Here is a 72089-nt window from a genome sequence, read left to right on the forward strand (position 1 = left end):
CATCCATTCTTCTTAATGAAGCTTGTCAAGCGTAATTTACCTTATAATAATTGGAAGGCATTTGAAATTGGGGGTCATTTGGCTAAAGTTGTGTGGGGTAGGGCTGGTTCAAGTAATTAGTGGGCCCAGGAAATCTGGACCATGTCACGGCAGTGGAGCAGGGAGAGGTAAGTATTTCAACTTTGCAAGTGCTGTGATCCTGAGCAAGCAGGGGGGGCCCACTTGTTGGCATTGGCACTGGCACAGGGCCCCTCAAAGTACAGCGGTGTGTTTGCACGGCGGGGGCGCCTCCCACCGGCAGCAACACTTTTGCGTACTATGAGAGGCCCTGTGCCAGTGACGTCGCCAACTAGTATTCCTCCCCCCACCTGATGAAGGAACCTGCACTTTCATCTGCACCTTCCTCTTTGTCCCCGTGTAAGGTGGTATGGTATGCGGGAAGAGCAACCTGACTTTCAGCAGGGTCACAATGTTGTTGTGTAGCATGCACGGGGAATGTTGCGTTATGGGTCAATGTACCAGCAGACTCATCTATCACTGGCTGGGCAATGGGCACGATGAAGTGGAAACACAGATATAGGCCCAAAGAATAAAGTGGGCTAAATGCAGTTCAAAATTGGTAACACAGGAATAACCAGGGGGCATTGCAGTGGAGGACAACTGGAATGAGAGGCTGACACAGAGAGTAGGGCCAAATCAGTAAGTAGTCGAAATGCAGTTCAAAATTGGCAACCGTAGTAAACAGGCGGCACAGCTTTGTTCAGTGGAGGAGAACAGCAAGGAGTGGCAGACACCGATAGTAGGCCCCAACCCAACTAGTAGGCCAAATGCAGTCTAACATTAACAACTACTTATCGAGAGCCTGAAAATGGAATTTCAGGACAGGAAACCAGGAGAACAGCAAGGAGTGGCAGACACCGATAGTAGGCCCCAAACCAACTAGTACGCCAAATGCAGTTGTTCCATTTAACCACAATTTAATGAGAGCCTGAAGATAGAAGCTCAGGAAAGGCAACCTGGGGAACACCTTGGAGTGTAACACACCATCTCTCTCCACCCCATACCCATTTTGTAGGCCTAATGCAGTGTACTTTTCTACAACTACTAAACGAGAGTCGGAAGACCGAACAATGGCAAGGAAACCTGGGGAACACCTTGGAGTGTAACACACCATCTCTCTCCACCCCATACCCAATTTGTAGGCCTAATGCAGTGTAGTTTCCAAGAACTACTAAACGAGAGCCGGAAGATCGAAGCTCAGGAAAGGCAACCTGGGGAACACCTTGGAGTGTAACACACCCTCTCTCTACACCCCATACCCAATTTGAAGGCCTAATGCAGTGTAGTTTCCAAGAACTACTAAACGAGAGCCGGAAGATCGAAGCTCAGGAAAGGCAACCTGGGGAACACCTTGGAGTGTAACACACCCTCTCTCTACACCCCATACCCAATTTGAAGGCCTAATGCAGTGTAGTTTCCAAGAACTACTAAACGAGAGCCGGAAGATCGAAGCTCAGGAAAGACAACCTGGGGAACACCTTGAAGTGTAACACAACGTCTCTCTACACCACGGAAGGGCTGATTCTTAGGAAGGAAGGCTGTTGGAAATAAGCATTGCGCGTCCGAGGGTGATTATATTCTTATTAGGTATATACTCACCCTCGGACGCGCCCTGCTTCTTTATTTGGAATGAATGTTTATTTGCAATGTGGTGTTGACTTTCTCTATTATTTTGGTAATTAATGATTTTATTATTTTCATTGTTTTGCATCTTCTCGGCAATAATATAAAGAAGACGCGACAGGACAACACTCGGTGGATGCCATATCTGTGTTTTCAATTTAAAAAACCTTTCAGTTAAATACTTGCAGGATAAAGTAATTGTAGCTGGTGGCCATTTTTAGTACTGTACCAGATTTTAGTTGTGTGTTTGTTTTTAATGTTAAAATGTCTGCATTTGATATCTCACCAGTATTTTCTTTTTTATAAGCAAAATACTTTTTTTTTTATTTTATGATGTTGGTTCAAGGGGTACACGGGCAGCAGTAGACAGGTCAGTGGAGGCCTAGTGGAAGGAGGGACCGCAGACAGGCTTCGAAGCCCTAACATAATAAATTGGGCTGCCTGTAGGCAGTTTAAAATTGGTTCCAGGGGAACACGGGCAGCAGTAGACAGGTAAGTGGAGGCCTAGTGGAAGGAGGGACCGCAGACAGGCTTCGAAGGCCTAACATAATAAATTGGGCTGCCTGTAGGCAATTTAAAATTGGTTCCAGGGGAACACGGGCAGCAGTAGACAGGTAAGTGGAGGCCTAGTGGAAGGAGGGACCGCAGACAGGCTTCGAAGGCCTAACGTAATAAAATGGGCTGGCTGTAGGCAATTTACAATTGGTTCCATGGGAACACGGGCAGCAGTAGACAGGTCAGTGGAGGCCTAGTGGAAGGAGTGACGGCAGACAGGCATCAAAGGCCTAACATCATAACATTGGGCTGTTGGCAATTTAAAATTGGTTCCAGGGGTACACGGGCAACAGTGGTCTGGTCAGTGGAAGTCTAGTGGAAGGAGTGACGGCAGACAGGCATCAAAGGCCTAACATAATAACATTTGGCTGTTGGCAATTTAAAATTGGTTCCAGGGGTACACGGGCAACAGTGGTCTGGTCAGTGGAAGTCTAGTGGAAGGAGTGACGGCAGACAGGCTAAGAAGGCCTAACATAACAAAATTGGGCTGGCTGTAGGCAAGTTTAAATTGGTTCCAGGGGAACACGGCCAGCAGTGGCCTGGTCAGTGTAGTAGTTGTAGAAAGAACGGACCGCAGACAGGCTTCGAAGGCCTAACATAACAAAAATGTCAAAACAATGGTATTGTCAGTGCCAGGCATTGAAAGATGTCAGCGCATAGACTAAACATTGGTGAAGCTGTGAGAGATAATTTTGCTAGTGGTAGAGCACTGTTTGAGCTGGGGGGGGAACTGTCTTGTGGCCGGCGGTACAGGCCCAGGGCCCCTCATATTACAATGGTGTGTCTGACGTTGGGTGCGCACCACCACCGCCAGAGACACTTTATTGTACTATGAGGGACCCAGTGGCAGTGCCGTCGACCAAAAGCGGGCACACCCACCTCTTCAGACAAACAGCACTCTCACGGGTGCTGGCGCAAAGTGGCGATACCACGGCCCCGTGTGGGGAGTTTGGCCATTTTGTTAGGAGTAAACATGTCGTATGCTGGACAATCAGGTGCAGAAAATTACGAGATTGGAAAAGTCATTCAGAAGAGTCCACAGGCAAGACCTTTTCATAGGAAAGTTAGGTGTCAGCCGGGCAAGGTGGGGCAAAAGATTTCGAAATCCAGTTGTGGTTCATTTTAATGAAGGTTAGATCATCTACATTTTGGGTAGCCAGACGAGTCCTTTTTTCAGTTAGTATTGAACCTGCAGCACTGAATACTCATTCTGATAGGACACTAGCTGCCGGGCAAGCAAGCTCCTGCAATGCATATTCTGCCAATTCTGGCCAGGTGTCTAATTTGGATGCCCAGTAATCAAATGGGAATGACGGTTGAGGGAGAACGTCGATAAGGGATGAAAAATAGTTTGTAACCATACTGGACAAATGTTGTCTCCTGTCACTTTGAATTGATGCTGCAGTACCTGTCCTGTCTGCGGTCATAGCAACATCACTCCACAACCTGGTCAGAAAACCCCTCTGGCCAACGCCACTTCTGATTTCTGCCCCTCTAACACCTCTGGTCTGCTGGTCCCTGGAGCTCGTGTGAGAACGATCACGGGCGCTGTGTGCAGGGAATGCCAGAAGCAAACGGTCAACAAGAGTTGATTGTTTTGTTGCTAATATTAGTTCCAAGTTCTCATGTGGCATAATATTTTGCAATTTGCCTTTATAGCGAGGATCAAGGAGGCAGGCCAACCAGTAATCGTCATCGTTCATCATTTTTGTAATGCGTGTGTCCCTTTTGAGGATACGCAAGGCATAATCCGCCATGTGGGCCAAAGTTCCAGTTGTCAAATCTGCGGTTGTGCTTGGTTGAGGGGCAGTTGCAGGCAAATCTACGTCACTTGTGTCCCTCAAAAAACCAGAACCCGCCCTTGCCACGCCACCAATTTCCAATAACCCCGGGAAAGCTTCCTCATTAAAAATATACTCATCCCCATCATCCTCCTCATCCTCCACCTCCTCTTCGCCCGCTACCTCGTCCTGTACACTGCCCTGACCAGACAATGGCTGACTGTCATCAAGGCTTTCCTCTTCCTCTGGTTCAGACGCCTGATCCTTTATGTGCGTCAAACTTTGCATCAGCAGACACATTAGGGGGATGCTCATGCTTATTATGGCGTTGTCTGCACTAACCAGCCGTGTGCATTCCTCAAAACACTGAAGGACTTGACACATGTCTTGAATCTTCGACCACTGCACACCTGACAACTCCATGTCTGCCATCCTACTGCCTGCCCGTGTATGTGTATCCTCCCACAAAAACATAACAGCCCGCCTCTGTTCGCACAGTCTCTGAAGCATGTGCAGTGTTGAGTTCCACCTTGTAACAACGTCTATGATTAGGCGATGCTGGGGAAGGTTCAAAGAACGCTGATAGGTCTGCATACGGCTGGAGTGTACAGGCGAACGGCGGATATGTGCGCAAAGTCCACGCACTTTGAGGAGCAGGTCGGATAACCCCGGATAACTTTTCAGGAAGCACTGCACCACCAGGTTTAAGGTGTGAGCCAGGCAAGGAATGTGTTTCAGTTGGGAAAGGGAGATGGCAGCCATGAAATTCCTTCCGTTATCACTCACTACCTTGCCTGCCTCAAGATCTACAGTGCCCAGCCACGACTGCGTTTCTTGCTGCAAGAACTCGGACAGAACTTCCGCAGTGTGTCTGTTGTCGCCCAAACACTTCATAGCCAATACAGCCTGCTGACGTTTGCCAGTAGCTGCCCCATAATGGGAGACCTGGTGTGCAACAGTGGCAGCTGCGGATGGAGTGGTTGTGCGACTGCGGTCTGTGGACGAGCTCTCGCTTCTGCAGGAGGACGAAGAGGAGGAGGAGGGGGTGCGAACGGCTACAGCCAACGGTTTCCTAGACCGTGGGCTAGGCAGAACTGTCCCAAACTTGCTGTCCCTTGTGGACCCTGAATCCACCACATTTACCCAGTGTGCCGTGATGGACACGTAACGTCCCTGGCCATGCCTACTGGTCCATGCATCTGTTGTCAGGTGCACCTTTGTGCTCACAGATTGCCTGAGTGCATGGACGATGCGCTCTTTAACATGCTGGTGGAGGGCTGGGATGGCTTTTCTGGAAAAAAAGTGTCGACTGGGTAGCTCGTAGCGTGGTACAGCGTAGTCCATCAGGTCTTTGAAAGCTTCGCTTTCAACTAACCGGTAGGGCATCATCTCTAACGAGATTAGTCTAGCTATGTGGGCGTTCAAACCCTGTGTACGCGGATGCGAGGCTAAGTACTTCCTTTTTCTAACCATAGTCTCATGTAGGGTGAGCTGGACTGGAGAGCTGGAGATCGTGGAACTAGCGGGGGTGCCGGTGGACATGGCAGACTGAGAGACGGTGGGAGATGGTATTGTTGCCGCCGGTGCCCTAGATGCAGTGTTTCCTACTACGAAACTGGAGATTCCCTGACCCTGACTGCTTTGGCCTGGCAAAGAAACCTGCACAGATACTGCAGGTGGTGCAGAAAATGGTGGCCCTACACTGCCGGAAGGGATGTTGCGTTGATGAGTAGCTTCATTGGCCGAGGGTGCTACAACCTTAAGGGACGTTTGGTAGTTAGTCCAAGCTTGCAAATGCATGGTGGTTAAATGTCTATGCATGCAACTTGTATTGAGACTTTTCAGATTCTGCCCTCTGCTTAAGGTAGTTGAACATTTTTGACAGATTACTTTGTGCTGATCAATTGGATGTTGTTTAAAAAAATGCCAGACTGCACTCTTTCTAGCATCGGATACCTTTTCAGGCATTGCAGACTGAGCTTTAACCGGATGGCCACGCTGTCCTCCAACAGGTTTTGACTTTGCCACGCGTTTTGGCCAAGATACGGGCCCGGCAGATGGAACCTGTTGCGATGTTGATGCCTGCTGCGGCCCCTCCTCCTCCGCTTCAGAACTGCTGCCGCCTGCACCCTGTTCCCCCAATGGCTGCCAATCGGGGTCAAGAACTGGGTCATCTATTACCTCTTCTTGTAGCTCGTGTGCAACTTCGTCTGTGTCACCGTGTCGGTCGGTGGTATAGCGTTCGTGATGGGGCAACATAGTCTCATCAGGGTCTGATTCTTGATCAGCACCCTGCGAGGGCAATGTTGTGGTCTGAGTCAAAGGACCAGCATAGTAGTCTGGCTGTGGCTGTGCATCAGTGCACTCCATGTCAGATTCAACTTGTAATGGGCATGGACTGTTAACTGCTTCACTTTCTAAGCCAGGGACGGTATGTGTAAAGAGCTCCATGGAGTAACCCGTTGTGTCGCCTGCTGCATTCTTCTCTGTTGTTGTTTTTGCTGAAGAGGACAAGGAAGCGACTTGTCCCTGACCGTGAACATCCACTAACGACGCGCTGCTTTTACTTTTACCAGTTTCACGAGAGGAGGCAAAAGAGCTAGAGGCTGAGTCAGCAAGATAAGCCAAAACTTGCTCTTGATGCTCCGGCTTTAAAAGCGGTTTTCCTACTCCCAGAAAAGGGAGGGTTCGAGGTCTTGTGTAGCCAGACGACGAACCTGGCTCCACAGCTCCAGACTTAGGTGCAATATTTTTTTTCCCACGACCACCTGATGCTCCACCACTACCACTACCCTCATTACCAGCTGACAATGAACGCCCCCGGCCACGACCTCTTCCACCAGACTTCCTCATTGTTTTAAAAACGTTACCAAACGAACGGTATTTGTTGCTGTCACACAATTTACACGGTGAGCTATAACTTCAGTATGATTTAGCTACCCCTTTACAGGTGGGTGAGACCACAACGAAAATCAGCCACAATGTTACACACTCTGTTGTTGTTGGCAACAAATGAGATGGCACACACGCAGGACTGTCACTGAAGCGCAAATGTAAATATTTATCTCCCACTGATTTGTGTTTGTTTTTTTTAAAAGGGAGACTTCAGAAAAAAAAAAATAAAAAAAAAATTATTTTTTACAGAAGAATTTATAAAACAAATAAAATGAAATGATTGTTTCAGGGAGAATTTAGGAAAAAAAAAAAAAAAAGGCTTTGTAGGGCCCACTGAGTGAGAGAGGATGCACACAGGAGTCAGGAGTGGCACACAAGCCCAGAGGCCAATATTAATCTCCCACCGATTGATTTAGTTATTTTTTTGGTAGATTTTGGAACCCAAATCAAGCAAAAAAATTAATAGGCTTTCTATGGCCCACAATTGGGGAGAGAGAGAGAGATGGCACACCCAGGAGTCAAGACTGGCACACAAGCAGAAGGGGCAATATGAATCTCCCACAGATTTTTTTTTTTTTTTTCAGGGAGACTTGAGAGAAAAAAAAATACAAAAAAAATGATTTTTTTCAGGAATAATTTAGAAACCAAAGAAAATAAAATGATTTTTTCAGGGAGAATTTAGAAAACAAATAAAACAAAAAATAGGCTTTCTAGGGCCCACTGAGTGACAGATGACGCACACAGGAGTCAGGAGTGGCAGACAAGCCCAGAGGCCAATATTAATCTCCCACTGATTGATTTAGTGATTATTTTTGGTAGATTTTGGAACCCAAATCAAGCAAAAAAATTAATAGGCTTTCTATGGCCCACAATTGGGGAGAGAGAGAGAGATGGCACACCCAGGAGTCAAGACTGGCACACAAGCAGAAGGGGCAATATGAATCTCCCACAGATTTTTTTTTTTTTTTTTCAGGGAGAGAGACTTTAGAAAAAAAAAAATACAAAAAAAATTATTTTTTTCAGGAATAATTTAGAAACCAAAGAAAATAAAATGATTTTTTCAGGGAGAATTTAGAAAACAAATAAAACAAAAAATAGGCTTTCTAGGGCCCACTGAGTGACAGATGACGCTCACAGGAGTCAGGAGTGGCACACAAGCCCAGAGGCCAAGATTAATCTCCCACTGATTGATTTAGCGATTTTTTTTGGTAGATTTTGGAACCCAAATCAAGCAAAAAAATTAATAGGCTTTCTATGGCCCACAATTGGGGGGAGAGAGAGAGATGGCACACCCAGGAGTCAAGACTGGCACACAAGCAGAAGGGGCAATATGAATCTCCCACAGATTTTTTTTTTTTTTTCAGGGAGACTTTAGAGAAAAAAAAATACAAAAAAAATGATTTTTTTCAGGAATAATTTAGAAACCAAAGAAAATAAAATGATTTTTTCAGGGAGAATTTAGAAAACAAATAAAACAAAAAATAGGCTTTCTAGGGCCCACTGAGTGACAGATGACGCTCACAGGAGTCAGGAGTGGCACACAAGCCCAGAGGCCAATATTAATCTCCCACTGATTGATTTAGTGATTTTTTTTGGTAGATTTTGGAACCCAAATCAAGCAAAAAAATTAATAGGCTTTCTATGGCCCACTATTTGTGAGAGAGATGGCACGCTCAGGACTGGCACACAAGCCCAGAGGCCAATATTAATCTCCCACTTTTTTTTTTTTCCAGGGAAAATTTATAAACCAATAAAATAATAAAAAAATAGGCTTTCTATGGCCCACTATCTGAGAGAGAGTGAGATGGCACGCTTAGGACTGGCACACAAGCCCAAAGGCCAATATTAATCTCCCACTGATTGATTTATTGATTTTTTCAGGTAGAATTTAGAACCCAAATCAAGCAAAAAAATTAATAGGCTTTCTATGGCCCACTGAGTGAGAGATGGCACACACAGGAGTAAGGAGTGGCACACAAGCCCTGAGGCCAATATTTTTCTCCCACTGATTGATGTTGTGATTTTTTCTGGTAGATTTTGGAACCCAAATCAAGCAAAAAAATAAATAGGCTTTCTATGGCCCACTGAGTGAGAGATGACACAGACAGAGATGGCACTCTAGCAGAAATGTCAATCTTAATCTCCCACAAAAAAAAAAAAAAAAAAAAAAAAAGGAACTGTCCTTCAATTACTATCTCCCTGCAGTAATCTCAGCCAGGTATGGCAGGCAGCAATAAGGAGTGGACTGATGCACAAATTAAATAAAAAGTGTGGACAAACAAACAAGATAGCTGTGCAGAAAGGAAGGAACAAGAGGATTTGTGCTTTGAAAAAAGCAGTTGGTTTGCACAGCGGCGTACACACAGCAATGCAGCTATCAGGGAGCCTTCTAGGGCAGCCCAATGAGCTACAGCGCTGAGGAAAAAAAAAAAAAAGGAGCTTCCACTGTCCCTGCACACCGAAGGTGGTGTTGGGCAGTGGAAATCGCTACAGCACAAGCGGTTTTGTGGTTAATGGACCCTGCCTAACGCTATCCCTGCTTCTGACGAAGCGGCAGCAACCTCTCCCTAAGCTCAGATCAGCAGCAGTAACATGGCGGTCGGCGGGAACTCCCCTTTATAGCCCCTGTGACGCCGCAGACAGCAAGCCAATCACTGCAATGCCCTTCTCTAAGATGGTGGGGACCAGGACCTATGTCATCACGCTGCCCACACTCTGCGTTTACCTTCATTGGCTGAGAAATGGCGCTTTTCGCGTCATTGAAACGCGACTTTGGCGCGAAAGTCGCGTACCGCATGGCCGACCACGCACAGGGGTCGGATCGGGTTTCATGAAACTCGACTTCGCCAAAAGTCGGCGACTTTTGAAAATGTTCGACCCGTTTCGCTCAACCCTAATTAAGGGCGAACTCAGCCAAAGGCAAAAAGGACACCCAGTCATCCTGATCAGCAGAAACAAAGCATCTCAGATATGTTTCCAAGGTCTGATTGGTTCGTTCGGTCTGGCCATTAGTCTGAGGATGGAAAGCCGAGGAAAAAGACAAGTCAATGCCCATCCTAGCACAAAAGGCTCGCCAAAACCTCGAAACAAACTGGCAACCTCTGTCAGAAACGATATTCTCTGGAATGCCATGTAAATGAACCACATGCTGGAAGAACAATGGCACCAAATCAGAGGAGGAAGGTAATTTAGACAAGGGTACCAAATGGACCATCTTAGAGAAGCGATCACAGACCACCCAAATGACTGACATCTTTTGAGAGACGGGAAGATCTGAAATAAAATCCATAGAGATATGTGTCCAAGGCCTCTTCGGGACCGGCAAGGGCAAAAGCAACCCACTGGCACGAGAACAGCAGGGCTTAGCCCGAGCACAAATCCCACAGGACTGCACAAAAGAACGCACATCCCGCGACAGAGATGGCCACCAAAAGGATCTAGCCACTAACTCTTTGGTACCAAAGATTCCAGGATGACCAGCCAACACCGAACAATGAACCTCAGAGATAACTTTATTCGTCCACCTATCAGGGACAAACAGTTTCTCCGCTGGGCAACAATCAGGTTTATTAGCCTGAAATTTTTGCAGCTCCCGCCGCAAATCAGGGGAGATGGCAGACACAATTACTCCCTCTTTAAGAATACCCGCCGGCTCAGATAAACCCGGAGAGTCGGGCACAAAACTCCTAGACAGAGCATCCGCCTTCACATGTTTAGAGCCCGGAAGGTACGAAATCACAAAGTCAAAACGGGCAAAAAACAGCGACCAACGAGCCTGTCTAGGATTCAACCGCTTGGCAGACTCGAGATAAGTCAAGTTCTTATGATCAGTCAAGACCACCACGCAATGCTTAGCTCCTTCAAGCCAATGACACCACTCCTCGAATGCCCACTTCATGGCTAGCAACTCTCGATTGCCCACATCATAATTTCGCTCAGCAGGCGAAAACTTCCTGGAAAAGAAGGCGCATGGTTTCATCACCGAGCAATCAGAACTTCTCTGCGACAAAACAGCCCCTGCTCCAATCTCAGAAGCATCAACCTCGACCTGGAATGGAAGCGAAACATCTGGTTGACACAACACAGGGGCAGAAGAAAAACAACGCTTCAACTCTTGAAAAGCTTCCACAGCAGCAGAAGACCAATTGACCACATCAGCAACCTTCTTGGTCAAATCGGTCAATGGTTTAGCAATACTAGAAAAATTGCAGATGAAGCGACGATAAAAATTAGCAAAGCCCAGGAACTTTTGCAGACTTTTCAGAGATGTCGGCTGAGTCCAATCATGGATTGCTTGGACCTTAACAGGGTCCATCTCGATAGTAGAAGGGGAAAAGATGAACCCCAAAAATGAAACCTTCTGAACACCAAAGAGACACTTTGATCCCTTCACAAACAAAGAATTAGCACGCAGGACCTGAAACACCGTTCTGACCTGCTTCACATGAGACTCCCAATCATCCGAGAAGATCAAAATGTCATCCAAGTACACAATCAGGAATTTATCCAGGTACTCTCGGAAGATGTCATGCATAAAGGACTGAAACACTGATGGAGCATTGGCAAGTCCGAATGGCATTACTAGATACTCAAAATGGCCCTCGGGCATATTAAATGCAGTTTTCCATTCATCGCCTCGCTTAATACGCACAAGATTATACGCACCACGAAGATCTATCTTAGTGAACCAACTAGCCCCCTTAATCCGAGCAAACAAATCAGATAACAACGGCAAGGGGTACTGAAATTTAACAGTGATCTTATTTAGAAGGCAGTAATCTATACAAGGTCTCAGCAAACCATCCTTCTTGGCCTCAAAAAAGAACCCTGCTCCTAATGGCGACGATGACGGGCGAATATGCCCCTTCTCCAAGGACTCCTTCACATAACTCCGCATAGCGGCGTGCTGAGGCACAGATAAATTAAACAGTCGACCTTTTGGGAATTTACTACCAGGAATCAAATCGATAGCACAATCACAATCCCTATGCGGAGGTAGGGTATCGGACTTGGGCTCATCAAATACATCCCGGTAATCAGACAAGAACTCTGGAACCTCAGAAGGGGTGGATGACGAATTTGACAGAAATGGGACATCACCATGTACCCCCTGACAACCCCAGCTGGACACAGACATGGATTTCCAATCTAATACTGGATTATGGACTTGTAGCCATGGCAACCCCAACACGACCACATCATGCAGATTATGCAACACCAGAAAGCGAATAACCTCCTGATGTGCAGGAGCCATGCACATGGTCAGCTGGGTCCAGTACTGAGGCTTATTCTTGGCCAAAGGCGTAGCATCAATTCCTCTCAATGGAATAGGACACTGCAAGGGCTCCAAGAAAAACCCACAACGCCTAGCATACCCCAAGTCCATCAAATTCAGGGCAGCGCCTGAATCCACAAATGCCATGACAGAATAAGATGACAAAGAGCAGATCAAGGTAACGGACAAAAGAAATTTTGACTGTATCGTACCAATGGTGGCAGACCTAGCGAACCGCTTAGTGCGTTTAGGACAATCAGAGATAGCATGAGTGGAATCACCACAGTAGAAACACAGCCCATTCAGACGTCTGTGTTCTTGCCGTTCAACTCTGGTCAAAGTCCTATCGCACTGCATAGGCTCAGGTTTATGCTCAAATAATACCGCCAAATGGTGCACAGAATTACGCTCACGCAAGCGTCGACCGATCTGAATTGCCAAAGACATAGACTCATTCAGACCAGCAGGCATAGGAAATCCCACCATGACATCTTTAAGGGCTTCAGAGAGACCCTTTCTGAAAATAGCTGCGAGCGCACCTTCATTCCATTGAGTGAGTACGGACCACTTTCTAAATTTCTGACAATATACCTCTATCTCATCCTGACCCTGACACAGAGCCAGTAAATTTTTCTCTGCCTGATCCACTGAATTAGGCTCATCGTACAGCAATCCGAGCGCCAGGAAAAACGCATCGATATTACTTAATGCAGGATCTCCTGACGCAAGAGAAAATGCCCAGTCCTGAGGGTCGCCACGTAAAAAAGAAATAATGATCCTAACTTGTTGAACTGGGTCACCAGAGGAGCGAGGTTTCAAAGCCAGAAATAGTTTACAATTATTTTTGAAACTCAGAAATTTAGTTCTATCTCCAAAAAACAAATCAGGAATAGGAATTCTTAGTTCTAACATAGAATTCTGAACCACAAAGTCTTGAATATTTTGTACTCTTGCAGTGAGCTGATCCACACATGAAGACAGACCTTTAATGTCCATCGCTACACCTGTGTCCTGAACCACCCAAATGTCTAGGGGAAAAAAAAGGCAAAACACAGTGCAGAGAAAAAAAAATGGTCTCAGAACTTCTTTTTTCCCTCTATTGAGAATCATTAGTACTTTGGGCCTCCAGTACTGTTATGATAAGGTAATTCAGTACCACAATGGACATAGAAGTCAGAGCACATACAGTGACCTGACAATAACCCCAAAACATAGAACGAGCTCTGAGACGTGGGAACTCTGCTGACCGCAATCCCTAATCCTCTCCAACCACACTAGAGGTAGCCGTGGATTGCGCCTAACGCTCCCTATGCAACTCGGCATAGCCTGAGAAACTAGCTAGCCTGAAGATAGAAAATAAGCCTACCTTGCCTCAGAGAAATACCCCAAAGGAAAAGGCAGCCCCCACATATAATGACTGTGAGTTAAGATGAAAAGACAAACGTAGAGATGAAATAGATTTAGCAAAGTGAGGCCCGACTTTCTGAACAGAGCGAGGATAGGAAAGGTAACTTTGCGGTCAACACAAAACCCTACAAAAAAAAACCACGCAAAAGGGGCAAAAAGACCCTCCGTACCAAACTAACGGCATGGAGGTACACCCTCTGCGTCCCAGAGCTTCCAGGAAGCAAGAAAAAACAAATAGCAAGCTAGACAGAAAAAACCAGCAATCAAAATAGCAAAAGCGGAACTTAGCTATGCAGAGCAGCAGGCCACAGGAACGATCCAGGAGGAAACAGGACCAATACTAGAACATTGACTGGAGGCCAGGATCAGAGCACTAGGTGGAGTTAAATAGAGCAGCACCTAATGACATCACCACATCACCTGAGGAAGGAAACTCAGAAGCCGCAGTACCACTCTCCTCCACCAACGGAAGCTCACAGAGAGAATCAGCCGAAGTACCACTTGTGACCACAGGAGGGAGCTCTGCCACAGAATTCACAACAGTCTACTGTGCGCAGTGTCATCAAGAAGCTTACAGCCCATGTCACTGTGGCTAACCTCCCTAGATGTGGATGGAAAAGAAAAATTGACAAGAGATTTTAACGCAAGATTGTGTGGATATTGGATAAAGAACCTCGACTAACATCCAAACAAGTTCAGGCTGCCCTGCAGTCCGAGGGTACAACAGTGTCAACCCGTACTCTCCGTCGGCGTCTGAATGAAAAGGGAGTGTATGACACGAGACCCAGAAAGACTCCACTTCTTACCCCAAGACATAAAAAAGCCAGGCTGGAGTTTGACAAAACTTACCTGAAAAAGCCTAAAACATTTTGGAAGAATGTTCTCTGGTCAGATGAGACAAAAGTAGAGCTTTTTGGGCAAAGGCATCAACATAGAGTTTACAGGAGAAAAAAAGAGGCATTCAAAGAAAAGAGCACGGTCCCTACAGTCAAACATGGCAGAGGTTCCCTGATGTTTTGGGGTTGCTTTGCTGCCTCTGGCACTGGACTGCTTGACCGTGTGCATGGCATTATGAAGTCTGAAGACTACCAACAAATTTTGCAGCATAATGTAGGGCCCAGTGTGAGAAAGCTGGGTCTCCCTCAGAGGTCATGGGTCTTCTAGCAGGACAATGACCCAAAACACACTTCAAAAAGCACTAGAAAATGGTTTGAGAGAAAGCACTGTAGACTTCTAAGGTGGCCAGCAATGAGTCCAGACCTGAATCCCATCGAACACCTTTGGAGAGATCTAAAATTGGTTGTTTGGAGAAGGCACCCTTCAAATATCAGGGACCTGGAGCAGCTTGCCAAAAAAGAATGGTCTAAAATTCCAGCAGAGCATTGTAAGAAACTCATTGATGGTTACCGGAAGCAGTTGGTCGCAGTTATTTTGGCTAAAGGTTGTGCAACCAAGTATTAGGCTGAGGGTGCCAATACTTTTGTCTGGCCCATTTTTGGAGTTTTGTGTGAAATGATCAATGTTTTGCTTTTTGCTTCATTCTCTTTTGTGTTTTTTCATTTAAGACAAGTTAAATGAAGATAATAATACCAAATAATTTGTGTTTACAATCATTTTCAGGAAGAAAATGAGTATTATTTGACTGAATTGCAGGGGTGTCAATACTTTTGGCCATGACTGTATTATTTGACCTAGTCTGCAGTTTCTACAACCAATACATCTGAGATTAAGGTGGGTTCACAAATAATTTTTTTTGCTGTTTTTGGATTCATAGACATAAGAAGAATCAACAAGAATAGTAAATATAAAGGAAGGACTGATATTTATCCTTTGTGCTAAATCCACTTTTGCTCAATAGGCTGCACCAAAAAATTTGTGTTTGTGTGGAAATCACCTTTTTAGAGCAATGTGAAGAGCTATCCTACGAGACTCTAGTCACAGATATGCTTCCCCAATATCCAACAATTTCACACACTGGAGCATTTCCCAGTCTTGTGATATTAGAGATATCTAGACATGAGCCAATCTCAAATTCGGCACAAACGTAGCATATTTGGATTTGTGTTCGGTTTCCCAAGCATTTTTTCTCAAAGTTGGCAAAATTCTGTCATAGATCGGTAAATGATCGTGTTTCCACTAATGTTTTTTTTTTTTTACTTTATCTAGGTTAGTGGTGCTGTGTGATGAGCGGGTGGATGTGTATTATGAGGAGAGGTGGAGATTACTTATTTTTTCTGTAATAACTTAATATGTGTACATTCCGGCAGCCAATCAGGGATGAGAAACCATCCACGGCATCATGACACAAGGTCTTCTGTGATTGGCTGCCGAAGTCACATGTCCATGTCTTGCTGGCTCCTTTTTCTCAGTATTGAAGTACAGAGAAGTCGCTATTGCTGCTGCTGCAAGTGAATTTATATAGGATCCTGTCCTGTGTGAAATTTATCTTTCAGCATCGAACTATATTGTTCTAATACTGTGTGTCAGGAGGCCCTATTTGCTAATCCAAATAGTTTCTTGTGTTGCAGTGAGGAATCAGGAGGCCCCATTTACTATTAAAAATCATTAGGTCTTATATAAGGTTTCAGCCAGGAGGCCCTATTTTCTAAACCAAATAGTTTGGAATAAAACTGTGTTGTAGTGAGGAATCAGGAGGCCCCATTTACTGTTAAAAATCATTAGGCCTAATATACTGTAGAAGTTCATCCAAAAGGCCCTGTTTGCTAACCCTAATCATTTGAGCATAACTGTGTAGCACTGAGAAACCAGGAGGTCCTATTTGCTCTTAAAAACTGTTAGGCATAATATAGGGGTACAGCCAGGAGGTCATATTTGCTAATCCAAACCGTTTGGGATAAAACTGTGTTGCAGCGAGAAATCAGGAGACCCCGTTTGGTCTTAAAAATCATTAGTCATAATATAGGTGTTCATCCAGGAGGCTCTATCTGCTAATCCAAATTGTTTGTGCTAAACTATGTTGCAGTGAGAAATCAGGAGGCGCCATTTGGTCTTAAAAATCATTAGTCATAATATAGGTGTTCATCCAGGAGGCTCTATCTGCTAATCCAAATTGTTTGTGCTAAAACTATGTTGCAGTGAGGACTCAGGAGACCCCGTTTGCTCTTAAAAGTTGTTAGTCCTAATGTAGGGGTTCAGCCAGGAGGCCCTATTTCCTAATCCAAATCTTTTAGGATCAAATTGTGTTGCAGTGAGGAATAAGGAGGCCCTATTTGCTTTTCAAAATCATCAGACCTGAAATTGGAGTTAATCCAGGAGACCCTATTTTCTAATCCAAATTGTTTGTTCTAAAACTGTGTTGGAGTCAGTAATCAGGAGGTCCCATTTGCTAATCAAAATCGTTAAATCTAAGAATGTTGTTCAGGCACACTAGCTAAGAAAATAAATAGTGATTGTTCATTGACAGGTGATTGACAGTTGTGGGCCTAATGTTGTGAAACAGCAGGTTAAAAGAGGGGAAGGGTACAACATGAGTGGGAAAAAGCAAGTCATGGTGGAAGGGGAAGAATGACCACATCTCCTTCGTCGGTTTTTGGCCAATCTATTAACCTGTATCTCTGCATTTGTGACATCACCTTTTTGGCATGCCTTTCCGCTTGCCTTGCAGGAGCATGTCTCATATTAGTACATCGGTGAGCCGTGAGTAAGCTCATGAACAGAAGAACGCTCCCACACCATATCACTCACTGTAGCAGAACTTTACCAGCAAGCACAGCGAAGTTGGAGGCTGCAACTAGTCCAAAATGGTAAGTGACTTAAGCACCATTTACTCACGTCAAACACTTACACCTGCTTATACCAATTTGAAGGTACTAAACTGTTATGATCTGGTGGTTTAGGAGCAACATGGGACGAGCTCTGAAGGAGGTGGTACCTGTACTGACCACAGTTCCTAAGCTCAACACAACACTAGAATTAGCCGTTGGATGTTCTTCTCACTCCCTAGACACCTTGTCACAGCCTGAGAACTAACTACCCCTAAAGATAGAAACAGGAAAGCTATCTAGCCTCAGAGAAAATCCCCAAAGAATAGATAGCCCCCCACAAATAATGACTGTGAGTGGAGAGGGAAATGACATACGTAGAATGAAACCAGGATGTAGCATAGGAGGCCAGTCTAGCTAGATAGATAGAACAGGACAGAATACTATGCGGTCAGTATTAAAAACTAGAAAAATCCACACAGAGTTTACAAAAATCTCCACACCTGACTAAAGGTGTGGAGGGTAAATCTGCTTCCCAGAGCTTCAAGCTTAACTGAATAAATCCATACTGACAAGCTGGACAAAAGCATAGAATGTACAGAACAATTAAGTCCACAAAATGTGGACAGAAAAGAGCAACTGGTCAGGATTTCAGGGAAATCCAAGCAGAGATGTGAATCCAACCAGGAACCATTGACAAGTGGCACTGGCTAAAGGGAAGAGCCAGGCATAAAAGCCGAGCAGAAAGACAATTAGTGGAAGCAGCTGCAGACTGCTAAATCCAAGGAGCAGCCATTCCACTTAAAAACACCGGAGGAAGCCCAAGAGCAGAACTCACACAAGTGCCACTTGCAACCACCGGAGGGAGCCCAAGAGCGGAATTCACAACAGTACCCCCCCTTGAGGAGGGGTCACCGAACCCTCACCAGAGCCCCCAGGCCGATCAGGACGAGCCAAGTGAAAAGCACGAACCAAATCGGCGGCATGGACATCGGAGGCAACAACCCAAGAATTATCCTCCTGGCCATAACCCACTTGACAAGATACTGAAGCTTCCGCCTCGAAAAACGAGAATCCAAAATTTTCTCAACCTCATATTCCAACTCTTCTTCAACCAACACCGGGGCAGGAGGATCAACCGAGGGAACAACGGGCAACACATATCTCCGTAACAAAGATCTATGGAAAACATTATGAATGGCAAAAGAGGCTGGAAGAGCCAAACGAAAAGAAACCGGATTGATAATTTCAGAAATCTTATAAGGACCAATAAACCGAAGCTTAAACTTAGGGGAAGAAACGTTCATAGGAACATGACGAGAAGACAACCAAACCAAATCCCCCACACGAAGCCGGCGACCAACACACTGATGGCGGTTAGCAAAACGTTGAGCCTTTTCCTGAGACAACATCAAATTGTCTACCACATGAGTCCAAATCTGCTGCAACCTGTCGACCACAGAATCCACACCAGGACAATCAGAAGGCTCAACCTGCCCCGAAGAAAAACGAGGATGAAAACCAAAATTACAAAAGAAAGGTGAAACCAAAGTAGCCGAACTAGCCCTATTATTAAGGGCAAACTCGGCCAACGGCAAGAAAGCCACCCAATCATCCTGATCAGCAGACACAAAGCATCTCAAATAGGTTTCCAAGGTCTGATTAGTTCGCTCAGTTTGGCCATTTGTCTGAGGATGAAACGCCAAAGAAAAAGACAAATTAATGCCCATCCTAGCACAAAAAGCCCGCCAAAACCTAGAAACAAACTGAGAACCTCTGTCAGACACAATATTCTCCGGAATGCCATGCAATTGAACCACATGCTGAAAAAACAATGGAACCAAATCTGAGGAGGAAGGCAACTTAGGCAAAGGTACCAGATGGACCATTTTAGAGAACCGGTCACAAACCACCCAGATAACAGACATCTTCTGGGAAACAGGAAGATCCGAAATAAAATCCTTGGAAATATGCGTCCAGGGCCTCTCAGGGACCGGCAAAGGCAAAAGCAACCCACTAGTGCAGGAACAGCAAGGCTTGGCCCAGGCGCAAGTCCCACAGGACTGCACAAAAGCACGCACATCCCGCGACAAGGAAGGCCACCAAAAGGACCTAGCAACCAAATCTCTGGTACCAAAAATCCCAGGATGACCAGCCAACACTGAACAATGAACCTCAGAAATTACCTTACTTGTCCATCTATCAGGAACAAACAGCTTCCCCACAGGACTGCGGTCAGGTTTATCAGCCTGAAATTCCTGAAGCACCCGCCGCAAATCAGGGGAGATGGCAGAAAGAATCACCCCTTCCTTAAGAAAGCCAACCGGCTCAAGGACTCCAGGAGAATCAGGCAAAAAACTTCTAGAGAGGGCATCAGCCTTAACATTCTTAGATCCCAGCAGATACAAGACCGCAAAATCAAAATGGGAGAAAAACAGGGACCATCGAGCCTGTCTAGGGTTTAGCCGCTTGGCCGACTCGAGGTAAATCAGATCCTTATTATCAGTCAAGACCACAACTCGGTGCTTGGCTCCCTCAAGCCAATGTCGCCACTCCTCAAATGCCCACTTCATAGCCAACAATTCACGATTGCCGACGTCATAATTGCGCTCCGCAGGCGAAAACTTTCTGGAAAAAAAAGCACACGGTTTCATCAAAGAACCATCAGAATTCCTCTGAGACAAAACGGCCCCTGCCCCAATCTCAGAAGCGTCAACCTCAACCTGAAAAGGAAGAGAAACATCCGGCTGACGCAACACAGGGGCAGAAGTAAATCGGCGTTTAAGCTCCTGAAAGGCCTCAACAGCCGCAGAGGACCAATTCGTCACATCAGTGCCTTTCTTCGTCAAATCAGTAAGGGGCTTAACCACACTGGAAAAGTTGGCAATGAAACGGCGATAGAAATTAGCAAAGCCCAAAAATTTCTGAAGGCTCTTCACAGATGTGGGTTGAATCCAGTCATGAATGGCTTGGACCTTAACAGGATCCATTTCCATGGACGAGGGAGAAAAAATAAAACCCAAAAAAGAGACCTTCTGAACTCCGAATAGGCACTTAGACCCCTTCACAAACAAAGCATTATCACGAATGATCTGAAAGACCATCCTGACCTGCTTCACATGAGACTCCCAATCATCGGAAAAAATCAAAATATCATCCAAATATACAACCATGAATTTATCAAGATAATTGCGGAAAATATCATGCATGAAGGATTGGAACACAGATGGAGCATTAGAGAGCCCGAATGACATCACAAGGTATTCAAAATGGCCTTCGGGCGTATTAAATGCAGTTTTCCATTCGTCACCCTGTTTAATACGAACAAGATTATATGCCCCTCGAAGGTCAATCTTAGTAAACCAACTAGCCCCCTTAATCCGAGCAAACAAATCAGAGAGCAAAGGCAAGGGGTATTGGAATTTGACCGTGATCTTATTAAGAAGACGATAATCTATACAGGGTCTCAAGGAGCCATCCTTCTTAGCAACAAAAAAGAAACCCGCTCCCAATGGTGACGAAGACGGCCGAATATGCCCCTTCTCCAAAGACTCCTTAACATAACTCCGCATGGCGGCATGCTCTGGCACAGACAGATTGAAAAGTCGGCCCTTAGGGAACTTGCAGCCAGGAATCAAGTCAATAGCACAATCACAGTCCCTGTGCGGAGGAAGGGAACTGGACTTGGGCTCATCAAATACATCCTGGAAATCTGACAAAAACTCAGGGACCTCAGAAAAGGGGAAGAGGAAATTGACATCAAAGGAACGTCACTATGTACCCCCTGACAACCCCAACTAGTCACCGACATAGTTTTCCAATCCAGCACAGGATTATGTTCCTGTAACCATGGAAAACCCAGTACAACAACATCATGCAGGTTATGCAACACCAGAAAACGGCAATCTTCCTGATGTGCAGGACCCATGTACATAGTCATCTGTGTCCAGTACTGAGGTTTATCCTTGGCCAAGGGTGTAGCATCAATACCCCTCAGAGGAATAGGGCTCTGCAAAGGCTGCAAGGAAAAACCACAGCGCCTGGCGAATTCTAAGTCCATTAAGTTCAGGGCAGCGCCTGAATCCACAAATGCCATGACAGAAAAGGACGACAATGAGCAAATCAGGGTCACAGATAAGAGAAATTTAGGCTGTATAGTACTAATGGTAACAGACCTAGCGACCCTCTTAGTACGCTTAGGGCAATCAGAAATAACATGAGCAGAATCACCACAGTAAAAACACAGCCTATTCTGACATCTGAATTCCTGCCGTTCTGTTCTAGTCAAAATCCTATCACATTGCATGGGCTCAGGACTCTGCTCAGAGGACACTGCCATATGGTGCACAGCTTTGCGCTCGCGCAGACGCCGATCAATCTGAATGGCTAGAGACATAGATTCGCTCAAACCAGCAGGCGTAGGGAAGCCCACCTGTTGTGAATTCCGTTCTTGGGCTCCCTCCGGTGGTTGTAAGTGGCACTTTTGTGAGTTCTGCTCTTGGGCTCCCTCTTGTGGTTTCAAGTGGTATGGCTGCTCCTTGGAGTTAGCTGTCTTCAGCTGCTTCCACTGATCGCCTTTTCTGCTCAGCTATTTATGCCTGGCTCTTTCCTTTAGCCAGTGCCACTTGTAAATGGTTCCTGGTTGGATTCACATCTCTTTGGATTTCCCTGTTATCCTGACCAGTTCAGCAAAGCTAAGTTTTTGCTTGCGTGTTTCTGTTCACAGATTGTGGACTTATCCGTTCTGTGCTTTCTATGTTTGTCCAGCGTTATCAGTATGAATGAATTCTGTCTTGCTGGAAGCTCTGGGAAGCAGATTTACCCTCCACACCTTTAGTCAGGTGTGGAGATTTTTTGTAAACTCTGCATGGATTTTTGTAGTGTTTTATACTGACCGCACAGTATTCCATCCTGTCCTATCTATCAAGCTAGACTGGCCTCCTGTGCTCATCCTGGTTTCATTCTGTGTATGTCTTTTCCCTCTCCACTCACAGTCATTATTTATGGGGGGCTAATCTATCCTTTGGGGATTTTCTCTGAGGCAAGATAGTTTTTCTGCTTCTGTCTTTAGGGGTAGTTAGCTCTCAGGCTGTGACGAGATGCCTAGGGAGAGTTAGGAGCATTCCACGGCTACTTCTAGTGTTGTGTTGAGCTTAGGGACTGCGGTCAGTACAGTTACCACTTCCTTCAGAGCTCGTTCCATGTTGCTCCTAGACCACCGCATCATAACAGTACAAGTGGCCAAAAATGAATTAAATGCATCTCAAAAGAAGAAAAAGAAAGTTCTGAACCATTTTTTTTTCTGTGCTCTGGTTTGTCTTTTTTTTCCTCTTGATATCTGGGTGGTTCAGGATATATGCTTTGGCATGGATGTTCAGGGTTTGTTTTCTCGTGTGGATCAACTTGCTGCAAGAGTACAGAGTATCCAGGACTATGTTGTCCAGACTCCGGCTTTAGAGCCTAGAATTCCTACCCCTGATTTGTTTTTGGGGACAGATCCAAGTTTTTGAACTTTAAAAATAACTGTAAATTGTTTTTTGCTTTGAAACCCCGTTCTTCTGGTGATCCCATTCAGCAGGTAAAAATCATCATATCCTTGCTGCATGGTGACCCTCAAGACTGGGCTTTTTCTCTTGAAACAGGGAATCCGGCATTATTGAATGTTGATGCATTTTTTCAAGCGCTCGGATTATTGTTTGACGAACCTAATTCTGTGGATCATGCAGAAAAAACCCTGTTGGCCTTGTGTCAAGGTCAGGAAGTGGCAGAGTTATACTGCCAGAAATTAAGAAAATGGTCTGTGCTCACTAAATGCAATGAAGAGGCTCTGGCTGCTATTTTCAGAAAAGGTCTTTCTGAAGCCCTTAAAGATGTTATGGTGGGCTTTCCTACGCCTGCCGGTTTGAGTGAATCTATGTCACTAGCCATTCAGATTGATCGGCGTCTGCGTGAGCACAAAGCTGTGCACCATATGGCAGTATCCTCTGAGCAGAGTCCTGAACCTATGCAATGTGATAGGATTTTGACTAGAACAGAACGGCAGGAATTCAGACGTCAGAATAGGCTGTGTTTTTACTGTGGTGATTCTGCTCATGTTATCTCTGATTGTCCTAAGCGTACTAAGAGAGTCGCTAGGTCTGTTACCATTAGTACTATACAGCCTAAATTTCTCTTATCTGTGACCCTGATTTGCTCATTGTCGTCCTTTTCTGTCATGGCATTTGTGGATTCAGGCGCTGCCCTGAACTTAATGGACTTAGAATTCGCCAGGCGCTGTGGTTTTTCCTTGCAGCCTTTGCAGAGCCCTATTCCTCTGAGGGGTATTGATGCTACACCCTTGGCCAAGGATAAACCTCAGTACTGGACACAGATGACTATGTACATGGGTCCTGCACATCAGGAAGATTGCCGTTTTCTGGTGTTGCATAACCTGCATGATGTTGTTGTACTGGGTTTTCCATGGTTACAGGAACATAATCCTGTGCTGGATTGGAAAACTATGTCGGTGACTAGTTGGGGTTGTCAGGGGGTACATAGTGACGTTCCTTTGATGTCAATTTCCTCTTCCCCTTTTCTGAGGTCCCTGAGTTTTTGTCAGATTTCCAGGATGTATTTGATGAGCCCAAGTCCAGTTCCCTTCCTCCGCACAGGGACTGTGATTGTGCTATTGACTTGATTCCTGGTTGCAAGTTCCCTAAGGGCCGACTTTTCAATCTGTCTTTGCCAGAGCATGCCGCCATGCGGAGTTATGTTAAGGAGTCTTTGGAGAAGGGGCATATTCGGCCCTCTTTGTCACCATTGGGAGCGGGTTTCTTTTTTGTTGCTAAGAAGGATGGCTCCTTGAGACCCTGTATTGATTATCGTCTTCTTAAAGCGACACTGTCACCTGAATTTGGAGGGAACAATATTCCAGCCATGGAGGCGGGGTTTTTGGGTGTTTGATTCACCCTTTCCTTACCCGCTGGCTGCATGCTGGCTGCAATATTGAATTGAAGTTCATTCTCTGTCCTCCATAGTACACGCCTGCGCAAGGCAAGATTGTTCCCTCCAAATTCAGGTGACAGTGTCCCTTTAATAAGATCACGGTCAAATTCCAATACCCCTTGCCTTTGCTTACTGATTTGTTTGCTCAGATTAAGGGGGCTAGTTGGTTTACTAAGATTGACCTCCGAGGGGCATATAATCTTGTTCGTATTAAACAGGGTGATGAATGGAAAACTGCATTTAATACGCCCGAAGGCCATTTTGAATATCTTGTGATGCCATTTGGGCTTTCTAATGCTCCATCTGTGTTCCAGTCTTTCATGCATGGTATTTTCTGCAATTATCTTGATAAATTCATGGTCGTATATTTGGATGATATTTTGATTTTTTCCGATGATTGGGAGTCTCATGAGAAGCAGGTCAGGATGGTATTCCAGATCCTTCGTGATAATGCTTTGTTTGTGAAGGGGTCTAAGTGCCTATTCGGAGTTCAGAAGGTCTCTTTTTTGGGTTTTATTTTTTCTCCCTCGTCTATAGAAATGGATCCTGTTAAGGTCCAAGATATTCATGACTGGATCCAACCCACATCTGTGAAAGGCCTTCAAAAATTTTGGGGCTTTGCTAATTTCTATCGCCGTTTCATTGCCAACTTTTCCAGTGTGGTTAAGCCCCTTACTGATTTGACGAAGAAAGGCGCTGATGTGACGAATTGGTCCTCTGAGGCTGTTGAGGCCTTTCGGGAGCTTAAATGCCGATTTACTTCTGCCCCTGTGTTGCGTCAGCCGGATGTTTCTCTTCCATTTCAGGTTGAGGTTGACGCGTCTGAGATTGGGGCAGGGGCCGTTTTGTCTCCGAGGGAGTCTGATGGTTCTTTGATGAAACCGTGTGCTTTTTTTTCCAGAAAGTTTTCGCCTGCGGAACGCAATTATGATGTCGGCAATCGGGAGTTGTTCGCTAAGAAGTGGGCGTTTGAGGAGTGGAGACATTGGCTTGAGGGAGCTAAACATCGCATTGTAGTCCTGACCGATCATAAGAATTCTGATTTACCTCGAGTCGGCCAAGCGGCTGAATCCTAGACAGGCTCGATGGTCCCTGTTTTTCTCCCATTTTGATTTTGTGGTCTCTTATTTTCCGAGATCTAAGAATGTTAAGGCTGATGCCCTCTCTAGGAGTTTTTCGCCTGATTCTCCTGGAGTCCTTGAGCCGGTTGGCATTCTTAAGGAGGGGGTGATTCTTTCTGCTATCTCACCTGATTTGCAGCGGGTACTTCAGGAATTTCAGGCTGATAGGCCTGGCTGCTGTCCAGTGGGGAATCTGTTTGTTCCTGATAGATGGACAAGTAAGGTAATTTCTGAGGTTCATTGTTCAGTGTTGGCTGGTCATCCTGGGATTTTTGGTACCAGAGATTTGGTTGCTAGGTCCTTTTGGTGGCCTTCCTTGTCGCGCGATGTGCGTGCTTTTGTGCAGTCCTGTGGCACTTGCGCCCGGGCCAAGCCTTACTGTTCCCGCACTAGTGGGTTGCTTTTGCCTTTGCCTGTCCCTGAGAAGCCATGGACGCATATTTCCATGGATTTTATTTCGGATCTTCCTGTTTCCCAGAAGATGTCTGTTATCTGGGTTGTTTGTGACCGGTTCCCTAAAATGGTCCATCTGGTGCCTTTGCCTAAGTTGCCTTCTTCCTCAGATCTGGTTCCATTATTTTTTCAGCATGTTGTTCGTTTGCATGGCATTCCGGAGAATATTGTGTCTGACAGAGGTTCTCAGTTTGTCTCTAGATTTTGGCAGGCCTTTTGTGCTAGGATGGGCATTGATTTGTCTTTTTCTTCGGCGTTTCATCCTCAGACTAATGGCCAAACTGAGCAAACTAATCAGACCTTGGAGACCTATTTGAGATGCTTTGTGTCTGCTGATCAGGATGATTGGGTGTCTTTTTTGCCGTTGGCCGAGTTTGCCCTTAATAATCGGGCTAGATCAGCTACTTTGGTTTCACCTTTCTTTTGTAATTTTGGTTTTCATCCTCGCTTTTCTTCTGGGCAGGTTGAGCCTTCTGATTGTCCTGGTGTTGATTCTGTGGTGGACAGGCTGCAGCAGATTTGGACTCATGTGGTGGATAATTTGACGTTGTCTCAGGAAAGGGCTCAACGTTTTGCTAACCGCCGTCGGTGTGTTGGTCCCCGGCTTCGTGTGGGGGATTTAGTTTGGTTGTCTTCTCGTCATGTTCCTATGAAGGTTTCGTCCCCTAAGTTTAAGCCTCGGTATATTGGTCCTTATAAAATTTCTGAAATTATTAATCCGGTGTCTTTTGGTTGGGCTCTTCCAGCCTCTTTTGCCATTCATAATGTTTTCCATAGATCTTTATTGCGGAGATATGTGGTGCCCGTTGTTCCCTCGGTTGACCCTCCTGCCCCGGTGTTGGTTGAGGGAGAGTTGGAATATGAGGTTGAGAAGATTTTGGATTCTCGTTTTTCGAGGCGGAGGCTTCAGTATCTTGTCAAGAGGAAGGGTTATGGCCAGGATGATAATTCTTGGGTTGTTGCCTCCGATGTCCATGCCACCGATTTGGTTCGTGCTTTTCACTTGGCTCGTCCTGATCGGCCTGAGGGCTCTGGTGAGGGTTCGGTGACCCCTCCTCAAGGGGGGGTACTGTTGTGAATTCCGTTCTTGGGCTCCCTCCGGTGGTTGTAAGTGGCACTTTTGTGAGTTCCGCTCTTGGGCTCCCTCTTGTGGTTTCAAGTGGTATGGCTGCTCCTTGGAGTTAGCTGTCTTCTGCTGCTTCCACTGATCGCCTTTTCTGCTCGGCTATTTATGCCTGGCTCTTTCCTTTAGCCAGTGCCACTTGTAAATGGTTCCTGGTTGGATTCACATCTCTTTGGATTTCCCGTTATCCTGGCCAGTTCAGCAAAGCTAAGTTTTTGCTTGCGTGTTTCTGTTCACAGATTGTGGACTTATCCGTTCTGTGCTTTCTATGTTTGTCCAGCGTTATCAGTATGAATTAATTCTGTCTTGCTGGAAGCTCTGGGAAGCAGATTTACCCTCCACACGTTTAGTCAGGTGTGGAGATTTTTTGTAAACTCTGCGTGGATTTTTGTAGTGTTTTATACTGACCGCACAGTATTCCATCCTGTCCTATCTATTAAGCTAGGCTGGCCTCCTGTGCTCATCCTGGTTTCATTCTGTGTATGTCTTTTCCCTCTCCACTCACAGTCATTATTTGTGGGGGGCTAATCTATCCTTTGGGGATTTTCTCTGAGGTAAGATAGTTTTCCTGCTTCTGTCTTTAGGGGTAGTTAGCTCTTAGGCTGTGACGAGATGCCTAGGGAGAGTTAGGAGCATTCCACGGCTACTTCTAGTGTTGTGTTGAGCTTAGGGACTGCGGTTAGTACAGTTACCACTTCCTTCAGAGCTTGTTCCATGTTGCTCCTAGACCACCGCATCATAACACCCACCATAACATCTTTAAGGGCTTCAGAAAGACCTTTTCTGAAAATTGCAGCCAGAGTATCCTCATTCCATTTAGTGAGCACAGACCATTTTCTAAATTTCTGGCAGTATAATTCTGCTGCTTCCTGTCCCTGACACAGGGCCAACAGGGTTTTTTCTGCATGATCCACAGAATTAGGTTCGTCATACAATAATCCGAGCGCTTGAAAAAATGTGTCTACATTCAGCAATGCCGGATCCCCTGATTCAAGGGAAAATGCCCAGTCCTGAGGGTCACCACGCAGCAAGGATATGATGATTTTAACTTGCTGAATGGGATCACCAGAAGAACGGGGTTTCAAAGCAAAAAACAATTTGCAGTTATTTTTAAAGTTCAAGAACTTGGATCTGTCCCCAAAAAATAAATCAGGAGTAGAAATTTTAGGCTCTATAGCCGGAGTTTGGACAACATAATCTTGGATACTCTGTACTCTTGCAGCAAGTTGATCCACACGAGAAAACAAACCCTGAACATCCATGCCAGCGCCAAAATCCTGAACCACCCAGAGATCAAGAGGAAAAAAAAGACAAAACAGAGTGCAGAAAAAAAATGGCTCAGAATTTCTTTTTCCTTCTTTTGAGATGCATTTAATTCATTTTTGGCCACTTGTACTGTTATGATCTGGTGGTTTAGGAGCAACATGGGACGAGCTCTGAAGGAGGTGGTACTTGTACTGACCACAGTTCCTAAGCTCAATACAACACTAGAAGTAGCCGTGGGATGTTCCTGTCACTCCCTAGACACCTCGTCACAGCCTGAGAACTAACTACCCCTAAAGATAGAAACAGGAAAGCTATCTAGCCTCAGAGAAAATCCCCAAAGAATAGATAGCCCCCACAAATAATGACTGTGAGTGGAGAGGGAAATGACATACGTAGAATGAAACCAGGATGTAGCATAGGAGGCCAGTCTAGCTAGATAGATAGAACAGGACAGAATACTATGCGGTCAGTATTAAAAACTAGAAAAATCCACACAGAGTTTACAAAAATCTCCACACCTGACTAAAGGTGTGGAGGGTAAATCTGCTTCCCAGAGCTTCCAGTTTAACTGAATAAATCCATACTGACAAGCTGGACAAAAACATAGAATGTACAGAACAATTAAGTCCACAAAATGTGGACAGAAAAGAGCAAAGCAAGGACTTATCTTTGCTGAACTGGTCAGGATTTCAGGGAAATCCAAGCAGAGATGTGAATCCAACCAGGAACCATTGACAAGTGGCACTGGCTGAAGGGAAAAGCCAGGCTTAAAAGCCGAGCAGAAAGACAATTAGTGAAAGCAGCTGCAGACTGCTAAATCCAAGGAGCAGCCATTCCACTTAAAACCACCGGAGGGAGCCCAAGAGCAGAACTCACAAAAGTGCCACTTACAGCCACCGGAGGGAGCCCAAGAGCAGAATTCACAACACTAAACACAACCAGCAATCTTTGTGTGTCTCTTGGAGGGTCCATTTTACTTACCAGTTTTTTTCTGATATTTGGTTCATGAACAGCAATTACCTTACAGTGGTATAAGGGATTTTTCTATATTACCATGCTGGTTCTTGCTGGAATGTATGGCCAGTTGTTTTTACTTTTCACACATAGGGCCTGTGCTACTATCAGGCGCTATGGTGGTGTGGGGGTTTACACCATATTTAATAAAACAATATCTAATTCCTAAAAAATCAGCACAAATTCACCTCAAATTGACTTAATCACATCTATAGGACACATTAGTAATGCTCCCCCCCACCAAGTTAGTCGACCACCCAAAGAATTGAAAACTAAGAAAATATAGTACCAGTGAAAAGTTTGGAAACCATTCGTTTTTACCTTACAAAGCTGCTTGGAAAAATGCAAAGTGGGTGAAAACATGTCATCAGTGTAACAGGATGTTACTTTGAGGAATTTAAGGTGTGACAACACAGCATTTATTCTTAATTATCCAGACGTATTATTTCAATAGGTCCAAGGACATGAGCTAGTGCTCATATCAGACTGAATGTTGACTCTTATTGTCAATTGAATTAATGTTTGTTGAATAGCTGCTGATTAGCCATTGTATCTATCCTATTATTGCAGTTCTAGTATTGTTCTATTATCCTTGGGAAACAAAGGCTCAGGATAATTGAACAATGTTTGTTAATATGTTGATGACCCATTGGTGTTCTGCAAATTTGAAGGACAAACTATGCATATTGTTTGAACACTCCAACAGACTTCGTAAACCGTCCCCCAAGCCTATGGAAAAGTGCCCGAATTAGAGATGTGAACTATAAAAAGGAGGATCTGCCTGTGTTTAGACAGACTTGATCTTACAGTAGCCATGGCATCATGGCTCCAACTGAAGAAATACAGCTTCATTGACCATGAATGAATCCTCAAAGACATTTAGAGAATCCAGGTTGGGACAATCAGTTCACCTGACCTTGAACATTAATGGACAGTCAGCTTCCTAAGCTTGTCATTACTTCCTCTCTGTGCATGATACAGGTGGGGGTAGTTGGCCCTGGAACCCCGAAGTTGTAGCTGCACTTATCCCAGCTAGAGTTGAGCGACCTTGACCTTTTTAGAGTCGAGCCGGGTTTCGCGAAACCCGACTATCTCAAAAGTCGGGTCGAGTGAAATCGGCCGATTATGACGTAAAGTCGGGATCAACCGAAACACGAAACCCAATGCAAGTCAATGGGGCAGCATAGTCGGCAGTGAGTGGGGGCCAGGAAAACACCTAGAGTGCCCATTTTAATGTCAAAGTTGTGGTGGGTAGGGCTGGTTCAAGTAATTAGTGGGCCCAGGAAATCTGGACCACGTCACGGCAGTGGAGCAGGGAGAGGTAAGAATTTCAACTTTGCAAGTGCTGTGAACCTGAGCAAGCAGGGGGGGCCCACTCGTTGGCATTGGCACTGGCACAGGGCCCCTCAAAGTACAGCGGTGTGTTTGCACGGCGGGGGCGCCTCCCACCGGCAGCAACACTTTTGCGTACCATGAGAGGCCCTGTGCCAGTGACGTCGCCAACTAGTATTCCTCCCCCCACCTGATGAAGGAACCTGCACTTTCATCTGCACCTTCCTGTTTGTCCCCGTGTAAGGTGGTATGGTATGCGGGAAGGGGGACCTGACTTTCAGCAGGGTCACAATCTTGCAGTGTAGCGTGCACGGGAAATGTTGCGCTATGGGTCAATGTACCAGCAGACTCATCTATCACTGGCTGGGCAATGGGCAGGATGAGGAGGAAACACAGATAAAGGCCCAAAGAATAAAGTGGGCTAAATGCAGTTCAAAATTGGTAACACAGGACTAATCAGGGGGCAATGCAGTGGAGGACAACTGGAATGAGAGGCTGACACAGAGAGTAGGCCCAAATCAGTAAGTAGTCGAAATGCAGTTCAAAATTGGCAACAGTAGTAAACAGGCGGCACAGCTTTGTTCAGTGGAGGAGAACAGCAAGGAGTGGCAGACACCGATAGTAGGCCCCAACCCAACTAGTAGGCCAAATGCAGTCTAACATTAACAACTACTTAACGAGCACCTGAAAACGGAATTTCAGGACAGGAAACCAGGAGAACAGCAAGGAGCGGCAGACACCGATAGTAGGCCCCAAACCAACTAGTACGCCAAATGCAGTTGTTCCGTTTAACCACAATTTAATGAGAGCCTGAAGATAGAAGTTCAGGAAAGACAACCTGGAGAACACCTTGGAGTGGAACACACCATCTCTCTACACCCCATACCCAATTTGTAGGTCTAATGCAGCGTAGTTTCCAACAACTACTAAACGAGAGCATGATGATCGAAGCATTGGCGAGGAAACCTGGGGAACACCTTGGAGTGGAACACACCATCTCTCTACAGTGGAACACACCATCTCTCTACACCCCATACCCAATTTGTAGGCCTAATGCAGCGTAGTTTCCAACAACTACTAAACGAGAGCCGGAAGATCGAAGCAATGGAGAGGAAACCTGGGGAACACCTTGGAGTGTAACACACCATCTCTCTACACCCCATACCCAATTTGTAGGCCTAATGCAGCGTAGTTTCCAACAACTACTAAACGAGAGCCGGAAGATCGAAGCAATGGAGAGGAAACCTGGGGAACACCTTGGAGTGTAACACACCATCTCTCTACACCCCATACCCAATTTGTAGGCCTAATGCAGCGTAGTTTCCAACAACTACTAAACGAGAGCCGGAAGATCGAAGCAATGGAGAGGAAACCTGGGGAACACCTTGGAGTGTAACACACTATCTCTCTACACCCCATACCCAATTTGTAGGCCTAATGCAGCGTAGTTTCCAACAACTACTAAACGAGAGCCGGAAGATCGAAGCAATGGAGAGGAAACCTGGGGAACACCTTGGAGTGTAACACACCATCTCTCTACACCCCATACCCAATTTGTAGGCCTAATGCAGCGTAGTTTCCAATAACTACTAAACGAGAGCATGATGATCGAAGCATTGGCGAGGAAACCTGGGGAACACCTTGGAGTGGAACACACCATCTCTCTACAGTGGAACACACCATCTCTCTACACCCCATACCCAATTTGTAGGCCTAATGCAGCGTAGTTTCCAACAACTACTAAACGAGAGCCGGAAGATCGAAGCAATGGAGAGGAAACCTGGGGAACACCTTGGAGTGTAACACACCATCTCTCTACACCCCATACCCAATTTGTAGGCCTAATGCAGCGTAGTTTCCAACAACTACTAAACGAGAGCCGGAAGATCGAAGCAATGGAGAGGAAACCTGGGGAACACCTTGGAGTGTAACACACCATCTCTCTACACCCCATACCCAATTTGTAGGCCTAATGCAGCGTAGTTTCCAACAACTACTAAACGAGAGCCGGAAGATCGAAGCAATGGAGAGGAAACCTGGGGAACACCTTGGAGTGTAACACACCATCTCTCTACACCCCATACCCAATTTGTAGGCCTAATGCAGCGTAGTTTCCAACAACTACTAAACGAGAGCATGATGATCGAAGCATTGGCGAGGAAACCTGGGGAACACCTTGGAGTGGAACACACCATCTCTCTACAGTGGAACACACCATCTCTCTACACCCCATACCCAATTTGTAGGCCTAATGCAGCGTAGTTTCCAACAACTACTAAATGAGAGCCGGAAGATCGAAGCTCAGGAAAGGCAACCTGGAGAACACCTTGGAGTGGAACACACCATCTCTCTACACCCCATACCCAATTTGTAGGCCCAATGCAGCGTAGTTTCCAACAACTACTAAACGAGAGCCGGAAGATCGAAGCAATGGAGAGGAAACCTGGGGAACACCTTGGAGTGTAACACACCATCTCTCTACACCCCATACCCAATTTGTAGGCCTAATGCAGCGTAGTTTCCAACAACTACTAAACGAGAGCCGGAAGATCGAAGCAATGGAGAGGAAACCTGGGGAACACCTTGGAGTGTAACACACCATCTCTCTACACCCCATACCCAATTTGTAGGCCTAATGCAGCGTAGTTTCCAACAACTACTAAACGAGAGCCGGAAGATCGAAGCTCAGGAAAGGCAACCTGGGGAACACCTTGGAGTGTAACAAACCCTCTCTCTACACCACGGAAGGGCTGATTCTTAGGAAGGAAGGCTGTCGGAAAGAAGCAGGGCGCGTCCGAGGGTGATTATATTCTTATTAGGTATATACTCACCCTCGGACGCGCCCTGCTTCTTTATTTGTAATGAATGTTTATTTGCAATGTGGTTTTGACTTACTCTATTTTTTTGGTAAATAATGATTTTATTATTTTCATTGTTTTGCATCTTCTTGGCAATAATATAAAGAAGACGCGACAGGACAACACTCGGTGGATGCCATATCTGTGTTTAAAATTGAAAAAACCTTTCAGTTAACTACTTGCAGGAGAAAGTTATTGTAGCTGGTGGCCATTATTAGTACTGTACCAGATTTTTGTTGTATGTGTTTGTTTTTAATGTTAAAATGTCTGCATTTGATATCTCTCCAGTATTTTCTTTTTTATAAGCAAAATACTTATTTTTATATTTTCTGATGTTGGTTCCAGGGGTACACGGGCAGCAGTGGTGTGGTCAGTGGAGGCCTAGTGGAAGGAGTGACCGCAGACAGGCATCGAAGGCCTAAAATAATAACACATGGCTGTAGGCAATTTTAAATTGGTTCCAGGGGTACACGGGCAGCAGTGGTGTGGTCAGTGGAGGCCTAGTGGAAGGAGTGACCGCAGACAGGCATCGAAGGCCTAAAATAATAACACATGGCTGTAGGCAATTTTAAATTGGTTCCAGGGGTACACGGGCAGCAGTGGTGTGGTCAGTGGAGGCCTAGTGGAAGGAGTCACCGCAGACAGGCATCGAAGGCCTAAAATAATAACACATGGCTGTATGCAATTTTAAATTGGTTCCAGGGGTACACGGGCAGCAGTGGTGTGGTCAGTGGAGGCCTAGTGGAAGGAGTGACCGCAGACAGGCATCGAAGGCCTAAAATAATAACACATGGCTGTAGGCAATTTTAAATTGGTTCCAGGGGTACACGGGCAGCAGTGGTGTGGTCAGTGGAGGCCTAGTGGAAGGAGTCACCGCAGACAGGCATCGAAGGCCTAAAATAATAACACATGGCTGTAGGCAATTTTAAATTGGTTCCAGGGGTACACGGGCAGCAGTGGTGTGGTCAGTGGAGGCCTAGTGGAAGGAGTGACCGCAGACAGGCATCGAAGGCCTAAAATAATAACACATGGCTGTAGGCAATTTTAAATTGGTTACAGGGGTACACGGGCAGCAGTGGTGTGGTCAGTGGAGGCCTAGTGGAAGGAGTGACCGCAGACAGGCATCGAAGGCCTAAAATAATAACACATGGCTGTAGGCAATTTTAAATTGGTTCCAGGGGTACACGGGCAGCAGTGGTGTGGTCAGTGGAGGCCTAGTGGAAGGAGTCACCGCAGACAGGCATCGAAGGCCTAAAATAATAACACATGGCTGTAGGCAATTTTAAATTGGTTACAGGGGTACACGGGCAGCAGTGGTGTGGTCAGTGGAGGCCTAGTGGAAGGAGTCACCGCAGACAGGCATCGAAGGCCTAAAATAATAACACATGGCTGTAGGCAATTTTAAATTGGTTCCAGGGGTACACGGGCAGCAGTGGTGTGGTCAGTGGAGGCCTAGTGGAAGGAGTGACCGCAGACAGGCATCGAAGGCCTAAAATAATAACACATGGCTGTAGGCAATTTTAAATTGGTTACAGGGGTACACGGGCAGCAGTGGTGTGGTCAGTGGAGGCCTAGTGGAAGGAGTCACCGCAGACAGGCATCGAAGGCCTAAAATAATAACACATGGCTGTAGGCAATTTTAAATTGGTTCCAGGGGTACACGGGCAGCAGTGGTGTGGTCAGTGGAGGCCTAGTGGAAGGAGTGACCGCAGACAGGCATCGAAGGCCTAAAATAATAACACATGGCTGTAGGCAATTTTAAATTGGTTACAGGGGTACACGGGCAGCAGTGGTGTGGTCAGTGGAGGCCTAGTGGAAGGAGTGACCGCAGACAGGCATCGAAGGCCTAAAATAATAACACATGGCTGTAGGCAATTTTAACCCTTATCCGGCTGAATAGGTACAATTGTAACTATTCCGTTTTAAAATTGCAATAACTTTTTTTTGAAAAGACGTAGAGGGCTGAAATTTCGTGACATCTCTACATTTTTGGTCCAGAATATATTGGCCAAATTTCAATAAAATATCTCCACCCGCTTCCGAGATAAGGGGTCGAGATCTTTTTGCATCCATAACAAGCTGCATAGGTACAAATGTACCTCATATATTTTGAATGAAGATAATGCAAGGGAAAAAGCATAAATTTTTTTTTAATGATAATGCTATTTAACTATTATAAACAAGTAAAAAACTGTTCATTTACATTATAAAAGAAAATGTAAGAAACTTTTTTTTATTGATTTTCTTTGCAAGTAATGCATGTTGGCTTTGCTACAGAGTGTTCATCGCAAATGGGTTTCACACAAACCACACAAGACTTTCTAGTCTTGCGTTGTTTTCGCCTCAGGTCTCTGCAGACATAGCAACTACCAACAACAGGGGAGGGTCCACGACTACCATGAGGTATTTTGGGGCCAGCTGCTGGCTGCGATGCTACCACAATGCATCGTCCAAGCACCATTTCTACTGCACCTCGAAGAAAATGGTTTCTCATTATCATTTTGTTTGTACTACGATCTTCAATTGCAATCATACACAGCTGATTTGCGAGATCTTTCAGGAACTTTCTTCGTTGATCCTTTGCCCTGAAGCTTGGATTGTGTTCTCTGTAGATGATGTAGGATGCTAACCCACTGACATCAATCATATTGTAGAAAAATGCCAAAGTCCAACGTGATGTTCGTCGTTTCACAGTGTACTCTCCCAACATTTTATCCATAACATCAACGCCACCTTTTGTTATGTTGTAGTATTTTATTATCTCTGGCTTGGCTGCTAGTGTCTCTTCAACTTCTCCCGTCATGTGCATAGATGATAGAAGCACGACTGATTTGTTCTTCTTTGGTACATATGAACAGACTGTTGCATCATGATTGTAGGCAAAATTTGTCGAGTATACAGGCCTTTCTTTGGCAGGCTGCATGTTGTTAGGTAGGAACCTTTTGTTTTTTTCTCACTGTACCAACTAGTGTCATGTTCCAGGAGTTCAATACCTTAGCTAGTTCCATGGTTGTAAAGAAGTTATCGGTGGTGACATTTCTTCCAGAGCCTTTATACGAGCTCACTAGGTCCAATACTGTTCGTTCTCCAATGTTTACTTGTCGAGGACCATCAGTTGGTTTCCCAGTGTAGAGCTGACCTTGTAAAGGGTAGGCATTTGATGAGTCACAAGCCCAGAAAATCTTTATGCCATATTTAGCTGGTTTTGAAGGTATATACTGGGTAAATTTAGTATGACCTCTAAATGGAAATAATTGCTCGTCGACGGTGATACAATGATATGGCTTGTAGGCTCTCTCCAGATTACTGTTCAGCATTGTCCAGATGTCCCGTATTGGTGCAGCTTTATCTGTTTGCACACGTTCTGCACGTGTATTTTCGTTGTCAAACCTGATAAATCTGAGTATCATCTTGAAGCGGTCACGAGACATGGCTGCACGTATAAGAGGCAGAGCAGCAACATTCCACATTTCCTCCAGATTCTCTTTGTTGGCTCTGTGCACACCAGCAGCAATCAGTATGCCCAAAAATGCATGAAGTTCAGTTTCAGTAAATTGCTTGAATGTTTTTTGTGGTGGCCGTTTGGAAGAATCAGGAAAACGTTGTACCAGTTCGTTGTTGTAAGCATCACAAACTCTCTTGGCCTTTCGATTCGTTTCCCGTAATATGATGTCACACATCTCGGGAGTCATGATGGACTTGAATAGCTCTTTTGCTGTATATAGGTTGCTGATTGCTGCAGGGCCACCTCTTTGTCGTAGGACATTACGAGATTTTGTTTGTGCATTTGGCAGTGGATTACTGCACCATTGAGTTTCATCCTTAGCAGTCCAAATGTCGCCTGCACTTTGAGGCACAGAATCATCCTCAACACTTTCGTCTGATTCGTATTCATTTTCATGCTCTATGACCATTTCTTGTTCAATGTCTGAATCTTCTTCAGTAACATCCACTTGTGGTACATAGTTTTCATCATCAGATGGAACATATGGTTCATCCTCATGCTCAGAATCAGATTCTTCTAGCATTCGCATTATTTCGTCAGACGTAAATCTGTAAATATGAAAAAATGTAAAATAAATAATTTTCCGAAATACTACATTATTGGCTTTTCACAAAATTATACTAACCTGCAAACACGTTTTCTTGGATTATGGCGGAAACTAGATCCAGCATTACTATCACTCATGATGACTTGCTAGATGAATTTTGGCTTCGTATTTTGTGCTGAATATAAATAAAACATCGTAAAACAATATGTAGATACTAATTATTATCCATTTTTCGTATAAAAATTATACCTATAGTGATAAGTTTCATACAAAATATATGTAAGCCAAGTCCAGGCTGAAAGACAATTTGACTGTTCTGTCCCCACATAATGAGAATAAAGGTATAACTGGCTGTTAGATGCTGTGAGACTTTCCTACCTTCGTTTCCAAGAAATTGAAGACTTCACAAGCCTAGAAATGTGTGCTCACAGCAATGAGATGAACAGCAAAATGGCTAATGAGAGGAGGGAGGCAGGAAGACAAGTAGAAGCCACTCCCAGTTTGAATTAACTTAATTGACAGCAACATAAGTGACCAGTAACAACACTGAACAATAGATATCAGCATAACATTTGTAGCTGAATGAACTTTAGTTTCTGAAACCAAGTAAAGTCTTCCCACAGTGGAGGTATATGTGAAGGTACAATTGTACCTATGCAGCCTGTTAAGGTTGTAAAATTATGCAGCCTGACAAGGGTTAAATTGGTTACAGGGGTACACGGGCAGCAGTGGTGTGGTCAGTGGAGGCCTAGTGGAAGGAGTGACCACAGACAGGCATCGAAGGCCTAACATAACAAAAATGTCAATACAATGGTATTGTCAGTGGCAGGCATTGAAGGATGTCAGCGCATAGACTAAACATTGGTGGAGCTGTGAGATAATTTTGCAAGTGGTAGAGCACTGTTTGAGCTGGGGTGGGGGGAAACTGTCTTGTGGCCAGCGGTACAGGCCCAGGGCCCCTCATATTACAACGGTGTGTCTGACGTTGGGTGCGCACTACCACCGCCAGAGACACTTTATTGTACTAGGAGGGACCCAGTGGCAGTGCCGTCGACCAAAAGCGGGCTCACCCACCTCTTCAGACAAACTGCACTCTCACGGGTGCTGTCGCCAAGTGTCGATACCACGGCCCCGTGTGGGGAGTTTGGCCATTTAGTGAGGTGTAAACATGTCGTATGCTGGACAATCAGGTGCAGAAAATTACGAGATTGGAAAAGGCATTCAGAATAGTCCACAGGCAAGACCTTTTCATAGGAAAGCTAGGTGTCAGCCGGGCAAGGTGGGGCAAAAGATTTCGAAATCCAGTTGTGGTTCATTTTAATGAAGGTTAGATCATCTACATTTTGGGTAGCCAGACGAGTTCTTTTTTCTGTTAGTATTGAACCTGCAGCACTGAATACTCTTTCTGATAGGACACTAGCTGCCGGGCAAGCAAGCTCCTGCAATGCATATTCTGCCAATTCTGGCCAGGTGTCTAATTTTGATGCCCAGTAATCAAATGGGAATGACGGTTGAGGGAGAACATCGATAAGGGATGAAAAATAGTTTGTAACCATACTGGACAAATGTTGTCTCCTGTCACTTTGAATTGATGCTGCAGTACCTGTCCTGTCTGCGGTCATAGCAAAATCACTCCACAACCTGGTCAGAAAACCCCTCTGGCCAACGCCACTTCTGATTTCTGCCCCTCTAACTCCTCTGGTCTGCTGGCCCCTGCAGCTCGTGTGAGAACGATCACGGGCGCTGTGTGCAGGGAATGCCAGAAGCAAACGGTCAACAAGAGTTGATTGTTTGGTTGCTAATATTAGTTCCAAGTTCTCATGTGGCATTATATTTTGCAATTTGCCTTTATAGCGAGGATCAAGGAGGCAGGCCAACCAGCAATCGTCATCATTCATCATTTTAGTTATGCGTGTGTCCCTTTTGAGGATACGTAAGGCATAATCCGCCATGTGGGCCAAAGTTCCAGTTCTCAAATCTGCGGTTGTGCTTGGTTGAGGGGCAGTTTCAGGCAAATCCACGTCACTTGTGTCCCTCAAAAAACCAGAACCCGGCCTTGCCGCGCCACCAATTTCCAGTGGCCCCGGAAAAGCTTCCTCATTAAAAATATAATCATCCCCATCATCCTCCTCGTCCTCCTCCTCCTCTTCGCCCGCTACCTCGTCCTGTACACTGCCCTGGCCAGACAATGGCTGACTGTCATCAAGGCTTTCCTCTTCCTCAGCTGCAGACGCCTGATCCTTTATGTGCGTCAAACTTTGCATCAGCAGACGCATTAGGGGGATGCTCATGCTTATTATGGCGTTGTCTGCACTAACCAGACGTGTGCATTCCTCAAAACACTGAAGGACTTGGCACATGTCTTGAATCTTCGACCACTGCACACCTGACAACTCCATGTCTGCCATCCTACTGCCTGCCCGTGTATGTGTATCCTCCCACAAAAACATAACAGCCCGCATCTGTTCACACAGTCTCTGAAGCATGTGCAGTGTTGAGTTCCACCTTGTTGCAACGTCTATGATTAGGCGATGCTGGGGAAGGTTCAAAGAACGCTGATAGGTCTGCATACGGCTGGAGTGTACGGGCGAACGGCGGATATGTGAGCAAAGTCCACGCACTTTGAGGAGCAGGTCGGATAACCCCGGATAACTTTTCAGGAAGCACTGCACCACCAGGTTTAAGGTGTGAGCCAGGCAAGGAATGTGTTTCAGTTGGGAAAGGGAGATGGCAGCCATGAAATTCCTTCCGTTATCACTCACTACCTTGCCTGCCTCAAGATCTACAGTGCCCAGCCACGACTGCGTTTCTTTCTGCAAGAACTCGGACAGAACTTCCGCGGTGTGTCTGTTGTCGCCCAAACACTTCATAGCCAATACAGCCTGCTGACGTTTGCCAGTAGCTGCCCCATAATGGGAGACCTGGTGTGCAACAGTGGCAGCTGCGGATGGAGTGGTTGTGCGACTGCGGTCTGTGGACGAGCTCTCGCTTCTGCAGGAGGACGAAGAGGAGGAGGAGGGGGTGCGAACGGCTACAGCCAATTGTTTCCTAGACCGTGGGCTAGGCAGAACTGTCCCAAACTTGCTGTCCCCTGTGGACCCTGCATCCACCACATTTACCCAGTGTGCCGTGATGGACACGTAACGTCCCTGGCCATGCCTACTGGTCCATGCATCTGTTGTCAGGTGCACCTTTGTGCTCACAGATTGCCTGAGTGCATGGACGATGCGCTCTTTAACATGCTGGTGGAGGGCTGGGATGGCTTTTCTGGAAAAAAAGTGTCGACTGGGTAGCTCGTAGCGTGGTACAGCGTAGTCCATCAGGGCTTTGAAAGCTTCGCTTTCAACTAACCGGTAGGGCATCATCTCTAACGAGATTAGTCTAGCTATGTGTGCATTCAAACCCTGTGTACGCGGATGCGAGGCTAAGTACTTCCTTTTTCTAACCATAGTCTCATGTAGGGTGAGCTGGACTGGAGAGCTGGAGATCGTGGAACTAGCGGGGGTGCCGGTGGACATGGCAGACTGAGAGACGGTGGGAGATGGTATTGTTGCCACCGGTGCCCTAGATGCAGTGTTTCCTACTACGAAACTGGTGATTCTCTGACCCTGACTGCTTTGGCCTGGCAAAGAAACCTGCACAGATACTGCAGGTGGTGCGGAAAATGGTGGCCCTACACTGCCGGAAGGGATGTTGCGTTGCTGACTAGCTTCATTGGCCGAGGGTGCTACAACCTTAAGGGACGTTTGGTAGTTTGTCCAGGCTTGCAAATGCATGGTGGTTAAATGTCTATGCATGCAACTTGTATTGAGACTTTTCAGATTCTGTCCTCTGCTTAAGGTAGTTGAACATTTTTGACAGATGACTTTGCGCTGATCAATTGGATGTTGTTTAAAAAAATGCCAGACTGCACTCTTTCTAGCATCGGATACCTTTTCAGGCATTGCAGACTGAGCTTTAACTGGATGGCCACGCTGTCCTCCAACAGGTTTTGGCTTTGCCACGCGTTTTGGGCAAGATACGGGCCCGGCAGATGGAACCTGTTGCGATGTTGATGCCTGCTGCGGCCCCTCCTCCTCCGCTTCAGAACTGCTGCCGCCTGCACCCTGTTCCCCCAATGGCTGCCAATCGGGGTCAAGAACTGGGTCATCTATTACCTCTTCTTGTAGCTCGTGTGCAACTTCGTCTGTGTCACCGTGTCGGTCGGTGGTATAGCGTTCGTGATGGGGTAACATAGTCTCATCAGGGTCTGATTCTTGATCAGCACCCTGCGAGGGCAATGTTGTGGTCTGAGTCAAAGGACCAGCATAGTAGTCTGGCTGTGGCTGTGCATCAGTGCACTCCATGTCAGATTCAACTTGTAATGGGCATGGACTGTTAACTGCTTCACTTTCTAAGCCAGGGACGGTATGTGTAAAGAGCTCCATGGAGTAACCCGTTGTGTCGCCTGCTGCATTCTTCTCTGTTGTTGTTTTTGCTGAAGAGGACAAGGAAGCGACTTGTCCCTGACCGTGAACATCCACTAACGACGCGCTGCTTTGACATTTACCAGTTTCACGAGAGGAGGCAAAAGAGCTAGAGGCTGAGTCAGCAAGATAAGCCAAAACTTGCTCTTGCTGCTCCGGCTTTAAAAGCGGTTTTCCTACTCCCAGAAAAGGGAGCGTTCGAGGCCTTGTGTAGCCAGACGACGAACCTGGCTCCACAGCTCCAGACTTAGGTGCAATATTTTTTTTCCCATGACCAGCTGATGCTCCACCACTACCACTACCCTCATTACCAGCTGACAATGAACGCCCCCGGCCACGACCTCTTCCACCATACTTCCTCATTGTTTTAAAAACGTAAACAAACTAACGGTATTTGTTGCTGTCACACAAATTACACGGTGAGCTATAACTTCAGTATGATTTAGCTACCCCTTTACAGGTGAGTGAGACCACAACGAAAATCAGGCACAATGTTACACACTCTGTTGTTGGTGGCAACAAATGAGAGAGATGCCACACACGCAGGACTGTCACTGAAGCACAAATGTAAATATTAATCTCCCACTGATTTGATTTTTTTTTTTTTTTAAGGGAGACTTTAGGAAAAAAAAATAATAGAATAAAATGATTTTTTCAGGAAGAATTTAGAAACCAAATAAAATAAAATGATTTTTTCAGGGAGAATTTAGAAAACAAATAAAACAAAAAAAGGCTTTCTATGGCCCACTGAGTGAGAGATGACGCACACAGGAGTCAGGAGTGGCACACAAGCCCAGAGGCCAATATTTATCTCCCACTGATTGATGTAGTGATTTTTTCAGGTAGATTTTGGAACCCAAATCAAGCTAAAAAAAATAATAGGCTTTCTATGGCCCACAATTGGAGAGAGAGAGAGAGATGGCACACCCAGGAGTCAAGACTGGCACACAAGCAGAAAGGGCAATATTAATCTCCCACTGATTTTTTTTTTTTTTTTTTTTTTTCAGGGAGACTTTAGGAAAAAAAAAATAGAATAAAATGATTTTTTCAGGAAGAATTTAGAAACCAAATAAAATAAAATGATTTTTTCAGGGAGAATTTAGAAAACAAATAAAACAAAAAAAGGCTTTCTATGGCCCACTGAGTGAGAGATGACGCACACAGGAGTCAGGAGTGGCACACAAGCCCAGAGGCCAATATTTATCTCCCACTGATTGATGTAGTGATTTTTTCAGGTAGATTTTGGAACCCAAATCAAGCTAAAAAAATAATAGGCTTTCTATGGCCCACAATTGGAGAGAGAGAGAGAGATGGCACACCCAGGAGTCAAGACTGGCACACAAGCAGAAAAAGCAATATTAATCTCCCACTGATTTGTTTTTTTTTTTGTTTTTTTTTCAGGGAGACTTTAGGAAAAAAAAAAATAGAATAAAATGATTTTTTCAGGAAGAATTTAGAAACCAAAGAAAATAAAATGATTTTTTCAGGGAGAATTTAGAAAACAAATAAAACAAAAAAAGGCTTTCTATGGCCCACTGAGTGAGAGATGACGCACACAGGAGTCAGGAGTGGCACACAAGCCCAGAGGCCAATATTTATCTCCCACTGATTGATGTAGTGATTTTTTCAGGTAGATTTTGGAACCCAAATCAAGCTAAAAAAATAATAGGCTTTCTATGGCCCACAATTGGAGAGAGAGAGAGAGAGATGGCACACCCAGGAGTCAAGACTGGCACACAAGCAGAAAGGGCTATATTAATCTCCCACTGATTTGTTTTTTTTTTGTTTTTTTTTCAGGGAGACTTTAGGAAAAAAAAATAGAATAAAATGATTTTTTCAGGAAGAATTTAGAAACCAAAGAAAATAAAATGATTTTTTCAGGGAGAATTTAGAAAACAAATAAAACAAAAAAAGGCTTTCTATGGCCCACTGAGTGAGAGATGACGCACACAGGAGTCAGGAGTGGCACACAAGCCCAGAGGCCAATATTTATCTCCCACTTTTTTTTTTTTGTTCCAGGGAAAATTTATAAACCCAATAAAAAAAATAATAAATAGGCTTTCTATGGCCCACTATCTGAGAGACAGAGAGAGATGGCACGCTTAGGACTGGCACACAAGCCCAAAGGCCAATATTAATCTCCCTTTTTTTTTAAGGGAGAATTTATAAAACCAAAAAAAATAAAATAAATAGGCTTTCTATGGCCCACTATTTGTGAGAGAGATGGCACGCTCAGGACTGGCACACAAGCCCAGAGGCCAATATTAATCTCCCACTTTTTTTTTTTTTTTCCAGGGAAAATTTATAAACCCATTAAAAAAAAAAATAAATAAATAGGCTTTCTATTGCCCACTATCTGAGAGAGAGAGATGGCACGCTTAGGACTGGCACACAAGCCCAAAGGCCAATATTAATCTCCATTTTTTTTTATGGGAGAATTTATAAAACCAAAAAAAAATAAATAAATAGGCTTTCTATGGCCCACTATTTGTGAGAGAGATGGCACGCTCAGGACTGGCACACAAGCCCAGAGGCCAATATTAATCTCCCACTTTTTTTTTTTTTTTCCAGGGAAAATTTATAAACCCATTAAAAAAAAAAATAAATAAATAGGCTTTCTATGGCCCACTATCTGAGAGAGAGAGATGGCACGCTTAGGACTGGCACACAAGCCCAAAGGCCAATATTAATCTCCCACTGATTGATTTATTGATTTTTTCAGGTAGAATTTAGAACCCAAATAAAGCAAAAAAAAAAAAAATGGGCTTTCTATGGCCCACTGAGTGAGTGATGATGCACACAGGAGTAAGGAGTGGCACACAAGCCCTGAGGCCAATATTTTTCTCCCACTGATTGATGTAGTGATTTTTTCAGGTAGATTTTAGAACCAAAATCAAGCAAAAAAATAAATAGGCTTTCTATGGCCCACTGAGTGAGTGATGATGCACACAGGAGTCAAGAGTGGCACACAAGCCCTGAGGCCAATATTTTTCTCCCACTGATTGATGTAGTGATTTTTTCAGGTAGATTTTATAACCCAAATCAAGCAAAAAAATAAATAGGCTTTCTATGGCCCACTGAGTGAGAGATGACACAGACAGGGATGGCACTCTAGCAGAAATGTCAATCTTAATCTCCCACAAAAAAAAAAAAAAAACAGGGAGTGTCCTTCAATTACTATCTCCCTGCAGTAATCTCAGCCAGGTATGGCAGGCAGCAATAAGGAGTGGACTGATGCACAAATTAAATAAAAAGTGTGTACAAACCAAAAAGATAGCTGTGCAGAAAGGAAGGAACAAGAGGATTTGTGCTTTGAAAAAAGCAGTTGGTTTGCACAGCGGCGTACACACAGCAATGCAGCTATCAGGGAGCCTTCTAGGGCAGCCCAATGAGCTACAGTGCTGAGGGAAAAAAAAAAAAATGTAGCTTCCACTGTCCCTGCACACCGAAGGTGGTGTTGGGCAGTGGAAATCGCTACAGCACAAGCGGTTTGGTGGTTAATGGACCCTGCCTAACGCTATCCCTGCTTCTGACGAAGCGGCAGCAACCTCTCCCTAAGCTCAGATCAGCAGCAGTAACATGGCGGTCAGCGGGAACGCCCCTTTATAGCCCCTGTGACGCCGCAGACAGCAAGCCAATCACTGCAATGCAATGCAATTCTCTAAGATGGTGGGGACCAGGACCTATGTCATCACGCTGCCCACACTCTGCATTTACCTTCATTGGCTGAGAAATGGCGCTTTTCGCGTCATTGAAACGCGACTTTGGCGCGAAAGTCGCGTACCGCATGGCCGACCCCGCACAGGGGTCGGATCGGGTTTCATGAAACCCGACTTTGCCAAAAGTCGGCGACTTTTGAAAATGAACGACCCGTTTCGCTCAACCCTAATCCCAGCGAGTCAGCGGAGGGGTGAGACTAATTTTGCACCATCTTGGGTATTTTGCTGGGATTGTTCTATATGTTATTTGCATGTCTTATGGTTCAATAAAGTATTGTCACACTGTTTTATCCTCTCCCTGTGTTGTCTGAGTAGGATTATGTTGACAGTAAAAGGAGGGCGGGCGTTCGGTGAGATGATCCCAGGTACATGCGGTATTAGGCTTGCAGACCAGAGCACCCGCTGATCCCCGTGTCTTCCTGTAAGGTTTAATGCATATTCTGGTTTGTTTTACACATGTTTCTTTACTCCTTGTTTGTTCCTTCCTGGTTTTGCTGTCTTCAATCTGAATCTTCAACATACACACTCCAGTAAGAAGAACGAAAACCACTGCATGAACAGGTGTTCAAACTTTTGACTGGTACTGAAGGTGGTTGTAATGTTACTGTGATTTGTGCTAGGCAATAACACATATTGATATACAATACTAAAAGACAAGTAGAGTTCTTTGTTAAAATGCAGAAATATGTACCTGGCAAGGAAATACTCAGACATGTACATAAGGGAGGATAGAAGAAGATTTTATTAAACAAGATGGTCTATAATGCTATATTCATTGTCAACTGAAATCTTCGGTTTCATGACTGTGCACCATTAACACTTAACACTTTCTATTTCACATGCCGTAACACTTCACGGGAAGAAAGGAAGGGGACGGGAAGAAAAACATTAGACTCGAACAAAGACGACCCAGGAAAACATACTCAGAAGGGAGGTAAGAACATTTCTAAAAGAATCCACAGTGAGGAGATTGGAACAAAACAAAATCCTCTAAACTGCATGCTCGCAAACGCCAGAAGCATGACAAACAAGATGGAAGAACTAGAAGCAGAAATATCTACAGGTAACTTTGACATAGTGGGAATAACCGAGACATGGTTAGATGAAAGCTATGACTGGGCAGTTAACTTACAGGGTTACAGTCTGTTTAGAAAGGATCGTAAAAATCGGAGAGGAGGAGGGGTTTGTCTCTATGTAAAGTCTTGTCTAAAGTCCACTTTAAGGGAGGATATTAGCGAAGGGAATGAGGATGTCGAGTCCATATGGGTTGAAATTCATGGAGGGAAAAATGGTAACAAAATTCTCATTGGGGTCTGTTACAAACCCCCAAATATAACAGAAAGCATGGAAAGTCTACTTCTAAAGCAGATAGATGAAGCTGCAACCCATAATGAGGTCCTGGTTATGGGGGACTTTAACTACCCGGATATTAACTGGGAAACAGAAACCTGTGAAACCCATAAAGGCAACAGGTTTCTGCTAATAACCAAGAAAAATTATCTTTCACAATTGGTGCAGAATCCAACCAGAGGAGCAGCACTTTTAGACCTAATACTATCTAATAGACCTGACAGAATAACAAATCTGCAGGTGGTTGGGCATTTAGGAAATAGCGACCACAATATTGTGCAGTTTCACCTGTCTTTCACTAGGGGGACTTGTCAGGGAGTCACAAAAACATTGAACTTTAGGAAGGCAAAGTTTGAACAGCTTAGAGATGCCCTTAATCTGGTAGACTGGGACAATATCCTCAGAAATGAGAATACAGATAATAAATGGGAAATGTTTAAGAACATCCTAAATAGGCAGTGTAAGCGGTTTATACCTTGTGGGAATAAAAGGACTAGAAATAGGAAAAACCCAATGTGGCTAAACAAAGAAGTAAGACAGGCAATTAACAGTAAAAAGAAAGCATTTGCACTACTAAAGCAGGATGGCACCATTGAAGCTCTAAAAAAACTATAGGGAGAAAAATACTTTATCTAAAAAACTAATTAAAGCTGCCAAAAAGGAAACAGAGAAGCACATTGCTAAGGAGAGTAAAACTAATCCCAAACTGTTCTTCAACTATATCAATAGTAAAAGAATAAAAACTGAAAATGTAGGCCCCTTAAAAAATAGTGAGGAAAGAATGGTTGTAGATGACGAGGAAAAAGCTAACATATTAAACACCTTCTTCTCCACGGTATTCACGGTGGAAAATGAAATGCTAGGTGAAATCCCAAGAAACAATGAAAACCCTATATTAAGAGTCACCAATCTAACCCAAGAAGAGGTGCGAAACCGGCTAAATAAGATTAAAATAGATAAATCTCCGGGTCCGGATGGCATACACCCACGAGTACTAAGAGAACTAAGTAATGTAATAGATAAACCATTATTTCTTATTTTTAGTGACTCTATAGCGACAGGGTCTGTTCCGCAGGACTGGCGCATAGCAAATGTGGTGCCAATATTCAAAAAGGGCTCTAAAAGTGAACCTGGAAATTATAGGCCAGTAAGTCTAACCTCTATTGTTGGTAAAATATTTGAAGGGTTTCTGAGGGATGTTATTCTGGATTATCTCAATGAGAATAACTGTTTAACTCCATATCAGCATGGGTTTATGAGAAATCGCTCCTGTCAAACCAATCTAATCAGTTTTTATGAAGAGGTAAGCTATAGACTGGACCACGGTGAGTCATTGGACGTGGTATATCTCGATTTTTCCAAAGCGTTTGATACCGTGCCGCACAAGAGGTTGGTACACAAAATGAGAATGCTTGGTCTGGGGGAAAATGTGTGTAAATGGGTTAGTAACTGGCTTAGTGATAGAAAGCAGAGGGTGGTTATAAATGGTATAGTCTCTAACTGGGTCGCTGTGACCAGTGGGGTACCGCAGGGGTCAGTATTGGGACCTGTTCTCTTCAACATATTCATTAATGATCTGGTAGAAGGTTTACACAGTAAAATATCGATATTTGCAGATGATACAAAACTATGTAAAGCAGTTAATACAAGAGAAGATAGTATTCTGCTACAGATGGATCTGGATAAGTTGGAAACTTGGGCTGAAAGGTGGCAGATGAGGTTTAACAATGATAAATGTAAGGTTATACACATGGGAAGAGGGAATCAATATCACCATTACACACTGAACGGGAAACCACTGGGTAAATCTGACAGGGAGAAGGACTTGGGGATCCTAGTTAATGATAAACTTACCTGGAGCAGCCAGTGCCAGGCAGCAGCTGCCAAGGCAAACAGGATCATGGGGTGCATTAAAAGAGGTCTGGATACACATGATGAGAGCATTATACTGCCTCTGTACAAATCCCTAGTTAGACCGCACATGGAGTACTGTGTCCAGTTTTGGGCACCGGTGCTCAGGAAGGATATAATGGAACTAGAGAGAGTACAAAGGAGGGCAACAAAATTAATAAAGGGGATGGGAGAACTACAATACCCAGATAGATTAGCGAAATTAGGATTATTTAGTCTAGAAAAAAGACGACTGAGGGGCGATCTAATAACCATGTATAAGTATATAAGGGGACAATACAAATATCTCGCTGAGGATCTGTTTATACCAAGGAAGGTGACGGGCACAAGGGGGCATTCTTTGCGTCTGGAGGAGAGAAGGTTTTTCCACCAACATAGAAGAGGATTCTTTACTGTTAGGGCAGTGAGAATCTGGAATTGCTTGCCTGAGGAGGTGGTGATGGCGAACTCAGTCGAGGGGTTCAAGAGAGGCCTGGATGTCTTCCTGGAGCAGAACAATATTGTTTCATACAATTATTAGGTTCTGTAGAAGGACGTAGATCTGGGGATTTATTATGATGGAATATAGGCTGAACTGGATGGACAAATGTCTTTTTTCGGCCTTACTAACTATGTTACTATGTTACTATGTTCACCAAAACACCTCTCGGATCTAGATCAAATTTTTTTACTGAAGATTTTATATCCCCTTATGTCTTTTGTATGATCTCCCTCTTTTTAACACCTCAGTGAGATGTACTGAAATTGCATCTTAAAATTTTAACATGAAACTTTAAAAAAAATGTATGAAAAAATATCTCTGCAGCAGAACCCATGCAAACCAGCTGCAGAAACAGCATCTTGGCAGATAAACACAAACTCATGAGTGGTATCTAAAATGCCAGATGTGATTTTAATTCATTTACAGCTGACCGCAAATAGTTATGTGCGCTCTACTGCATTTGTCTTAGTAGGGCAACAGTTAAATGCACAGTAAGAAAGAAGTGGCCATATGCAACAAGCATCCTTCACAGATGACTCTGACCTAGGATTGGATGAGTCATGCTCGATATATATATATATATATATACTGCTCAAAAAATAAAGAAAACGCTAAAATCCCACATCCTAGATATTCCTGAATTAAATATTCCAGTTGTAACTCTTTATTCATTACATAGTGGAATGTGTTAAGAACAATAAAACCTAAAAATTCTCAACATAAATCACAACTAATATCCCACGGAGGTCTGGAGTTGGAATGATGCTCAAAATCAAAGTGGAAAATAAAGTTACAGGCTGATCCAACTTCAGTGGAAATACCTCAAGACAAGGAAATTATGCTCAGTAAGTAGTGTGTGTGGCTTCCACGTGCCTGTAGGACCTCCCTACAATGCCTGCGCATGCTCCTGATGAGGCGGTGGATGGTCTCCTGAGGGATCTCCTCGCAGAGCTGGACTAAAGCATCCGCCAACTCCTGGACAGTCTGTGGTACAATGTAACATTGATGGATGCAAGACATGACGTCCCAGATGTGTTCAATCGGATTCAGGTCTGGGGAACGGGCGGTCCAGTCCATAGCTTCAATGCCTTCATCTTGCAGGAAATGCTGACACACTCCAGCCACATGAGGTCTGGCATTGACCTGCATTAGGAGGAACCCAGGGCCAACCGCACCAGCATATGGTCTCATAAGGGGTCTGAGGATTTCATCTCGGTACCTAAAGGCAGTCAGGCTACCTATGGCGAGCACATGGAGGGCAGTGCAGCCCTCCAAAGAAATGCCAACCCATACCATTACTGACCCACTGCCAAACCAGTCATGCTGAAGGATGTTGCAGGCAGAAGATCGCTCTCCACGGTATCTTCAGACTCTGTCACGTCTGTCACATGTGCTCAGTGTGAACCTGCTTTCATCTGTGACGAGCACAGGGCTCCAGTGGTGAATTTGCCAATCTTGGTGTTCAGCGTTCCAAGCGTCCTGTACAGTGTTGGGCTGTGAGCACAACCCCCATCTGTGGACGTCGGGCACTCAGGCCAGCCTCATGGAGTCGGTTTCTAAGCATTTGTGCAGACACATGCACATTTGTGGCCTGCTGGAGGTCATTTTGCAGGCCTCTGGCAGAGCTCCTCCTTTTCCTTCTTGCACAAAGGCTGAGGTAGCGGTCCTGCTGCTGGGTTGTTGCCCTCCCACGGCTCCCTCCACATCTCCTGGTGTACTGACCTATCTCCTAGTAGCGCCTCCAGACTCTGGACACTACGCTGACAAAAACAGCAAACCTTTTGCCACAGCTTACATTGATGTGCCATCCTGGATGAGCTGCACTACCTGAGCCACTCGTGTGGGTTGTAAAGTCCGTCTCATGCTACCACGAGTGTGAAAGCACAACCAACATTCAAAAGTACCAAAACATCAGCCAGAAAGCATTGGTACTGAGATGTGGTCTGTGGTCCCCACCTGCAGAACCACTCCTTTATTGAGTGTGTCTTGATAATTGCCAATAATTTCCTTCTGTTGTCTATTCCATTTGCACAACAGCATGTGAAATTGATTGTCAAACATTGTTGCTTCCTAAGTGGACAGTTTGATTTCACATAAGTTTGATTTACTTGGAGTTATATTCTGTTGTTTAAGTCTTCCCTTTTTTATATACATATATATATATATACAGTACAGACCAAAAGTTTGGACACACCTCATTTAAATATTTTTCTGTATTTTCATGACTATGCAAAATATACATTCACACCGAAGGCATCAAAACTATGAAGTAACACAAGTGGAATTATATACTTAACAAAAAAGTGTAAAACAACTGAAATTATGTCTCATATTCTTGGTTCTTCAAAGTAGCCACCTTTTACTTTGATGACTACTTTGCACAATCTTGGCATTCTCTTGATGAGCTTCAAGAGGTAGTCACCGGGAATGGTCTTCCAACAATCTTGAAGGAGTTCCCAGAGATGCTTAGCACTTGTTGGCCCTTTTGCCTTCACTCTGTGGTCCAGCTCACCCCAAACCATCTCGATTGGGTTCAGGTCTGGTGACTGTGGAGGCCAGGTCATCTGGCGTAGCACCCCATCACTCTCCTTCATGGTCAAATAGCCCTTACACAGCCTGGAGATGTCTTTGGGGTCATTGTCCTGTTGAAAAATAAATGATGGTCCAACTAAACGCAAACCGGATGGAATTGCATGTGGCTGCAAGATGCTATGGTAGCCATGCTGGTTTAGTATGCCTTCAATTTTGAATATATCCCCAACAGTGTCACCAGCAAAGCACCCCCACACCATCACACCTCCTCCTCCATGCTTCACGATGGGAACCAGGCATGTCGAGTACATCCATTCACCCTTTTCTGCTTCGCACGAAGACACGGTGGTTGGAACCAAAGAACTCAAATTTGGACTCATCAGACCAAAGCACAGATTTCCACTGGTCTAATGTCCATTCCTTGTGTTCTTTAGCCCAAACAAGTGTCTTCTGCTTGTTGCCATCATTAGCAGTGGTTTCCTAGCGGCTATTTTACCATGAAGGCCTGCTGCACAAAGTCTCCTCTTAACAGATGTTGAAGACACAAAAGAGAATAGTAAAACCAAAAACACTCAGTTTGAAAAAATGTTGCAGTAATCCGCAAGTGCTAGTAAAAGATGTAAAAAACAGGGTATTTGGTTGATACGTTTTTTGCAAAAAATGTATACTAAGCTGCTCTACCAATCTTCACGGTATACCCTTATCAGAGCAGTCCTAACTAATGTATGCAATCCCTATCTGATGTATTTAAAAACCTGATCATCTGTATATAACCTGTGTGAACAGGGTTCAGAGAGGAAAAATCCATGTGTGCATACAGGGTAGAACAGCTTTTGTGCAGATAGCCCAAGAGGAGTGGTGGAACTCCCCAGTCTTGTAGACACAAGAGAACAATTATGGAAACAGGAACACATGGGCTACTTGCACAGTGAACAAGTCTGTATGATCATGTTCACACACCACCAAGAAACCTGAAGACACAAAAGAGAATAGTAAAACCAAAAACACTCAGTTTGAAAAAATGTTGCAGTAATCCGCAAGTGCTAGTAAAAGATGTAAAAAACAGGGTATTTGGTTGATACGTTTTTTGCAAAAAATGTATACTAAGCTGCTCTACCAATCTTCACGGTATACCCTTATCAGAGCAGTCCTAACTAATGTATGCAATCCCTATCTGATGTATTTAAAAACCTGATCATCTGTATATAACCTGTGTGAACAGGGTTCAGAGAGGAAAAATCCATGTGTGCATACAGGCTAGAACAGCTTTTGTGCAGATAGCCCAAGAGGAGTGGTGGAACTCCCCAGTCTTGTAGACACAAGAGAACAATTATGGAAACAGGAACACATGGGCTACTTGCACAGTGAACAAGTCTGTATGATCATGTTCACACACCACCAAGAAACCTGAAGACACAAAAGAGAATAGTAAAACCAAAAACACTCAGTTTGAAAAAATGTTGCAGTAATCCGCAAGTGCTAGTAAAAGATGTAAAAAACAGGGTATTTGGTTGATACGTTTTTTGCAAAAAATGTATACTAAGCTGCTCTACCAATCTTCACGGTATACCCTTATCAGAGCAGTCCTAACTAATGTATGCAATCCCTATCTGATGTATTTAAAAACCTGATCATCTGTATATAACATGTGTGAACAGGGTTCAGAGAGGAAAAATCCATGTGTGCATACAGGGTAGAACAGCTTTTGTGCAGATAGCCCAAGAGGAGTGGTGGAACTCCCCAGTCTTGTAGACACAAGAGAACAATTATGGAAACAGGAACACATGGGCTACTTGCACAGTGAACAAGTCTGTATGATCATGTTCACACACCACCAAGAAACCTGAAGACACAAAAGAGAATAGTAAAACCAAAAACACTCAGTTTGAAAAAATGTTGCAGTAATCCGCAAGTGCTAGTAAAAGATGTAAAAAACAGGGTATTTGGTTGATACGTTTTTTGCAAAAAATGTATACTAAGCTGCTCTACCAATCTTCACGGTATACCCTTATCAGAGCAGTCCTAACTAATGTATGCAATCCCTATCTGATGTATTTAAAAACCTGATCATCTGTATATAACCTGTGTGAACAGGGTTCAGAGAGGAAAAATCCATGTGTGCATACAGGCTAGAACAGCTTTTGTGCAGATAGCCCAAGAGGAGTGGTGGAACTCCCCAGTCTTGTAGACACAAGAGAACAATTATGGAAACAGGAACACATGGGCTACTTGCACAGTGAACAAGTCTGTATGATCATGTTCACACACCACCAAGAAACCTGAAGACACAAAAGAGAATAGTAAAACCAAAAACACTCAGTTTGAAAAAATGTTGCAGTAATCCGCAAGTGCTAGTAAAAGATGTAAAAAACAGGGTATTTGGTTGATACGTTTTTTGCAAAAAATGTATACTAAGCTGCTCTACCAATCTTCACGGTATACCCTTATCAGAGCAGTCCTAACTAATGTATGCAATCCCTATCTGATGTATTTAAAAACCTGATCATCTGTATATAACCTGTGTGAACAGGGTTCAGAGAGGAAAAATCCATGTGTGCATACAGGGTAGAACAGCTTTTGTGCAGATAGCCCAAGAGGAGTGGTGGAACTCCCCAGTCTTGTAGACACAAGAGAACAATTATGGAAACAGGAACACATGGGCTACTTGCACAGTGAACAAGTCTGTATGATCATGTTCACACACCACCAAGAAACCTGAAGACACAAAAGAGAATAGTAAAACCAAAAACACTCAGTTTGAAAAAATGTTGCAGTAATCCGCAAGTGCTAGTAAAAGATGTAAAAAACAGGGTATTTGGTTGATACGTTTTTTGCAAAAAATGTATACTAAGCTGCTCTACCAATCTTCACGGTATACCCTTATCAGAGCAGTCCTAACTAATGTATGCAATCCCTATCTGATGTATTTAAAAACCTGATCATCTGTATATAACCTGTGTGAACAGGGTTCAGAGAGGAAAAATCCATGTGTGCATACAGGGTAGAACAGCTTTTGTGCAGATAGCCCAAGAGGAGTGGTGGAACTCCCCAGTCTTGTAGACACAAGAGAACAATTATGGAAACAGGAACACATGGGCTACTTGCACAGTGAACAAGTCTGTATGATCATGTTCACACACCACCAAGAAACCTGAAGACACAAAAGAGAATAGTAAAACCAAAAACACTCAGTTTGAAAAAATGTTGCAGTAATCCGCAAGTGCTAGTAAAAGATGTAAAAAACAGGGTATTTGGTTGATACGTTTTTTGCAAAAAATGTATACTAAGCTGCTCTACCAATCTTCACGGTATACCCTTATCAGAGCAGTCCTAACTAATGTATGCAATCCCTATCTGATGTATTTAAAAACCTGATCATCTGTATATAACCTGTGTGAACAGGGTTCAGAGAGGAAAAATCCATGTGTGCATACAGGGTAGAACAGCTTTTGTGCAGATAGCCCAAGAGGAGTGGTGGAACTCCCCAGTCTTGTAGACACAAGAGAACAATTATGGAAACAGGAACACATGGGCTACTTGCACAGTGAACAAGTCTGTATGATCATGTTCACACACCACCAAGAAACCTGAAGACACAAAAGAGAATAGTAAAACCAAAAACACTCAGTTTGAAAAAATGTTGCAGTAATCCGCAAGTGCTAGTAAAAGATGTAAAAAACAGGGTATTTGGTTGATACGTTTTTTGCAAAAAATGTATACTAAGCTGCTCTACCAATCTTCACGGTATACCCTTATCAGAGCAGTCCTAACTAATGTATGCAATCCCTATCTGATGTATTTAAAAACCTGATCATCTGTATATAACCTGTGTGAACAGGGTTCAGAGAGGAAAAATCCATGTGTGCATACAGGGTAGAACAGCTTTTGTGCAGATAGCCCAAGAGGAGTGGTGGAACTCCCCAGTCTTGTAGACACAAGAGAACAATTATGGAAACAGGAACACATGGGCTACTTGCACAGTGAACAAGTCTGTATGATCATGTTCACACACCACCAAGAAACCTGAAGACACAAAAGAGAATAGTAAAACCAAAAACACTCAGTTTGAAAAAATGTTGCAGTAATCCGCAAGTGCTAGTAAAAGATGTAAAAAACAGGGTATTTGGTTGATACGTTTTTTGCAAAAAATGTATACTAAGCTGCTCTACCAATCTTCACGGTATACCCTTATCAGAGCAGTCCTAACTAATGTATGCAATCCCTATCTGATGTATTTAAAAACCTGATCATCTGTATATAACCTGTGTGAACAGGGTTCAGAGAGGAAAAATCCATGTGTGCATACAGGGTAGAACAGCTTTTGTGCAGATAGCCCAAGAGGAGTGGTGGAACTCCCCAGTCTTGTAGACACAAGAGAACAATTATGGAAACAGGAACACATGGGCTACTTGCACAGTGAACAAGTCTGTATGATCATGTTCACACACCACCAAGAAACCTGAAGACACAAAAGAGAATAGTAAAACCAAAAACACTCAGTTTGAAAAAATGTTGCAGTAATCCGCAAGTGCAAGTAAAAGATGTAAAAAACAGGGTATTTGGTTGATACGTTTTTTGCAAAAAATGTATACTAAGCTGCTCTACCAATCTTCACGGTATACCCTTATCAGAGCAGTCCTAACTAATGTATGCAATCCCTATCTGATGTATTTAAAAACCTGATCATCTGTATATAACCTGTGTGAACAGGGTTCAGAGAGGAAAAATCCATGTGTGCATACAGGGTAGAACAGCTTTTGTGCAGATAGCCCAAGAGGAGTGGTGGAACTCCCCAGTCTTGTAGACACAAGAGAACAATTATGGAAACAGGAACACATGGGCTACTTGCACAGTGAACAAGTCTGTATGATCATGTTCACACACCACCAAGAAACCTGAAGACACAAAAGAGAATAGTAAAACCAAAAACACTCAGTTTGAAAAAATGTTGCAGTAATCCGCAAGTGCTAGTAAAAGATGTAAAAAACAGGGTATTTGGTTGATACGTTTTTTGCAAAAAATGTATACTAAGCTGCTCTACCAATCTTCACGGTATACCCTTATCAGAGCAGTCCTAACTAATGTATGCAATCCCTATCTGATGTATTTAAAAACCTGATCATCTGTATATAACCTGTGTGAACAGGGTTCAGAGAGGAAAAATCCATGTGTGCATACAGGGTAGAACAGCTTTTGTGCAGATAGCCCAAGAGGAGTGGTGGAACTCCCCAGTCTTGTAGACACAAGAGAACAATTATGGAAACAGGAACACATGGGCTACTTGCACAGTGAACAAGTCTGTATGATCATGTTCACACACCACCAAGAAACCTGAAGACACAAAAGAGAATAATAAAACCAAAAACACTCAGTTTGAAAAAATGTTGCAGTAATCCGCAAGTGCTAGTAAAAGATGTAAAAAACAGGGTATTTGGTTGATACGTTTTTTGCAAAAAATGTATACTAAGCTGCTCTACCAATCTTCACGGTATACCCTTATCAGAGCAGTCCTAACTAATGTATGCAATCCCTATCTGATGTATTTAAAAACCTGATCATCTGTATATAACCTGTGTGAACAGGGTTCAGAGAGGAAAAATCCATGTGTGCATACAGGCTAGAACAGCTTTTGTGCAGATAGCCCAAGAGGAGTGGTGGAACTCCCCAGTCTTGTAGACACAAGAGAACAATTATGGAAACAGGAACACATGGGCTACTTGCACAGTGAACAAGTCTGTATGATCATGTTCACACACCACCAAGAAACCTGAAGACACAAAAGAGAATAGTAAAACCAAAAACACTCAGTTTGAAAAAATGTTGCAGTAATCCGCAAGTGCTAGTAAAAGATGTAAAAAACAGGGTATTTGGTTGATACGTTTTTTGCAAAAAATGTATACTAAGCTGCTCTACCAATCTTCACGGTATACCCTTATCAGAGCAGTCCTAACTAATGTATGCAATCCCTATCTGATGTATTTAAAAACCTGATCATCTGTATATAACCTGTGTGAACAGGGTTCAGAGAGGAAAAATCCATGTGTGCATACAGGGTAGAACAGCTTTTGTGCAGATAGCCCAAGAGGAGTGGTGGAACTCCCCAGTCTTGTAGACACAAGAGAACAATTATGGAAACAGGAACACATGGGCTACTTGCACAGTGAACAAGTCTGTATGATCATGTTCACACACCACCAAGAAACCTGAAGACACAAAAGAGAATAGTAAAACCAAAAACACTCAGTTTGAAAAAATGTTGCAGTAATCCGCAAGTGCTAGTAAAAGATGTAAAAAACAGGGTATTTGGTTGATACGTTTTTTGCAAAAAATGTATACTAAGCTGCTCTACCAATCTTCACGGTATACCCTTATCAGAGCAGTCCTAACTAATGTATGCAATCCCTATCTGATGTATTTAAAAACCTGATCATCTGTATATAACCTGTGTGAACAGGGTTCAGAGAGGAAAAATCCATGTGTGCATACAGGGTAGAACAGCTTTTGTGCAGATAGCCCAAGAGGAGTGGTGGAACTCCCCAGTCTTGTAGACACAAGAGAACAATTATGGAAACAGGAACACATGGGCTACTTGCACAGTGAACAAGTCTGTATGATCATGTTCACACACCACCAAGAAACCTGAAGACACAAAAGAGAATAGTAAAACCAAAAACACTCAGTTTGAAAAAATGTTGCAGTAATCCGCAAGTGCTAGTAAAAGATGTAAAAAACAGGGTATTTGGTTGATACGTTTTTTGCAAAAAATGTATACTAAGCTGCTCTACCAATCTTCACGGTATACCCTTATCAGAGCAGTCCTAACTAATGTATGCAATCCCTATCTGATGTATTTAAAAACCTGATCATCTGTATATAACCTGTGTGAACAGGGTTCAGAGAGGAAAAATCCATGTGTGCATACAGGGTAGAACAGCTTTTGTGCAGATAGCCCAAGAGGAGTGGTGGAACTCCCCAGTCTTGTAGACACAAGAGAACAATTATGGAAACAGGAACACATGGGCTACTTGCACAGTGAACAAGTCTGTATGATCATGTTCACACACCACCAAGAAACCTGAAGACACAAAAGAGAATAGTAAAACCAAAAACACTCAGTTTGAAAAAATGTTGCAGTAATCCGCAAGTGCTAGTAAAAGATGTAAAAAACAGGGTATTTGGTTGATACGTTTTTTGCAAAAAATGTATACTAAGCTGCTCTACCAATCTTCACGGTATACCCTTATCAGAGCAGTCCTAACTAATGTATGCAATCCCTATCTGATGTATTTAAAAACCTGATCATCTGTATATAACCTGTGTGAACAGGGTTCAGAGAGGAAAAATCCATGTGTGCATACAGGCTAGAACAGCTTTTGTGCAGATAGCCCAAGAGGAGTGGTGGAACTCCCCAGTCTTGTAGACACAAGAGAACAATTATGGAAACAGGAACACATGGGCTACTTGCACAGTGAACAAGTCTGTATGATCATGTTCACACACCACCAAGAAACCTGAAGACACAAAAGAGAATAGTAAAACCAAAAACACTCAGTTTGAAAAAATGTTGCAGTAATCCGCAAGTGCCAGTAAAAGATGTAAAAAACAGGGTATTTGGTTGATACGTTTTTTGCAAAAAATGTATACTAAGCTGCTCTACCAATCTTCACGGTATACCCTTATCAGAGCAGTCCTAACTAATGTATGCAATCCCTATCTGATGTATTTAAAAACCTGATCATCTGTATATAACCTGTGTGAACAGGGTTCAGAGAGGAAAAATCCATGTGTGCATACAGGGTAGAACAGCTTTTGTGCAGATAGCCCAAGAGGAGTGGTGGAACTCCCCAGTCTTGTAGACACAAGAGAACAATTATGGAAACAGGAACACATGGGCTACTTGCACAGTGAACAAGTCTGTATGATCATGTTCACACACCACCAAGAAACCTGAAGACACAAAAGAGAATAGTAAAACCAAAAACACTCAGTTTGAAAAAATGTTGCAGTAATCCGCAAGTGCCAGTAAAAGATGTAAAAAACAGGGTATTTGGTTGATACGTTTTTTGCAAAAAATGTATACTAAGCTGCTCTACCAATCTTCACGGTATACCCTTATCAGAGCAGTCCTAACTAATGTATGCAATCCCTATCTGATGTATTTAAAAACCTGATCATCTGTATATAACCTGTGTGAACAGGGTTCAGAGAGGAAAAATCCATGTGTGCATACAGGGTAGAACAGCTTTTGTGCAGATAGCCCAAGAGGAGTGGTGGAACTCCCCAGTCTTGTAGACACAAGAGAACAATTATGGAAACAGGAACACATGGGCTACTTGCACAGTGAACAAGTCTGTATGATCATGTTCACACACCACCAAGAAACCTGAAGACACAAAAGAGAATAGTAAAACCAAAAACACTCAGTTTGAAAAAATGTTGCAGTAATCCGCAAGTGCTAGTAAAAGATGTAAAAAACAGGGTATTTGGTTGATACGTTTTTTGCAAAAAATGTATACTAAGCTGCTCTACCAATCTTCACGGTATACCCTTATCAGTGCAGTCCTAACTAATGTATGCAATCCCTATCTGATGTATTTAAAAACCTGATCATCTGTATATAACCTGTGTGAACAGGGTTCAGAGAGGAAAAATCCATGTGTGCATACAGGGTAGAACAGCTTTTGTGCAGATAGCCCAAGAGGAGTGGTGGAACTCCCCAGTCTTGTAGACACAAGAGAACAATTATGGAAACAGGAACACATGGGCTACTTGCACAGTGAACAAGTCTGTATGATCATGTTCACACACCACCAAGAAACCTGAAGACACAAAAGAGAATAGTAAAACCAAAAACACTCAGTTTGAAAAAATGTTGCAGTAATCCGCAAGTGCTAGTAAAAGATGTAAAAAACAGGGTATTTGGTTGATACGTTTTTTGCAAAAAAATGTATACTAAGCTGCTCTACCAATCTTCACGGTATACCCTTATCAGAGCAGTCCTAACTAATGTATGCAATCCCTATCTGATGTATTTAAAAACCTGATCATCTGTATATAACCTGTGTGAACAGGGTTCAGAGAGGAAAAATCCATGTGTGCATACAGGCTAGAACAGCTTTTGTGCAGATAGCCCAAGAGGAGTGGTGGAACTCCCCAGTCTTGTAGACACAAGAGAACAATTATGGAAACAGGAACACATGGGCTACTTGCACAGTGAACAAGTCTGTATGATCATGTTCACACACCACCAAGAAACCTGAAGACACAAAAGAGAATAGTAAAACCAACCAGATGTTGTAGAGATGTGTCTGTTGCTAGATCTCTGTGTGGCATTGACCTGGTCTCTAATCTGAGCTGCTGTTAACCTGCGATTTCTAAGGCTGAACTTCTCCTCAGAAGCAGAGGTGACTCTTCTTTTTTTTATCTTCAATGTTCTTTTTATTGGTTTCAAAAAGTAATAACAGGTATCAGTAAAATGCAAATAGCAATCGACAGATAGACAACAATCGATAGGCATATATATGTGCTTGAATCAAATGCAAAGCACATTAACAATGCTTGAAATGTATGAAAGAAGAACTTATGCTTTGTTATAATAATAAGCAGAGGTGACTCTTGGTCTTCCATTCCTGGGGCGGTTCTCATGTGAGCCAGTTTCTTTGTAGCGCTTGATGGTTTTTGCCACTGCACTTGGGGGCACTTTCAAAGTTTGCCCAATTTTTCGGACTCACTGACCTTCATCTCTTAAAGTAATGATGGCCACTTGTTTTTCTTTACTTAGCTGCTTTTTTCTTGCCATAATACAAATTCTTACAGTCTATTCAGTAGGACTATCAGCTGTGTATCCACCAAACTTCTGCACAACACAACTGATGGTCCCAACCCCATTTATAAGGCAAGAAATCCCACTTATTAAACCTGACAGGGCACACCTGTGAATTGAAAACCATTTGCGGTGACTACCTCTTGAAGCTCATCAAGAGAATGCCAAGAGTGCGCAAAGCAGTCATCAAAGCAAAAGGTGGCTACTTTGAAGAATCTAGAATATAACATATAATTTCAGTTGTTTCACACTTTTTATGTTAAGAATATAATTCCACATGTGTTAATTCATAGTTTTGATGCCTCCAGTGTGAATGTACAATTTTCATAGTCCTGAAAATACAGAAAGATCTTTAAATGAGAAGGTGTATCCAAAGTTTTGGTCTATACTGTATGTAGTGTGTGTATATATAAAAATATATATATATATATATATATATATATACTGTATATATATATATATATATATATATATATATATATATACAGTTATATGAAGAAGTTTGGGCAAGCTTAATGTTTCATAAAAATTGTTTTTTTTTGCAACAGCTATTTCAGTTTCATATATCTAATAACTGTTGGACACAGTAATGTTTCTGCCTTGAGATGAGGTTTATTGTACTAACAGAAAATGTGCAATCTGCATTCAAACAAAATTTGACCGGTGTATAAGTATGGGCACCCTTATAATTTTCTTAATTTAAATACTCCTACCTACTTTTTACTGACTTACTAAAGCACTTTTTTTGGTTTTCTAACCTCATTGAGCTTTGAACTTCATAGCCAGGTGTATGCAATCATGAGAAAAGCTACTTAAAGTGGCAACTTGCAAGTTGTTCTCCTGTTTGAATCTCCTCTGAAGAGTGGCATCATGGGCTCCTCAAAACAACTGTCTAATGATCTGAAAACAAAGAGTTGTTCAGGGGAAGGATACAAAATCTGTCTCAGAGATTTAACCTGTCAATTTCCACTGTGAGGAACATAGTAAGGAAATGGAAAAACACAGGTACAGTTCTTGTTAAGGCCAGAAGTGGCAGGCCAAGAAAAACATCAGAAAGGCAGAGAAGAAGAATGGTGAGATCAGTCAAGGACAATCCTCAGACCACCTCCAGAGAGCTGCAGCATCAACTTGCTGCAGATGGTGTCACTGTGCATTGGTCAACTATACAACGCACTTTGCACAAGGAGAAGCTGTATGGGAGAGTGATGAGAAATAAGCCGTTTCTGCAAGCACGCCACAAATAGAGTCGGCTGAGGTATGCAAAAGCACATTTGGAGAAGCCAATTTCTATTTGGAAGAAGGTCCTGTGGACTGATGAAACCAAGATTGAGTTGTTTGGTCATACAAAAAGGCGTTATGCATGGTGGCCAAAAAACACAGTATTCCAAGAAAAACACTTGCTACACACAGTAAAATTTGGTGGAGGTTCCATCATGCTTTGGGGCTGTGTGGCCAATGCCGGCACCGGGAATCTTGTTAAAGTTGAGGGACGTATTGATTCCTCTCAGTATCAGCAGATTCCTGACAATAATGTTCATGAATCAGTGACAAAGTTGAAGTTATGCAGGGGATGGATCTTTCAGCAAGACAATGATCCAAAACACCACTCCAAATCTACTCAGGCATTCATGCAGAGGAACAATTACACTGTTCTGGAATGGCCATCCCAGTCCCCAGACCTGAACATCATTGAACATCTGTGGGATCATTTGAAGAGGGCTGTCCATGCTCGGCGACCATCAAACTTAACTGAACTGGAATTGTTTTGTAAAGAGGAATGGTCAAAAATACATTCATCCAGGATCCAGGAACTCATTAAAAGCTACAGGAAGTGTCTAGAGGCTGTAATTTTTGCAAAAGGAGGATCTACTAAATATTAATGTCACTTTTCTGGTGGGGTGCCCATACTTAGGCACCTGTCAAATTTTGTTTGAATGCAGATTGCACATTTTCTGTTAGTACAATAAACCTCATTTCAAGGCAGAAACATTACTGTGTCCAACAGTTATTAGGTGTATGAAACTGAAATAGCTGTTGAAAAAAAAAAATTTTTTATAAAACATTAAGCTTAAGATTAATAGGGGTGCCTAAACTTTTTCATATAACTGTATATATATATGTCTTCTTTTGTTATGTTTTAACAATGATTGAAAAATGTACCTAAGAATCAACATTCTTAACCTTTAACCCCTTTCAGACATTGGATGTTCTATCCCGTATAGGTGGTATGGGCCCGTATGACCACTGACGGGATAGTACGTCATCACCGGTCAGCCGCACTCATGGGGGGAGCGTGGCGGATCGGAGCCGGGTGTCAGTTCACTATCGCAGCTGACATCCGGCCACGGACTGCTCCTGGCACATTAACCCCCGGCACATTGCGATCAAACATGATCGAAGAAATCCGGCGGCACAGGGATGCATCGCGCAGGGAGGGGGCTCCCTGCGTGCTTCCCTGAGACCCTCGGAGCAATGCAATGTGATCGCATTGCTCCGAGGGTCTCTTACCTTCTCCTCCCTGCAGGCCCGTATCCAAAATGGCTGCGGGGGGCGTTCCGGGTCCTGCAGGTAGGTGGCTTCCAAGCGCCTGCTCAGAGCTGGTGCCGGGAAGCCTCCCTGCTATGCCTGTGAGATCGCTGATCTGACACAGTGCACTGCAATATGTCACATCAGCGATCTGACCCTATATAGTGATGACCCCCTAACCCCCCCCCCCCCCCCGGGGCAAAGTAAAAAAGTTAAAAAAAAATATTTACATGTGTAAAAAAAAATGAAAAAATTCCTGAATAAAGAAAAAAAATATATATATTGTTGCAATAAATCAATTTCTTCATCTAAATAAAAAAACAATAAAAGTACACATATTTAGTATTGCCGCGTCCGTAACGATCCGACCTATAAAACTGTCCCACTAGTTAACCCCTTCAGTGATCACCGTAAAAAAAAACGAGGCAAAAAATGACGCTTTATTATCATACTGCCAAATAAAAAGTGGAATAACACGCGATCAAAAAGACAGATAGAAATAACCATGGTACCACGGAAAATGTCATCTTTTCCCGCAAAACAACGAGCTGCCATACAGCATCATCAGCGAAAAAATAAAAAAGTTATAGTCCTCAGAATAAAGCAATGCAAAAATAATTATTTTATATATAAAATAGATTTTATCGTATATAAGCGCCAAAACATAAAAAAAAATGATATAAATGAGGTATCGCTGTAATCGTACTAACCCGGAGAATAAAACTGCTTTATCAATTTTACCAAATGTGGAACGGTATAAGCGCCCTCCCAAAAGAAATTCATGAATAGCTGTTTTTTGTTTATTCTACCTCACAAAAATCGGAATAAAAAGCGATCAAAAAATGTCACATGCCCGAAAATGGTAACAATAAAAACGTCAACAACAAGACCTCACATGACTCTGTGAACCAAAATATGGAAAAATTATAGCTCTCAAAATGTGGAGACGCAAAAACTATTTTTTGCAATAAAAAGCGTCTTTTAGTGTGTGATGGCTGCCAATCATAAAAATCAGCCAAAAAAAGCTATAAAAGTAAATCAAATCCCCTTCATCGCCCCCTTAGTTAGGGAAAAATAATAAAATTTTAAAAAATGTATTTATTTCCATTTTCCCAATTAGGGTTAGGGTTGGGGCTAAAGTTAGGGTTAGGGTTGGGGCTAAAGTTAAGGTTGGGGCTAAAGTTAGCGTTAGGGTTGGGGCTAAAGTTAGGGTTTGATTACATTTACAGTTGGGATTACGGTTGGGATTAGGGTTAGGGGTGTGGTTAGGGTTATGGTTGGGATTAGGGTTAGGGGTGTGTTTGGGTTAGGGTTTCAGTTAGATTTGGGGGGTTTCCACTGTTTAGGCACATCAGGGGCTCTCCAAACGCGACATGGCGTCCGATCTCAATTCCAGCCAATTCTGCGGTGAAAAAGTAAAACAATGCTTCTTCCCTTCTGAGCTCTCCCGTGTGCCCAAACAGGGGTTTACCCCAACATATGGGGTATCAGCGTACTCAGGACAAATTGGACAACAACTTTTGGGGTCAAATGTCTTCTGTTACCCTTGGGAAAATACAAAACCGGGGGCTAAAAATAATTTTTGTGGAAAAAAAAGACTTTTTATTTTCACGGCTCTGTGTTAAAAACTGTAGTGAAACACTTGGGGTTCAAAGTTCTCACAACATATCTATATAAGTTCCTTGGGGAGTCTAGTTTCCAATATGGGGTCACTTGTGGGGGATTTCTACTGTTTAGGTACATCAGGGGCTCTGCAAATGCAAGTGATGCCTGCAGACCAATCCATCTAAGTCTGCATTCCAAACGGAGCGCCTTCCCTTCCGAGCTCTGCCATGCACCCAAACGGTGGTTCCCCCCCCCCCACATATGGGGTATCAGGGTACTCAGGACAAATTTGACAACAACTTTTGGGGTCCAATTTCTCCTGTTACCCTTGGGAAAATAGAAAACTTGGGGCTAAAAAATAATTTTTGTGGAAAAAAAAGATTTTTTATTTTTACGGCTCTGCGTTATAAAGTGTAGTGAAACACTTGGGGGTGCAAAGTTCTCACAACACATCTAGATAAGTTCCTTGGGGGTCTAGTATCCAATATGGGGTTGCTTGTGGGGGGTTTCTACTGTTTAGGTACATCAGGGGCTCTGCAAATGCAACATGACACCTGCAGACCAATCCATCTAAGTCTGCATTCCAAACGGTGTGCCTTCCCTTCTGAGCTCTGCCATGTGACCAAATGGTGGTTCCTCCCTACATATGGGGTATCAGCATACTCAGGACAAATTGGACAACAACTTTTGGGGTCCAATTTCTCCTGTTACCCTTGGTAAAATACAAAACTGGGGGCTAAAATATAATTTTGTGGAAAAAAAAGAATTTCTATTTTCACGGCTCTGCGTTATAAAGTGTAGTGAAACACTTGGAGGTTCAAAGTTTTCACAACACATCTAGATAAGCCCCTTAGGGTGTCTTCTTTCCAAAATGGTGTCACTTGTGGGGGGTTTCAATGTTTAGGCACATCAGGGGCTCTCCAAACGCAAAATGGCGCCCCATCTCAATTCCAGTCAATTTTGCATTGAAAAGTCAAATGGCGCTCCTTCCCTTCTGAGCTCTGCGATGCGCCCAAACCGTGGTTTACCCCCACATATAGGGTATTAGCATACTCAGGACAAATTGGACAACAACCTTTGGGGTCCATTTTCTCCTGTTACTGGAGCGCCCCCAGACACAGGGCCACGCGTTTCGGTACCGGGCCTCTCTGGTTCAGTTCTGAGGTTGTCACGGTGGCTGGACCCGGTCCGTGACCCTGCTAAGGGGCGTCCAATAAAGGGTGATGGTGCGTAGTGCGAGGAATAACGAGGACACAGGGTACAGTTTCTTTACCTTTTACTGAAGGTTTCAGGATCCTCAATCCAGGGCACTTTCAACAGGGCTGTCTGAGACCGGCCGGTCCGAAGGCACATCCAGAGTTCCCTTTGCAGGTGGAAATCAGTGTCTACCCACTAGCGCCTGTGTGTTGTAGTGCTTCCCTGCTGAGCATTCAGGATAGTCCTCACAACTTCTGTTCTCATTCGTTCTAGATCTTTCTCTTCTCCGTCCCCCAGGTATGTTATGGCTAGGACGCACCTTTAGGACAGGTAGGCCTGGAGGTATTCTGGAACCCTAGTGTCGCCCCTCTCCCATGATTGCCTCCTATGTCCTTCTTAGGTGTTGTATTGTAGACAGCCAACCTGTAATTAACTGTCCTGCCGCTGTTTGAAGTAATGTATGGAGACTGTTACTTCTTCGGTGCTCCGGCCACCGGCTATGCGCCTCAGTAAGATGTTGCCATTCTCGGGGCACGACTCCTACTGGATTTCCTTTGTGCTGATCTCGTTTCTCACTGTTCCACAATATCCTTCCTTTCTTGTCTTTTTCTTAGGATACCGCCGCAAGGTAGTGCAGGCACGGCTCCGTAACAATCTGTCCTTTCGCTAGGTACCTGCCAGATTTCCCAGTTCTGACAGGTCCTTCCTGGAGCTCTCCCAGGCTTCGTTCTGCCTAACTTCTTGTCCGACCCCTAGTTTTACCAATGTGAGAAGTGGCCCAATAAATAAGCCTTTTGCTCCCCCAAGTGGCCGGAGTGTGAAGTGTAGTGTGTGCTTGGTGATACCTGGTCAGTAGAACTCCTTTAGTGCCATCAGACGTACCATCACTCCCCTTAGTGGCAGAGAGACGTTACTGCAACGACCAGATCTCTGGGGAGCTGCATTACCCTAGGTAAAATAAAACAAATTGGAGCTGAAGTAAATTTTTTGTGAAAAAAGTGAAATGTTCATTTTTTTAAATATTCCAAAAATTCCTGTGAAACATCTGAAGGGTTAATAAACGTCTTGAATATGGTTTTGAGCACCTTGAGATGTGCAGTTTTTAGAATGGTGTCACACTTGGGTATTTTCTATCATATAGACCCCATCAAAGTGACTTCAAATGTGATGTGGTCCTTAGAAAAATGGTGTTGTAAAAATAAGAAATTGCTGGTCAATTTTTAACCCTTATAACTGCCTAACAAAAAAAATTGGGTTCCAAAATTGTGCTGATGTAAAGTAGACATGTGGGAAATGTTACTTATTAAGTATTTTGTGTGACATATCTCTGTGATTTAAGGGCATAAAAATTCCAAGTTGGAAAATTGCGAAATTTTCAAAATTTTCGCCAAATTTCTGTTTCTTTCACAAGTAAGCGCAGGTAATATCAAATAAATGTTACCACTATCATGAAATATAATATGTCATGAGAAAACATCAGAATCATCAGGATCTGTTGAAGCATTCCAGAGTTATAACCTCATAAAAGGACAGTGGTCAGAATTGTAAAAACTGGCCCGGCCATTAACGTGCAAACCACCCTTGGGGGTAAAGGGGTTAATTAGATCATTAGTTTGTGGGAAAATGCCAGTTGATTTTTCCACATTGAAGAGTTCATTTTAGTTCAGAGTGCCAGGGAGTGCAGCTTCAGTGACTTCTCCGCTAGTCACCGAAGCTCGGCTCCCAGCATTTCATTCATTCAACAGTAGTTTACAGCTGGGAGCAGTTGCATTAGCAACACTCCCGGTTGTGTGCGATTCGCACCCCCAAATCCCCCCTCCCCAGGGAACGCATCTTGAGGAGTTCTCTGTGCGGGGGGGGGGGGAGGGGGACCGCAAAAGATGGCACAGTGTGGCGTGAAGTACAAGTGGGGAAACGTCTCCATTTCACCCCAATAAAACCGTACCCTACAGATGGAGAGCCAAGTGCTAAGGCCAGATGAAGTGTACGGAGTCGCCTTCAGAGCTTCCTGTTTTATCACTCTTGACATGCTTCGTAGCATTCAAGAATGGACTACTCAACATGCACGTCACACGGAGCAGGTGGATTTGTTCATGGAACTAATGGCATTTATTTCAGTCATTATCTTGTGGGGGGTGGCCAAGGTTCCATCACTACGTGACAGCTGGTCAGCAAACCTGGCAAACCCAAGGATCATTGCAACTATGACCCGAAACTGCTTCCAAGACATCATGCAACACCTACACTTTGATGACATGTTTACACGCAGTGAGCGAGTGGAGACCGATAAGTTTGCTGCAATCTCCGATGTGTGGAGATCGTTTGTCACCAACTGCATCGCATCCTACAACTCTGGTCGACACATCACTATTGAACAGCTTTTCCCCTCAAAGACTAGCTGCTGTTTTCTGCAATACATTGCAACAAAACCAGACAAGTTTGGCATCAAGTTTTGGGTGGCTTGCGACTTGAAATCAAAGTACATCTGCAATGTCCTCCCATATCTTGGCAAGGACCCCAGTCGTTCCAATGCGGAGAGACTGTCCGAAATTGTAGTGATGAGGCTGATGGAACCATTCATGGACAAGGGCAGAACTGCAACCACGGACAATTTCTTTACATCATTGTCACTTGCACAAAGAGTGCTTAGCCAGAAAATCACTATCCTCGGCACAATCAACAAGAGTCGCCGGGAAATTCCTCAATCCGCTAGACAGATGGACCGCACTGAATTCACCACTCAGGTGTTTTCAACCACTGGTGCCACACTGACAGTGTATGCACCCAAACGAAAGAAGGCCATCTACATTCTCAGCAGCATGCACAGCATTTATGAGACTGAGGATACCAACAAAAGGAAGCCAAACACGGTCACACAATACAACCACACAAAGTGTGGTGTGGATGTAGTGGACCAAATGGTGTGGGAGTACAACATGTGTGCAGGAACACGGAGATGGCCAGTCGTCGTGTTCTACAACATGATTGACATGGCAGCACTGAATGCTCATGTTCTTTATCAGGCATGCACTGGGGTGCAGGAGAGACAGGTGGACTTCCTGGTTGAGCTTGCAAAAGAGTTAGGTGCCTCTCATGTGACTGAAAAGAAAGCACACAAGGAGAAACTCCTTCGGCAACAACCTTCCACACCCAGCCCTGGCAAAAGGGTGAAGTGTCAGGTCAACCATCGATGCACGAACAATTGTGCAACTGAGAGATGTGTTGACTGCTACAAATACACGTGTGGCAAATGTACCAGGGACATACCCAGGCAGTGCCAGGTATGTTCCGACAGTGCAGACAGAGTGCTGAGTGAGTGCTGAAATGCTAATCACACAAGAAGGACATGCCACTCACACACACACACACGCAGCCCCCCACTGCAGCCTATTGTAAATATGTGTGGATTTGCATTATTCCTTGTAATTTTTTATTATTTTTATAACAAAAATAAAAAGCATGGAAACAAATAACAGTTGTTCTTTTGTATATTTTTCACACTGAAATTCAGTCATCTTGTGCCATTTTCGCGCAATTTTTTTCGCTAGTGTGCTTGAGGCCTTAGACACAAATGCTTCTGGTCATTACTCACAGCTGTACCTTGCTCTAAAATTTCTAATTCTCTATTTAAAATATATAAAAGATGATTCATTGTTTCAGTGCTTTTTGCTCAAATAAAACTAAACTAAATACAATATGTATAGTCTTTATATTATCAATTACAATAAACTGAATAGAACTAACTAGAAACTAAATGGCTAAACTCAATGGAAAACAACAACCTCCTGTGGTGTGACAGTAATAGCCTTTATTACAGAACTAAAGACGGTGACTAGAGGATGTTAGCTAAAATCCTTCAGGTCATTCGACCCGTCTCTGGGTTCCAAAGGTAGGACTTCTAGTGTTAAGGCATCTGGCTTGGCGAATGCTCACAGTAGCACTGAGCAGCAACTGGGGATGGAAAAAGAGTTACAAGATGGCAACATGGTGCAAACACTCACAGCATGTGAGGAAATATCACCCCCGCAGACCAAGGGGAGCAAGTCTGTGCTATGTGCTCTCACAGGATGATGTCCCTGAACCAACTATGAGAGATGTATTTGCAGCAGTCTCCTTGTCTAACACTACTATAGCAATGATTAGTGAACAAATGGGCAGCATGAAGGAGGATATTCGTTGTAATAAACAGGACCTCCACAGAGTAAATGAAAGACTGGAGGAGAGGGTTGGATGCATGGAGGATAAAATGCCTCAAATCATTAGAGATGTTAAAACTGTGCAGGACATTTCCCTACTGTTGGATAAAACAGACAATTTAGAAAACAGGATGCTCAGAAATAATATAAGTCTGGTGGGGGTCCCTGAAAAAGTGGAAGGAAAGGATCCTGTAGGACTTTTTGAAAAGTGGCTATATAACACCATAGGAAAGGAGGCGCTCTCATCAGTTTTTGAAATTGAACGAGCATCCAGGGTGCCCAGCAGACCCCTCCAACCAAGTGCTCTCCCACGTCCAGTCATTATATGCATGCTGCACTACTGTGACACAGACTCTATTCTAAAAAAAGCCAGGGAACTTAAAGATCACTCTAATAGTGCATATAAAGCTTCCATTTACCCAGACTTTTCTGCAGAAATACAAAAAAGTGAGCAAAGTTTTTTGATATTAAAAAAAGACTGAGACATAATCAAGCACCATGCTTTATCCTGCTAAACTCTGAGTAGCTGTAAAAGACCCAGCATGATGCTTTGGTGTGGCTGGACAATACTGAAAAAGGCCTCCTAAACAGGCGCCCCTGACAGTTGTATGATCCTGACACAAGAGGACGGTTATGGTTTATTTTTATTCCTTCCCTGGTTACGTTTTTTCAATTTATTTCAGTCTGTTCTATGGCAGGTAGCCACTTATTACCTGTTTAGATATACTTACCTGGAGCAGCCAGTGCCAGGCAGCGGCTGCC

This window comes from Ranitomeya imitator, chromosome 1 (genome assembly GCF_032444005.1).
Source record: "Ranitomeya imitator isolate aRanImi1 chromosome 1, aRanImi1.pri, whole genome shotgun sequence".
In the NCBI taxonomy this organism is placed as follows: Eukaryota; Metazoa; Chordata; class Amphibia; order Anura; family Dendrobatidae; genus Ranitomeya; species Ranitomeya imitator.